The 72,089-nt window shown below is 36.1% G+C and overlaps 1 long non-coding RNA gene across 2 annotated transcripts; it reads left to right on the forward strand.

The window, feature by feature from the left end:
- Positions 1 to 17,355: 17,355 nt before the first annotated feature.
- On the forward strand, positions 17,356 to 44,634 carry LOC309863466. Of its 2 annotated transcripts, none has more exons than XR_014311059.1 (3): positions 17,356 to 17,500; positions 18,132 to 18,231; positions 44,405 to 44,634. It is a non-coding gene; the product is annotated as an uncharacterized lncRNA (long non-coding RNA). The 2 variants fall into 2 exon arrangements; XR_014311060.1 differs by having other exon boundaries at positions 17,411 to 17,500; positions 18,112 to 18,231.
- The last annotated feature ends 27,455 nt before the right edge of the window (positions 44,635 to 72,089 follow it).

Here is a 72,089-nt window from a genome sequence, read left to right on the forward strand (position 1 = left end):
ACCTCCAGAAAGGGACAAAGAATTAAAGTTAAGATTGATTGGAAATTGTTCCATGATTGAATAGTAATGTTCTTTGGCCACTTGCCATCTTCTCTCCCTAAAGTAGAGCTTCAAGTTCATAATACAATAATTTGGCACTTCTTTTAATTTGAATGTGGCTATGATCCCTGGGCATTTCACTAAGTTCAAAAATTAAGTTGTTTTTTGTTTTTTTTTTTTCTGATATGAGGGGTTGGTACATTTCAGTTGGAGAAACAGTCAATTTTGGGTGGTGATCCTGTTTTATGGGTTTTTTCTTTTTTTTTTTTTTGACAGTTTGAAAAATGTATCATTTTTGTGGAATCAAAGAAATAAGAAACATTCAGACTCTACAAAAATAGAAACGTATTCTTATGCCAATTTTTCTGCTTTTATATTACTCAAAATTTTTGAGGCATAGCTACAAAAATAGTTTTGGAAGAGAGATCAACAGTGTATGTGTGCATGTGTGTGTGTATGTATGTATGTGGTGGGTGTGTTAGATGAGTGTGGGAGATCTCTTATAAAACTACTCCAAATGCTTTTAGATAGGATTGACAATTGGTAGATTTGTTTTCATGGCAATTACAGAATTATTAGCTAGACCATTAGTTTACAAATTGCTTGATGATATACCATATTCTTAAGTGAGGAGGATTTGTTATAAAAGCAAGTTCTTAAGAGTTTTTGCTTCGGGGGATCCTGGGGTGGCTCAGTTGGTTAAGCTGCTGTTATTGAGGAACCCTTGTGAATATGTACTTCTCTCTTGCTTCTTTCAGAAATTTCTGTCTTTGATTCCTCTGTCTGATTATGATGTGCCTAATGTGGATTTGTGAGCTGAATTTCATTGACCTTTGTGGATGTGTAGGTTTTCATCAAAAGTAGAAAGTGGGGGCACTTGGGTGGCTCAGTGGGTTAAAGCCTCTGCCTTCGGCTCGGGTCATGATCCCAGGGTCCTGGGATCAAGTCCCTCATTGGGCTCCTTGTTCAGTGGGGAGCCTGCTTCTCTCTCTGCCTATGCCTGCCTCTCTGCCTGTTTGTGCTCTCTCTCTCTCTGACAAATAAATAAATAAATAAAATTTTATAAAAAGAGTTTTTGCTTCGGAAATTAATTTACAAAGTATTATGCAGTTTTCTTTTCAACTGCACTATTTACTTATCCAACTGATTTGCCAGAAATTTTGAAATAATTTACTGCAGGGAAATCCTCCTTACTAAGTTCTAAGAGAAAAATATTTTCCAAATTACGGTTTGCTATTGAGACTTTTTTTTTCCCTTTGGGGCATAAGATGGCTTCTTATAATAAAGCATGTGTGATGGCTTTAAGAATGACACTTTATTTTCTAGAGTGGAGCTCCTTCAAAAACATCTTGGGTATTAGGTTGTCTGTAGCTATAAATGTAATATTTCAAAGACTTTATCCAAGGAGTCCAAAGTTCTTATAATAAGAATAAATTGATTTACCCATACTATAGCAGGTAAGAGTGAAATAGAAAAAAGAAGATATAATCAGCTTTCATTTCTGGTTGTTGGAATTAGCCATGGGAAATCTGATATGTAAGGGGGAAAATGAACTCCCAACATTTATATGTTGGCTTCTATCCAATGACATAGAAAAAGTTGACACACTCTTCAAATCAAAGTCCATTTTCTCATTCTTATTTGGGACAACTGAGTGTGTGGTCTTGGTTATTTTAGAATTATCTACAGCCACGCTAAGAGGTATAGTAAGTGGATATGTTAAGGGAATGAAATTAGAAAGGCATTTCAGATTGGCAGAATGTAATTACTTACTTGAAATTTACCCAGGACATTTGCTGTTGACACATTCAGTTGGTGCAAAGGATCTTTAATTACCCAAAGCAACTAGTTTGTGGTTTCACATCTCAGTGGAAAGAAAGCAATTCCTGGAGCAAGACATTGTAAACACCATGCAGTTCTGAAGCATTCTTTCTGATCAAAGGAAACCAGGGTTACTTATTAGAGAGGTCCACTGCAAGCATGTTCAGTTATTTCTTGGGGCACGAATCCCCAGATATTTTGTGAAGGATGCTAATTTTCCTTTCTTGTGTATAATAGAGTAAAGACAATGGACTCTGAAACAAGACTGAGATTGTGGAAATCGTGGCTCAACCATTTACCAACTCTTTGACCTTGGCAGGTTATTTAACTTTCCTGTATCTAATGCCTCAAAAAGGAAAGGATACCTCTAGCAGAGAATAATTAGGTGGAGTTAAATAAGCTAACATTTGTAAAATCTAGCACAGTGCTTGTCACATAATCAGAACTCAACAAATGTCAGTTCCTGTCTGCAAAGCATGATGGTTTGCAGAAGTCATATTTTGAATGAGACATCTTCACATGGACCAAAGAAGAGGCATTTCTGATAATTATGCTTCTTTTCAGGTGAGATGAACAGGAAACCATGGTGATGAAGTTAGACCCCAGTATGTTGCCCCAGGCATCATGGTAGAAAGGGCAGAATAGTCCCTGTTTTGCTTCTCTTAGCTGCCTGGTTTCGGGTAAATTGCTTTAAAGGTCCAATAATTATTTGCTGCATCCAAGTAGTCAAGGCTCATATTTTTTTCTTGCTCACCTCCTAGGTGTGTGGAGCAAGCAGGTGTGTGAAAATCATTTTTGGATTAGAAAGTGCAGTCCAACAATGAAGACATTGCTTTCAGTCCCAGAAAAAAAGAGGGAATGAAGCACGTCCTTTATATAAATAAATATATATTTATTGATTGCTTACCATATGCCAGTTATTATGCTAAGAACTAGTGAAAGAAGCAGATATGATATCTTTCTGAGTATTATGGAGCTTAGAGTTAACTTTCTAGCTTTTTTTCTGACACTGGCACGTGGTAGATATTCATTATTTTTCCAAATATGACCAAACTGAAATTTATCTGATAAGGCTTTGAGCACTCTTGACTGGAATACCTGTCTCAGACATTTTCCAGAACAAAATGGTCTAAGTAAATCCCGTGACTCATCAAGCATTTCAGGAAAACTATGTATTCAAGTGTGACTATCCATTCATGTGTTTGGGATCCCAATGAAATACATTTTTATGTTTTCCATTACTACATTTACTTTAGGCATCTTTGGGTTTGCTTGTTTGTTAACAGGATTAACCCTATTTTCATTTAGTTGTGTTTGGCTCATCTTTTACTCATCTATTTATTAAAATTCTTCATGTAAACATAATATGTTCTTTTTTAGGAATAGGAATAAAACCAGAAAAGAACACCAATGCAAGAGCTGGTTTTATCCAAACCAGGATGTAAGGAATATGGGAAGCATCCATATTAGCTGGTCCTTGGACTATGTGAACTAGAGTCACTTTGACTGATCACTAGACATTTCAGTATCTCATTGGACAAGGAGAATGACAGATACATTTACGTTACAATGGAACTTTTGCTATTACTATTAGTTTACAATGCTCATTTCAAAGAGGTATTCAGCCTTTTAAGCTAGAGATGTGGCCCTGATTCTCACATTAAAGGGCTCTGGGGCAGGTGTTTTGGTAAAGTTAAAGAGTAGTGAAGAAAATATTGTCCTCTTGGCTTCCCTACTTTTTATGTTGCATTATGTGGCCAGTTGGTTGTGCAGTAACAGCAACTAATGCCAAAATTACATTGCTTCTCCCAGAGCCAAACCACTTTGATCAACAGTACAAGTGATTGGATCAAGTGCTTGGACTGACCAAGGTCAGGGAACATTTTGCATAGCAATGTTCCAGTTCTGCAGAAACTATAAAACTGCACAGAAAGCACAGTCAAAGTCCTTTGGGCAAGTGTAGAAAAGCTCTTCAGTGCATCTTGGAAGAGTCAGCCATGACTTTCTGGGTTGCACTGGGGAAGCTGGTCATCAGACTCCTGCAATGGCAATAGCAGGAATGGAATGGTGCTTGGGGAGACTGAGGGTCTATGAAGTTCACCACAGCTGGAAGTCTATTTTACCTAACATAAACATCATCATCATGTGATTACCTTTTTAGGGAAAAGTAAGAAATCACCTTTTAAGTGACAATTAGAATTATCACCATCGTTTCAGAGAAAAACCTGTAAAAAATGATACCCTCAAGAGTTTGGAGGGTGGAAGATGGGTAATACACTCAAGTCAATACCTATGCTTGTAACAACTATGCCACAGTTGAGAAACAGGGCCTATGTTGTTGCACAGAGAAACTTCCAGAGCTCATGATGTGCATAAAAATATAGTGGAACTGCCAAAATCATGTCGAGTGGTCCCCTTTATTCACTTGTTAAAAATATTATTATACACCAGGAAAAATTTAGGATCCATGGATGTGGGTTAGCTTTTGGTGTTTTCTCTATGACTTTTTAATAAAATTTAATAATTTTATTATTATTAAATAATAATAACACACCTCCAAGTGGAAAGTCCTTTTTGAACAAGGAAATCTCCACCCTGAGATGTAAATAGCACTGACTGCTATAAATTCTGACAAAATAACTGTTCTAAGCAGAAACCTATGGGGTCTTTTTTTTTTTTTCTGCTTTAAGTGATGTTTAACATTGGCAGTGAATAAAAACATTTTATATTTCCCCAAAGGATCCTGTCTGTACTTTTTCATTTCTTTAATTCAGGAATCAGATACAAATATATGTTTAATTGTAACATTCCCTTAAATCCTAGCTGTGAGAACACAGATTCTACACAGTGATGCCTATGTACTTAAACCATGATGGTGCACTGTGGTTCTAATCCTGTTGTGTTGATTGTTGGCGTCCAGAGAAAACCCACCAATGGCTTCTTTGTTTTTGTTCATTTTTTTTCTCTACTTATTTAGGTATCTACTGCTCACAAAAGAAATTGGACCTTTAAGGGCCGTTTGTTTTCTTAGAAACAATAGAATGGGTAACTTAAGAAAAAATTACAAATTGGTGATTTACTGGTGCCCACTTCAAAAAAAAAAAAAGACACCATATATATATCTGTATGATATATATATGTTAAGCTTTTATTTATTTATTTGACATAGAGAGAGAGATGACAAGTAGGCAGAGAGGCAGTCAGAGAAAGGGGGAACCAGGGTCCCTGCCGAGCAGAGAGCTGGATGCAGTGCTTGATGCCGGGCTCGATCCCAGGAACCTGAGACCACAATCTGAGCCGAAGGCAGAGGTTTAACCCACTGAGCCACCCAGGTGCCCCTACTGGTGTCCATTTTTAAAGTTAAGTTACAAGATGAGATTTTTATTTCTATTTTTCTCCACCTAATCCCTGAAGTTATTTGAGACTTGTCTTGTTTACTATAAATTCTCAAGAATATTTAAATAAAAAAAAACAAAAAAACAACAACTCCAGACAAATTTAGCGCACAGTTTTCATATGATTACTTTCCAATTAAGCAAGTGTATTTAGAAACCTTTTTTTGCTATTCAAATTTGTTTCTTAATTTGTCCATGAACACCCAAAAAATGCCAAATAAGGATAGGAAAGGATAGAGATATGCAAACTATAATAAAATGTTTTCTGTTTTTTTCTCTCCTACCCTGTAGAAACATCAATCCTTCTGCCTACCCTCCTGATTTTTCCCAACAAGTGAGTCGCTAGTGATTGTCTCCTGTTCTTCTTCAGATCAGTTGTTTTCAAATATATGATGTTAGTTGGGAGGGGATGTCTTAAAAATTCAGATTTCCAGGATCACAATGCAGTTATACCAAGTCTCTGAGAGTGTGGGCAGGAATTTCATTTTTCAAAGTCCTGGGAAATTTTTATGCAGTTCATCCCTAGCATGGCAGTTGCTCTGGCTCTGGATTTCTCACTACCCATGTTTGCCATTTCCTATGAGCATGAACTTGGATGCTAGAGGACACCTGTATTTATTCTCTCTCTCTGCCCTTCTCAGCAGTACCCCCAATGATTTATGCTCTTCCCAATGCTCAGTGTCTTCTGTGGGCCCTCTTCCTTCCATTGTCAGTTTGGTCCTCTCACAGCTGAGGCCACCATGTTCATCCCATGTCCCAGTGAATGCCAGCAGTTCCTTCAAGGACAATCCCCTTCCTATTCCTTTATGGTATTCCTGTGGGTATAGGTCTCTTGAGAAATTTTGTTGAACTATCTTCTCTCTTTATATTTTCACCATCTATTTTTTCCTCCTCTGGACATAGTCTCTGGTAGGAAAGAATAGAAGCAAAGAAGAAATGTACTAGGACACACCTGAAGTTTCCTTCCCTCTAGCACTGAGTATTCTTGAGTTCTTTTCTTTCTTCTACCACTGAGTATTCTTGTCTTTCTTCCAGAAATTTGGGGTAAATAAGTTAACACAAGGTGCTTCTTCCGTGTGTGTCCAACCAATGCCAGGATGCAATGTTTGATGATAAAATCTCAGTCTCTATCCTTCTCTATGGGCAGATGCTCTGGTGCATTGCACAACTAGCGTGACTATAGTGGAGGTTCAGACTTCCTGTTGCCCATAAAATGCTCTCCCAGAGGTTTCTCCATTCTTTGTGCAAAACTAAGTACAGATGGTGTGCTGCTTGGATCCTCTAGACCATAAGAGCATCCTCTAGACCATGATAAGAATATTAGTGACATGGCTGAGGCTGCCATTGGGTCCTCTGGTGGAAATATAAAATGTGTATGTCTAGTAATGTACTTCATGTTTTCACTATTGTACATAGAAGTTACTAAAAATATTGAAAGTGTTTGTCTTTTTTAGACATTTTTCAGTTGGCCTCCCTATTAATCTTATACAGAGATAAATGTCTGTGAAGAAGTCCTCTTTTACTTTTATTATCTTGGTTGCATTTTTTTCTTACTTATAAATATTTTACTTTGTGTAGTCTATGTTTTTCTAGTCAAGTCATTTTGGCTATATTCTTTGTTCTACTTAACACAATTTTGGTTATTTGATAGTTCTATTGACCTAAAATTCTTTATGTGTATGGACATAACTGACAACTTAATATTTTGCCATCCTTCTAAAAAATTTTAGCATAACAGTAGTGAAATACACAAATTATTAAATATTTAAAGACTTAACAGTGCAAAATGTGTGTGGGGGGTTACACAAATACACACACTTATATAATTTTGTTTTTTCTAACTATGACTGTAAGTTCTGGGCTATCCCCATTTTCCAAGTGAGGAAGATGAGTTTCAGAGAAAAAAGTTCTACCACTCAACAAAATGAAAAAAAAAAAAATGTGCCTTATGCTTCTTCTTCTTTCTTCTATATCTTTAGGACTTCTGATAAGGTGAATACTAGGTTCTCTAGTCACATTGCTAAACCAGGCAATTTTCTTGGTGGTGATTTCCAGTGGCAGTAGCTTTTGTGCATGTGTGTGAATTGCTTTAATCTCTTTATTAGATATTAATGAGAAAACAGTGCCGTCTCTACAAAATACTGTAAGGATTAAGTCTCTCTCTTGAGTCTGGTGAGGACAAGGTCTATACAAAAATATAATACAGCCACTGCCTAAACTGAACGCAGGTGTCTCAGCTCTGTCTGTGCTAAAGTTTGTGACTGTTGGTGACAACACTCTTTGGTAGAATGATGTGGCAAGGGATTTCTGTTTATGACATTCCAGAAACCTGCTTATAGTACTTGTGAGTATAAAAGCTCTGGGAAAGTTTTGGTATAATTTCCCATGTTTAAAAACAAAAGGGTGGTGAGTGAGAAAGAGAGAGAGAGAGAGGGGAAAAAAAAAGCATGCCTTTAGGCAGGCTACCCTATAATTAAAGCCGGATGAGAATTTCATTCATGCATTGAACAAATATTTATTAAAGGTCTCCTACGTGCTGGGCCCTCTGTTAGATATTGAGAAAAGAAGGCACACAAACACGGTCCCTGTTCTCACATAGCTTCCCTTCCAGAGGAAGAAAAGGGCAGGAAACTGGCACACAGACCAAGTGAGAGAGTGAGGTGGGGGTAAGGCAGGGGGCTGTGTGAATCCGACCCATGTGATAAGGTAGGGGAACTATATCCAGACAGAATGAAGCCAATGGGCCACAACCTCCAAAAGAAGAAAAAGAGTTAGTGGGCCAGAGGGACTGAAAGACGAGAGTATGGCTGAACTCTTGTGACCAACTGGCAGTGTAGCTGGGCTACTCTGTAGCCCAGCTTATTTGTAAATAAGGACCATTTTATAAATATTTCGGATTTCTCCACTATTGCTTACTCTCTTCTGAGTCTGATATGGCCCAGGGAGAAAGGAGCACTTTCTCATTTGTAAATAAGGACCATTTTATAGATATTTCCTGTAATTATCTTTCTGTTTTGGGACCTACTAAGAAGCATGATTCAAACAAGCTGCTGAAGTCTTGGTGCTTTCAGCCTTCTTTCTCTTTCTCCCTAAAACCTGCCTCCCCAGGGAGACCACTGCAGGTGAAATCCTGGTGACGAGAGTAGGTCTAGCCATTTTGGGTAACCTGATGTCGTGTGTGTTATGCATGGAACCTGAAGAACTCTTTCCACAGGTATCTGGATGGGGTTCTATCTTTCCCAGTTTCTCTGTTGATACTCTTCTTGGGCAACAAGGAATTTTTAACCCTCTGTTTCATAGGAGATGGTGTTGCTGTTGGCTTTCTGAGAGTTTCCACCCACAGCCAGGTTAAAAGATACTACCAACCAGGTAGGAGCTATTAATGGAACTCAAATAGGAGGGTAATGAAATATTTGCCAAATTTCATTTTATTCCTTATGAGTCAATCAAGGCTAGGAAAAAAACATCCAATTACTCAGCAAAAGAGCTAACTCTGTTAACACCCTTCATGTTTATCTCCAGAGTGGTTGGGTGCAGCTGGGTCCTCCCTCCCTCCCTCCCCCACTCTTCTTTTCTTTCCTTTTCCTTTTCTTCTCTTTCAGATTTCTCCACTATTGCTTAGTATAGCAACACTTTGAATAATAATAGATACTAAAGAGGAATGTTTATTCTCTGACTTAAGTTCAGTTTATAAAAATAGTCCACCTACCTCAAAACCATTTTTATTGGTAAAATAATCATTTTGCAATTCCCAGAAACTCATAGTCTTGATTTCTAAGCCTGAATTGGAAATGTAGCAGGATGCCTTTTAAAATCCCAAAGCAGAGACAGAATAGGAAAGATCTGATTACAATCTCTTTTCTCTCAAAGTGTAAAGTGATTTATTTTGAAAGAAAGCAATACTTGGTTTAATAAATATTTTTATTCATAGAGGTGTTGCCTGTGTAGTTTCAACTCAGTTTTTAGTTACGCTTTGGTGGGGGAAAAGGCTTTCAGAGTTCAATCTGTTATGGATTTAATGCAAAGAGTTTTCAGCATTTTAGCATATTTGAATTCAATCATGTCCAAATAAACACCTTTTATCTATTATCTATCATGATCTATCTATCTGTCATCTATCTATCTATCTATCTATCCATCATCTATCATCTTTTTTTTTCTTTTAGAGAGAAAGAGAAAAAGTGTATATGTGAACAAGGGGAGGGGCAAAGGAAGAGAAAAAGAGAAAATCAAGCAGACTCCTCACCTAGCACAGAGCTTGATGTGGGGCTTATCTCATGACCCTGAGATCATAACCTGAACTGAAGTCATGAGTCCATGGTGAACCATCTGAGCCACACAGGCTCTGTCTATCATCTTTTAAATATAATCTTCTCGATGTTTGTGCTGGATTCCCTGTTTGTCCTTTTAGACCCATTCTCCTGTGTACTTTGTCCTATGCCTCAGGAGGGTGACCTGTTCAGATTATAAGAAAGGAATTCCTTTCCCTCTAGCTTCCAGTCTTTACTGACCAAAGAAGGGGAGAGAGCAGATTAAGAGGGCAGGAGAGGGATATCAGTAACTGTCTTGGTTTGACTTCAATCATCTTCCTAAGGCCATAACTATTGCCTAATATGCCATAGATTCAACTTTTCATCTTCGAGACTAGGGTTGGTGATGCTCAGTGTTTTATCGTTCTTTTTTGTTTTTTCTTTACATTGCCCACAATCTGATAAATAGTGCCTCCACTCAAACTGAGTTGAAGAATGTATATACAACACCCGTCCAACTGGCATTTTTGAGTTGAATTCAGACACAAATTCTACTTTCATACTTTATCAACAGAACATTTTATTCCAAATGTCTATGATAACTAAAAAGAGAAAAATAATGATCTATAATTTTAATTTTTAAAATACTAAAAATGCCTCATTAGATTCCTCCTAACTCTCACATGTATCTCTTAGTAAATTAAGTCTGTCATCAGACTCTCCTGTTTTACCCATGTAGAAGTCTGACTTAGAACTGTTTAATGTTCTTGAGAGTAAAATGGATGAAGCACAGCCTGAGACCACTTTGGGACTCTTTGGTTTTTGGGTTTTGTGTGTATATGTTGAGAGAGGGAAGGTAAGAATGTAGGAAGATACAGAGATGAAGGAAGAAGCTTCAGACTTCACATTCATTAGATGTAAAATTGTCTAGCCCTCTAACTTGGGCATACACTCAATTGGACTATGGTGGCTTTGAAAAAAGAAACCCCAAGACAGATGAGAGAGGAGAAATCATATGGAAACCCCTGTAGTTTGGCATCATCTTGAATTATCCTCCCTGTGGTTTAAATCTTTCTGAAATTGAGCAACTTTTATGCAGGAGTTCTTGGATTTTGGGAAAACAAACATAGCTGAAATATATATTATATATGGTATGTGAAATGCATGACAGTCCAGTGGAGGTGGTTTCATATAACCACTAAATTGTATGAAAAGTTGCTCCCTCCACACTAAAGAAAACAAAGGCATCACAAATACTTTGAAACCCAAATATAAAGAAAACCAAACAACAAAAACAACTTTCATAGTAGCCAATTTAAATTTGTTCTTTGCAAATATTCCCACAGAATAAACATAACATTTTCTTAAGCCCTAGCCAGTTAAGCAAACCCAACTTTAAAGAAAAGGGGTGTTAAATGTTTCTCCTCTGACAATGTTGTCCAAAACTGTAGTGTGGGTGGAATATTTTTGGAAGGCTTTTGGGATTCTTTTTTTCCCTTTCTTCATCCCAATTTTTTCCTCCCAATTTTGTTTCCTTGGATACTTTAAAATCAAATCCGAATTGTCTTTCACATCATGAAGGATGATAGACACTTAGGTAATTCTAGGATCATACATTTGGGGCTTAAGTGCTTTAGTCAAACAATGAAGTTGGAATAAAACATTTTATTCTTTATTCTTTATCATTTCTACTGGTACAGGAGCTTAGTTCTCACAAAGACTGACATTTTCCCTGCTCTCAGAACAGATAATAAGGCAGAATTAGCACAAACTTAGCCTAAACTGCTCTGCTTTCGGCTTGGTTATAAAGAGAAAAATAATCCCTGTGATTTTTGGCCTCATAATTGCTCTAATACCACAAGGATGCTATTTTGAAAGACACTAGTCTATATAAGAAACTAGTCAGATGGCAATAGTTTCATTGCTAATAGCTATAATACAAATTCAAATGGGAGGCTGGATAGCCCATTGTATAAGTGATAAGACTTGGTATCAATTTGCTAGGGTTAAAATTCCAAATCTGACACACATTAGCTTTGTGCTTTTGGGCGAGCTATGTAACCTCACTGTGCTTAAGTTTTTTTTCACCCATAAAATGAAAACAGAGATAATATCTATCTTATCAGGATGTGGTGAATATTATGTGAGTTAATATTTCAAAAATACTTAATCCATGTATATAATGTGTCATAAAGTATTGGCTTTTAAAAAATATATATCAAAAAGACTGAGACTCTTTTTCCCATTGTAGCCTTACTCATTTCTCTTGTCCCCCATTTTTAATTTTTTAAAAATTTTTATTAACATACAATGCATTATTAGCCCCAGGGGTTACACACTTGAATCGTCAGGCTTACACACTTCAAAGCACTCACCATAGCACATACCTTCCCCAGTGTCCATAACCCAACCACCCTCTCCCTCCCCCCTCCCTCCCAGCAACCCTCAGTTTGTTTTGGGTGATTAAGAGTCTCTGATGGTTTGTCTCCCTCCTGATCCCATCTCGTTTCATTTTATCCTTCCCTAACCTCCAACACTCCCTGCCCTGCCTCTCAAATTCCTCATATCAGAGATATGATATAATAATTGTCTTTCTCTGATTGACTTATTTCACTCAGCATAATACCCTCTAGTTCCATCTACGTCATTGCAAATAACAAGATTTCATTTCATTTGATGGCTGCATAGTATTCCATTATACCACATCTTCTATATTCATTTATCTGTTGATGGGCATCTGGGTTCTTTCTATAGTTTAGCTATTGTGGACATTGCTGCTATAAATATTCGGGTGCATGTGTATCTTTAAGGTAAATACCCAGTAGTGCATTGCTGAGTCATAGGGTAGCTCTATTTTCAAATTTTTGAGGGAGCCTCCATGCTATTTTTCAGAGTGGTTGCACCAGCTTGCATTCCCACCAACAGTGTAGGAGGGTTCACTTTTTTTGCAACCTTGCCAACATCTATCGTTTCCTGACTTGTTCATTTTGGCCATTCTGACTGGTGTAAGGTGGTACCTCATTGTGGTTTTGATTTGTATTTCCTTGATGCTGAATGATGTTGAGCACTTTTTCATGTCTGCTAGCCATCTGGATGTCTTCTTTGCAGAAATGTCTGTTCATGTCCTTTACCCATTTCTTGATTGGATTATTTGTTCTTTGGGTGTTGAGTTTGATAAGTTCTTTATAGATTTTGGATACTAGTCTTTTATCTGATATGTCATTTGCAAATATCTTCTCCCATTCTGTCCGTTGTCTTTTGGTTTTGTTGGTTGTTTCCTTTGCTGTGCAAAAGCTTTTGATGTTGATGAAATCCCAATAGTTCATTTCTGCCCTTGCTTCCCTTGCTTTTGGTGATATTTCTAGGAAGAAGTTGCTGCAGCTGAGGTCGAAGAGGTTACTGCCTGTGTTCTCCTCAAGGATTTTGATGGATTCCTTTCTCACATTGAGGTCTTTCATCCATTTTGAGTCTATTTTTATGTGTGGTGTAAGGAAATGTTCCAGTTTCATTCTTCTGCATGTGGCTGTCCAATATCCCTGACACCATTTGTTGAGGAGACTGTCTTTTTTCCACTGGATATTCTTTCCTGCTTTGTCAAAGATTAGTTGACCATAGAGATGAGGGTCTATTTATGTACTCTTTATTCTGTTCCATTGATCTATGTGAGTGTTTTTGTGCTTGTAGTCTTGATGATTACAGCTTTGTAATAGAGCTTGAAGTCTGGAATTGTGATGCCACCATCTTTGGCTTTCTTTTTCAACATTCCTCTGATTATTCAGGGTCTTTTCTGGTTCCATATAAATTTTAGGATTATTTTTTCTATTTCTCTGAAAAAAAAATTAATGGTATTTTGATAGGGGTTGCACTAACTACATTATTACATTAAGTGTGTAGATAGCTTTAGCATAGACATTTTCACAATATTTGTTCTTCTAATCTATGAGCGTGGAATGTTTTTCCATTTCTTTGTGTCTTCTTCAATTTCTTTCATGAGTATTTTATAGTTTTCTGATTACAGATTCTTTGCCTCTTTGGTTAGGTTTGTTCCTAGGTATCTTATGGTTTGGGGAGCAATTGTAAATGGGGTCAACTCTTTAACATCTCTCCAGCCTTGTTGTTGGTGTATGCAACTGATTTCTGTGCATTGATTTTATATCCTGACACTTTACTGAATTCCTGTATGAGTCTCAGCAGTTTTGGTGTGGATTTTTTTGGGTTTTCCACATAAAGTGTCATATCATCTTCAAAGAGTGAGAGTTTGACATTTCTCCCATTTTGACTATGATTTCCATGAGACCAGGGGCTTTTTACAATTTTACTTCCCAAGACTCGGGCACCAGTATTAACCTCTTTACTTTGATTAGCTCATTTAATACTTACAGTGAATTTAAGAGGCAGATGGGAAATGGAAACCAGGTCTTAACCACTGCAGTTTGGTGACTTCACTAGAAGTCAACTATATTCCACATACCATCACTAAGTGTATTTTCATAAGCACTGTAGCAATCAAATAGACCGATTTAAGACTATTTGATCTTCACTAGTTAAGTAAAACACTACAGGATTTGTTATTTGTTGATAATCATCTCACCCCTTCACCTTGAAAGACCTGGCACACTTTGAGGTTTAGAGTTGGAACTGAGGGTTCTCATTAAGGGGATAGCATTTTCTACTCACTACAATAATGTTATGAATTTCTTCTTCTGCAAAATGATGTCTAGAAATTTTCCTTAAATTAAAAAAGTTGAGTTCATTCCAACTACTGCCATCAGCACATCATTTGAAATCTTATTTCTCCAGCTCTTCCTTCTGCTGGCTACAAGGTAGCCTCATTACAACTTGGAATGATATGCTGATACCTTCTGAGGATTGGAGAATGTTCTCTCTAGAAAGTTCTGGGAAGATTTTAAAAAGTGAGATCTGAGATTTTAGAAAGTGAGATCAATATCAATTAGTATTCATTGAGAGCACACAAATTGCAAGGAACTCTAGCAGGTACTCAGAGTTTAAGGATGATCATATTTGGAATTTTCAAGATTCCTTACTCTTTCCCATCACATTCACTAATTGTTGGTAATTATGATTTTTAATGATTATTTCCATTGCATTTAAAACATCCTAAAGACTCAGCAGCTCATTAAAAAAACAAGACATGAACCCTTAGATAGACCACTGACTCAAAATATCTTAATATGCACTAGTCATTTCCTTTAGTTTTCAGTTCTTCATTCCTTTTTCCAGTTTTTTTGTTTTGTTTTGTTTTGTTTTGTTTTGTTTTTAGTTTGTGCATTGATTTACTTGAAACGAAAACATCTACATTAGTATGATTCTACATTTGCACATCTGGCATATTCCAATCTGATTAAAGTAAATATGTAAATATATCATGCCTAAATGTAATGTTTTAGCATTCTTTCATAGGGAAATCTAATTCAAATATACTGGAAAAAATTCTCATTTTGATTAATTTGTGGTAATATCAACCTCCAAATAAACATCGGGTGTTCTTTTTTTAAGCTTTCAGAATTTGCTTTTATGGTACCTATTATTTCCAGATGACAGGACATGGTGCTGAAAAGTATGGGAAAATATGGTCAGGCTAATGGGTTTCCTGCCGACTAAATCATTCTGAATCATTTAATGCGGCTTCTATATTATCTCACTGTTGATTAAAGCAGAGGCAAATTACAGTACTGGAATCTCTTTAAGAGAAATTATCTGATGAACTGGTTCTCAAAGAGGTGGGGAAATGTGATATGGCTGCGTGTTTGAGGTACATCATTTTCAGGCAATGCCTTTCTGAGATACAGTCAAGAGCAGAAATTTGTACTCCCAATGGAAATGCCACTCAGTTCATGGCACATGTATGTCAAGATGCTATCTAAACTGAAAATTGTTTTTCAACTTTCTTAATTTATAAAACCTCTAAAATCCCTTCATAGGTGAAACTTAGAAACCTGAATACCTTGGCTAGTTTTCTGCCTATAGGAAATTAAAAATGTCTTCTTATAAAAGAAAGATGTCAGAGAAGAACAGGAAGAAGAGAAAGGAAATATGTCAGGGTAGATTAATTATTAGAGTTAAAAATATACCCATTATAAATGGTAGGAGCAGTGATTTAAAAATGTGTTTTAAATGACGACGGCTTTATGATTTGGATGTCATTTGCTCAACACAGAGATCCTAATGTTGATTGATGGGCTTATAGATGTCTTCCTTGGGATTTGGCAGACAAAACTGATGTCTATGCGTTAAATCAAATGCTTCCACATTTTTTAGTTCTATTATAACACTCAAAGCGTCATTCACAATGATCTGAAAGACTCGTATCCCAGGGTTGTGACAAATGAAACCCACTTATCTCATTCAGATTATATGACTATTTTCCAAATCCTTTTTTAATATCTGTCCTCTGAAGTTATGCCATGATAATTTCAGATATTCCTTTTTCTGTTTTTTTAAATGTATTAATATTTCCCTCCACATGTTTTGGCATTTAATTCATCTTCCTTAAATTGTCATCAGCTTAACATTGGCAATTTTTGTGGTACCTTGTGCATTTTGCACAATAAAGATAAAACCTACTTATGCTCCACTATATTTTGGTTGCATGGTTGATGTTAAGGAAAAATTCAGAAGAGGCCTTTGGAGAAAACCAGTTAAGCATAATGATAAGGAATAAAAATATAAGCTATAAATGATAGAATTTATATAACTCACTTCCAAAATGATGTTTGGGCCAAAGAGCCAATGTGAAGTTTCAAAGGATTATCACTGATTTTTAAAAAATAAAACAAGGAGATGACAAGAAAAAAAAAAATCCAGTAAGGGATGCTGTTTCTAGTTTTTAGCCTCATAAAATCAATTCAACCCATGCTAAATGTAGACATAATTTCATTTTGTGGTCTGAGGGGTAGATTCTTGCAGTTCTGGAATAGTAGTGCAATATAGATTGACATAGTAGGAAGTTAAATTTGAGAATTATTCCTGTAATAATCTGTTCACCACGTTGAGTAGCCTTAGTCAATGTTATTTTCACATATGTAACACTTATCATGCTTGTGTAGTTTATTTGCCTTTCAGACTTGTGTTCGTTGTAAAAGAAAGTTTATGTCATTCTTCTGTATATTTCTTAGCAAAGCACCTGGCATATAGGGATGTGTGATAAATATCTGAAAAAATTATTTAGATAGGAGCCAGATTATTATTCAGATATAATTCCTCAATATATGCCCAAAGCTTCTTTATTTGATTATTCACTCATTTGTTCATTGAATATATATTAAGTGAATATATGCTGTGACAATCTGTCTAAAGTATATTTGAGTGACTAAATATATATATATCTTAGACCAATGATACATAATGAAGCACAGTTTTTTAATGGACTATGGCAAAAGGATTTTACTATGACTTAGACTATTAGAATTCAAGGCATTTTGTTAGGGAAACACACAGATGAACACAACCTTTTCTTTAATGCTTAAATACCCTTGTGAAAATTTTCCTATAAAATGACCATGAACTAGAACAGAATTCAGCAATCCACAACTAATAATTCAATCCTTTCCTGTTGTTCATATTTGTAAATTTAGTTTTGTTGGAATACACCATGTTCATTTGTTAATTCTCAGTAACTGTTTTTATGAGACAGAGTTGCCTCCTTGAGGCAGAGCTCAGTTTACTTGTAAAGACTGAAGTATTTGGCCCTTAAAAAAAAAAAAAAAAAGTTTGCTACTTTTTTTAAATTTAAGTTTTTTTCAGTGTCTCAAGATTCATTGTTTATGCACCACACCCAGTGCTCCATGCAATATGTGCCCTCCTTAATACCCATCACCAGGCTCACCCATCCCCCACACCCCTCTCCTCCAAAACCCTCAGTTTGTTTCTCAGAGTCCACAGTCTCTCATGGTTTGTTTCATCCTCAGATTTCCCCCAACTCACTTCTACTCTCCATCTCCCAATGTCCTCCATGTTACTCCTCATGCTCCACAAGTAAGTGAAACCATATGATAATTGACTCTCTCTGCTTGACTTATTTCACTCAGCATAATCTCTGACTTTTAAACTAAAATATACTCAGTAGTAATCTTTGTAAAAGAGCCATTTAATTTTAACATAGCTACTTAGGAGCTGGAACAACTTAAAGAATTCACTTAACTTCTCTGAGCCTCTGTGCCCTCATCTGGAAAATAGGGATTGATTTGAGGACTTGCTTATTTATTTTAAGTAAACTGCTGGGGAAACTAGTTCTCTGATCTCATTCTTGATCTAACACTCTGATCTCATTTCTAATGAATTAGCTTGGATAATAGAGCCTGATAGAATTAGTGCATCTGAACAAATGGCAAGCAATATTTTAGATTAGGCAGAAACTTATCTAAAGACTTTTATAAGCTTCTTGAATTTGATCATTAATTTACAAATATTCCATGAACATGAAACACTTCAGAGAGTGGAAATGTTCTCTCTTGTCAGCATATCATTTCTAGTGGCATTTATACTAATAATCACTACCATTTGGGGTCTTAGAATATCTGGGGCATGATATTGAGTGTTTCACAAATATTATGGTATTTAATCCTCAGGATGACCCTATGAGGTAGGTATTTTTATTTGATTTCAGATAAGGACCCTGGGGCTTGGGGAAAAATGAGTGCTTTGTTCAAAATGACTCAACCAAGAAGTGGGAAAACAAGAATTTGAAACCAGATCTATCCTGAAAGGTAAGCTTTTAGCTAACACTCTATTGTGCTTCCTGATACTGTCTCTGGAGCCTAGTCTTTCTTGCCTTTCCATTATTGGTATCTTCACTGTTGCTACTTCATTTTGCCTTATAATTCTGGATAAGATCAGGGCATAGTCTAAAAAAATAGATGATCTTGTAGGTTTCGCAGGAAGGAAAAAAAGAATTTCATTTTTTTCCACAGAACTTATGCTAAACAGATTAGTCTTAAAGCATACCTTGAAAACCCTTTGTAATTAGTGGCTAATTTAGATGAAATGCAGTAAAACACTGTGATAATGCTAAAAGACATCAACGTGAGGCAGGAATCCATCAGAATCCTAGAGGAGAACGTAGGCAGTAGCCTCTTCGACATTGGCCACAGCAAATTCTTTTAAGATATGTCTCCAAAGACAAAGGAAACGAAAGTGAAAACAAACTTTTAGGACTTCATCAAGATCAAAAGCTTCTGCATAGCAAAGGAAACAGTCAACAAAACAAAGAAGCAGCCCACAGAACCGGAGAAGACATTCACAAATGATAGTACAGACAAAGGGCTGATATCCAAGGTCTATAAACAACTCCTCAAACTCAACACACACAAAACAGATAATCACATAAAAAAAAAAAATGGGCAGAAGACATGAACAGACACTTCTCCAAAGAAGACATAAAAATGGTTAACAGGCACATGAAAAAAATGTTCATCATCATTAGCCATCAGGGAGATTCAAATCAAAACCAAATTGAGATACCATCTTACACTAGCCAGAATGGCCAAAATTAACAAGACAGTAAACAACATGTATTGGAGAGGATGTGGAGAAAGGGGAACACTATTGGTGGGAATGCAAGTTGGTGCAGCCACTTTGGAATAGTGTGGTGATTCCTTTAAAAATGAAAAATAGAGCTACCTTATGACCCTACAATTACACTACTGGGTATTTACTCCAAAGATACAGATGTATTGAAAAGAAGGGCCATTTGTACCTCAATGTTCATAGCAGCAATGTCCACAATTGCCAAACTGTGGAAAGAGTGAAGATGCCCTTCAACAGATGAATGGTTAAAGAAGATATGGTCCATATATACAATGGAATATTATGCCTTCATCAGAAAGGATGAATACTCAATTTTTGAATCAGTATGTTTGTGACTGGAGGAGGGTATGCTGTGTGAAATAAGTCAAGCAGAGAGAGTCAATTATCATATGGTTTCATTTACTAGTGAAGCATAAGAAATAACTAGGAGGACTGGAGAAGGTAGATAGGAGAAGGAAAGGGAAATTTAATTGGGGGAAATTGGAGGGGGAGACAAACCATGAGAGATTGTGCATTCTGAGAAACAAACTGAGGGTTTTGGAGGGGAGGGAGGTGGGAGGTTGGGTGAACCTGGTGGTGGGTATTGTGGAGGGCATGCATTGCATGAAGCACTGGGTGTGGTACATAAACAATGAATTCTGGAACCCTGAAAAGACATTTAAAAAAAAATATATATATATATGTTTATATATATATATATATTTTTTTTTTTTTAAATGCACCCACCGAGGACTAAAATTCACATGACTGGTGGTTGACTCTTAGAACTCCCAAACTTCCAGTCAGGTAGCTGTAAAGACTCATCTAGTCATTTCATTAGCTTTGCTGTAAGAGGCCTCTGCATTTTATCGATTTGAAATTTCATCCCTATCTATATTGTCTTGGTAGAGTTTTACTATGCTGTGGAAAACAATACCTCATGCATCTGACTAATGTTTAGTATCATCAGTTCAATTGCTCAGACAAGTATGTGAGACCCAAACTGTGCTACAGTTTGACAATTTAGACTAAGGAGGCATGGATATTTTGGTGACAGACCTATATTATTGCATTCAAAGTATTATGAGTCATGGCGGGTGGAACTGTTGGAATCTCTGTGGGCTCCTTCCCAATGGGAACATAGGGAGGTAACATTTCCTCATGTGTCTCAAGTTTTCTTTTCTGTGGGAATTTCTGTCAACTGATATTAACATCTATAGGTTTAGTGCAGCTTTTTCCTAAAGGAATATGAATATAGTAGGAGGCTTTAAATATTTCTAGTTAAGTACTGAATGGTCTGAATTCTGTCCCCTTCAAATTCATATGTTGAAGGCCTAACCCCTGATGTATTCATATTTGTAGATAGGGCCAGAAAAGAGGTAATTAAGATTAGTTGAAGTCATAAAGCTGGAGCCTTAATCAGATAAGTCTAGTGTCCTTATAAGAAGAGGAAGAGAAAACAGAGCTCTCTCTTTCTGTATACCAAAGAGGAAAGTTCAAGGTGATTGTCCACAAGCCAGGAAGAGAGCTCTCACCAGAAACCAGATATGCTTGTACCTTGAACACGCAGACATGTGAGAAAATAGATTTGAGCCATCTAGATTATGGCAACCTGAGCTGAGTAACATAGCACCTGTGGTAGACAAGAAGACAAGACAATTATTTATTCCCACTACCATTTAGACAGAATTTTTTTCAATACAGAGCAATTTAATTGCTGTATAAGGGATACTGTTAAATTATTCCTTTTCATAAGATAAATATTCTGTTATAAGTTTTAAGAACTTCTCTTTGCACCACTCTTATAACTGGCGGTAAGAATGACCCTGTGGAAAGTATTTTGATATCTGATTTCTCAATATAGACATGTTTGATTACTAAAGACTTGATATTTCAAAGAGCCTAAATATCCAAATGGATACCATATGTATAACATCCCATAATTCTGCTTTAAAAAAAAAAAGATTTTATTTATTTATTTATTTGAGATAGAGGCAGGGAGAGAGAAGGAGAGAATATGCATGAGTAGAAGGAGTGGTAGAGGGGGAGAGAGAGGGAGAGAATCTCCAGCAGACTTTAAGCTGAGTGCTGAGCCTGGCAGAACCCCAAGATTGTGATCTGTGCTGAAACCAAGAGTCAGACACTTAACTGACTGAGCCACCCAGGTGTCTCTAATTCTGCTTGTTAATGAAAAGTAACATTGTTTTAGATTTGTGTTAAAATTTCCTTTTCTTCTTTTTTTGATTTTTTTTTTTTTTAGTATATATTTTCAAAGGAAAAATCTATTGCTAGGAGAAGTACTTGGAACATAATTTGAGAACCCTTTTTAAACTGGGGATTGCCATTCCAAAATCTGTTCCCATTGCTGACCAGTATTCTGGTCAAATTTTCCAGTATTCTAATAGATTTATTATACCTACTCTGGGTTTTCTTAGTGGAATGGACTATTAGTATGAAGCAGTTAAATTTGTCAGCATATTGTGATCATTACTGTTTCTTTTGAAAGATTGTAGTTAATATTTGAGGAACCAGGCAGAGTAACCTTAGCAACCAAAATAGCACTAGACTCAAAATAGCACTAGTTACTCATTGGTGAATGTGATCAGAGGACATGGAATTTGGTGACTTCAGGAGTGCAGAAATTGGAGTTGGGTTTTAGTTTCAGGTTAGTTTCCACTTTGTAAGCTCCTGGTGGAGATTTTTAGGTCCATATAACATAAAGACTTGCTTGTGCAACTCAGGGTCATTGAGTTTGGTCCTGGCAGGCTGTTCCCTTTGGACTTGAATGGAGTGAAATTGAAGTGTTGAATTCATTGTTTACATATATATTTCCTCTCAAACTTTTGTGGTCTCTATGTTTAAGGAAAATAGAGATCTCTTTGTTTAAGGAAAATAGCTTATATTTTAAATATTTTTATGTGTTGTATAAACACAGCTTATTTTTATCTTTCACATATTTGGCACTATCTCCAAGTATTGTATGTCAGCCATCATAAATGAAATGGGAAAATGTTAAGATATTTTTATGATGTATTATAAAAATCTTTAAATTTTTAAATTATCTTTAAAGATTTAAATTTAAATTAAATTAAAACTTTAAATTATCTTTAATACATCTGAAAGAATATACAGATAATTGATGTTCATGAGGAACAACAGCAGAACACTCTAAAAGCTAGATGATCAAGAAAGAGTATGTTATGCTTCAGGATCTTCACATCTTAAACTTGGTTGTCCTTTGCATTCATCATGGTCTACCTCCTTTGGATGCTCCACTCATAATCAGAAGTAAAGGCTTTCTCTCTCTGTGGGATGCAACACATTTAATGCTTCTCCAACTTCTTTATTACTATTCCCTCTGCTAGGAATACCAACCCAACTTGCTTCATCTCATCTGCCATATTTCATTTGGCCAATTCCCATTTGCCCTTTTAAACACATCCTCAGTATCAATGCAGCCTTTTCTGACCCTTTCATGCAGAATTAATTGTCTTGCCACACCACCAAATACATCTTTCATTATGAATTATTTACTTTTCCATCTCTTCCATTAGTGCAAGTATTCTTCAAAGGGAAGGACTGTGTTCTATTCACCCCGTATTTCATCCTGTATGCTTTGTGCTGAGCCTGGCATTAGTAAGCAGTGCAGACATATTTGGTCCCTAGATTTAAAGTCCTAGATTTGCTAATTCTGCATTCTAACTTTGAAAGTTTATGAAACACACACACACACACACACACACACACACACACACACACACACATTATATATATGGTGGTGTTGTTTTAGGGAGAATAATTGAATTAAAAAAACCTTAGTTCTTGACTATATTATATTATAATTTGTTAAAAACAATAAAATAAGAAGAATATTAACTTCTCCCTAATCAAATGATTCTTGTTTTGGCCAAAAAAACTTGAAGGGAAGTAACACATGTCCTTTCTTGGTGAAGACCTTTAAGAGCTGCTGCATGATTATCCATGTGCCATTTCGTCTGTAATGGAAAGTGTGATTGCCAGATAATAGAGATCAGCCTGGATCTCTTATTAAAAATTGTTAGAACAGAGCCCAAATGGACATGTAATCAGAGTGAGAAATAAACCTTTGTTGTTTTAGGCTGCTGAGATTTAGGGTTTATTACCACAGCCTAACCTAGCTTATTCTGACTGATATGATTCAATAATCACTTGTGAAAGACATTATCATAAATGAGAACTGCAAAAGCTATTATCCAAAGAAGAGACTACTGACAAGAACATTTATCAATCCAGATATTTTCCATTTTTAATCTATTGAAATATTATTTTAAAAACATGTAATATTCTGTCTGTACTATAGAGATTGTTTAGATCAATATTCCACTAAGGAGAGACTATACTTTGCCAAATCTTTGTCAGCCATAAAACCCTTACTTGAATACTTACTGTACTATAAGGAACAGTATGTGTCATAGTAGAGAACTCAGCTTTAGAAAGTCTTTCTTATTTTATGTATCCCATTAGCCTATGTACTGACTACATAGTATCACTATATAGGATACAATTTCTGTTTCTCTAGGTTTATGTTTCTACAAATGCATTTCTCTTTTTTCACTTGGAAAGTCATTTATTTTACTGTGGATTCATTTGTTAATTTATTCAATAACCATTATTTGGTGCTGGATACAAATGTTTGTGTGTGTGTTTGTACTTGTAGATGTGCACTAGTTGATAGGTACTGAGATGACATTGTCCCTACTCTGAAGGACTTTGTAGTATAGTGTAATATATAATCACAGTGGCCTTCAAACATTGAAATCAACAAAATACAGTGGTAGGGCAACATTTTTCAGTCAAATAATAGTCATTTGGACACTAACTGGTTACATCTTCAAGCCCGTATAATTCAACTGGAAAAGAACAATTCTTCAAAAAGATTGTGTTATTTTGCTCAGTAACTATAAAGGGTAGTTGTGAGGACAGGGATGGATCACAGTACTTGAGAAATCTCTTAGAATAAGGAACACAGTTTTTAGAGGAGTAAGTAATACTTAATAACCCTTAAAAAGGAGTTTTTCTAATAAGTAGCCCAGATCAAGAACTACTTCCTTTGATGAAGTCAAAAGCATCAACATGAATCACCCCTTAACCTTTCTTACAGCATTTAGCATTTGGCTTCTGCTCTCATTGATCAGCTATAACTTCTGTTTCAGGGATCTTTAAGAGACCTAAATGCAAACCATAATATTACTTTCTGTATTACAGCATTATGATTCTGTTGGCCCTGAGGTATGTCTTGAAATTCCCCTAGCTTCTCTCTTTCAATTTATTCCTCATTATATCATTCATGCAAAGTTTTCCAAAACACTATCTTTTGCTTTTTCTATTTTCCCTACTTGTTCTTTCACCTGGTAATGCATCCACTCACAGGACGTTACCTTTTACCATCACATAAATGATTCTTAAATCAATATCTATAATAATGACTTCTTCCCTAGGTTTTATTCCCATGTTTGCAATTAGCTAGTACATGTCTCCTTTTACACATTATTTATAACTTTTAAAATTAAACATTTCAAAGGTGAAATCCTTGTTGTTACATCATCTCATAAAACAACCAAGTCCTTCAGGCTACAAATGTTCAAGTAATTTCCTCATGGTTGAGACCACGATATATGTTATTAGACACACATACTTTTAAATGTCAACTTTATTCTAAAAACTAGGAGACTTTGAATAGTTTACTAATATTGATAAGCATCCATTTTCTCATTTGTAAACAGAGATAACAAAGGCAGCTACTTTACCAAGATTCTGTTCTTTTTAAGATTTTGTTTATTTATTTGAGAGAGAGAATGAGAGAGAGTGAGCATAAGAGGGGGAAGGTCAGAGGGAGAAGCAGAGCCCCCACTGAGCAGGGAGCCTGATTAGGGACTGGGTCCAGGAACTCCAGGATCATGACCCAAGCTGTAGGCAGTGGCTCAACTAACTGAGCCACCCAGGCTCCCCTTTACCAGGATTCTTGTGTAAAACAGTCTATCCATGTGGGATACATTCTGTACAGTTGGACACAGGATAATTGCTAAACAATGGTAGTTTATTTTATTAATATGTAATATTAATCTTCATGTTCAAAATAAGGAGCCAGGCCCTGTTACTTCTCCATTAACACCATTCTTACCTTATATTTTTTTACTTTTCATTCCTACTTAACCACTTTCATTTCCATTCTTATTACTCCTTTCGCTTATATATTGTTGAGGAGTGGACATTTGATTTAGGCTTTGGTACATAGGTAGAGACCAGCAGAAAAGCTGACAGAAGGACACCTTTGGTAAGAAAAAACATTGAGGCAAAAAAAAAAAAAAAAAGATTGTCTCCAATGACAAGCAAAGACTTAAGTTTCTGTGGGCATGGAGTCAATGTAGAGAAAGTGTGTGGCAGCAGAGTTTGAAATGATTTGTTGTGTGAAGAGCATCATGTGCTTTCATAGAACTACTTCAGTAAGCATGAGGGAAAGGAAAGATGTTTCAGTTAAGAAGGGAAATTATGCTGAGTGAAATAAGTCAAGCAGAGAGAGTCAATTATCCTATGGTTTTACTTTGTGGAGCATAAGGCATAACATGGAAGACATTGGGAGAGGGAGAGGAGAAGGGATTTGGGGGGAAATTGGAGGGTGAGATGAACCATGAGAGACTGTGGACTCTGAGAAACAAACTGAGGGTTTTGTACGGGAGTGGGGTGGGGAGTTGGGTGAGCCTGGTGGTGGGTATTAAGGAGGGCATGTATTGCATGGAGCACTGGGTGTGGTGCATAAACAGTGAATCTTGGAACACTGAAAAAAAAAATTAAATTAAGAAAAAAAAAGAAGGGACATTCCCAAATTTATGCTTCAGAGGTGTGAATCTGACATCATAAAATCACCATTGGAATGGACAGGCAATAGGGATAAGGGCACGAGTTAGGTGAGAAATAATATTTTGGCAGTCAAGAAGGGAAATCTCATAAAGCAATGCAGCAATTCAGAAAGAGCCTGTCTGTGCTTCAGAGGTTGGACTTTAAACCCCAAGGGAAGAAAGAAGGAAAGAAGAAAGGAAGGAAGGAAGGAGCTATTAAATTGAGAGAAGCTGGATTATAGAAAAGTTATCAAAAAATTATCAAAAGCAGAAATCCTGATATGGAAGAACAATGGCAGGAGTCCTACTATGGGAATGGAATTACCATGTGAGCAAACAGACTGAGGATAAAATAGGACCTCAAACAGAGTTATGTTCATGAAACTGCCAATATATGCAGAATTTCCTTACCCGCATATATGTATGTGACGTTTTACTCAGGACAGTGCCCATAGCATTTATCACACTCATAATACTTATATGAATCAAACTACTTATAATGACTAAGATCACGTTATTCTTTTTTTTTTTAGATTTTATTTATTTATTTGACACAGAGAAAGAGAAATAATAAGTAGGCAGAGAGACAGGCAAAGAGAGAGAGGAGGAAGCACGTTCCCCACTGAGCAGAGAGCCTGAGGCGGAACTTGATCCCAGGACCCTGAGATTATAACCTGAGCTGAAGGCAGAGGCTTAACCCACTGAGCCACCCAGGCATCCCGAGATCACTTTATTCTGACAAAGCCTTCTATCTCTGGTGCTTGGCCTATATAAGTGTTCTTTCTTTTTTTTTTTTTTTTTTTTAAAGATTTTTATTTATTTATTTGACAGAGAGAAATCACAAGTAGGTGGAGAGGCAGGCAGAGAGAGAGAGGGAAGCAGGCTCCCTGCTGAGCAGAGAGCCCAATGCGGGCTCGATCCCAGGACCCTGAGATCATGACCTGAGCCGAAGGCAGCGGCTTAACCCACTGAGCCACCCAGGCGCCCCCTATATAAGTGTTCTAATAAACATGTGTTGATTGAATGAATTGATGAATAAATAAAGCATCTCTTGATGCTTCCTTGAGGGGAGACACTGGAACAGACTGTACACTTTTGTTGTGTACAATGTTGTATATTATGAATAAGCAGTTCTGAGATGATCGCTAGGACATCTGGTGGGGAACCACTGACCCAGTGTTGTAGTGTTTCTACTTCAGAAATAAATGGACTGGCACAAGTAGCTCTACTATGTTCCATTATTGCGAGTAGCCTAGGGAAAGTATGGCCTCCTAGTGACTAAAGTAAACAAAACTATATTTCAATCCAAGGCTCTTTCCTACCCAGTTGTTCTTCCCTCCCATCTCCTTTCCTAAGGATCAAACCTGTCAGAGTCTGAAGACTCTGCCTGCTCATTCTTGCTTTCTCTCTCTTTATCATTCATAGCTATTAGCCCTAGTAAACCCAGAAGGGCCATAGCTGAAAGCTGCCATTCAACTGTTCTCCTTAAGGTAGATTCTTTGAAGGGAGCAAGGGAACATATCCACGGCTTCTGTAGTTTTGTATCTTGGAAACATCACAAATGCATTTTGAAATAAGAAATTTTCACTATGTTTCTGCTGGGTGGAAACCAGAATTTCAGTATTGCCTATGTGAATAGCAGTCACATAGTGGTTATTTGGATCAAAACTGCTTGTAGAACTGTAATATTTGTGTAAAGCAGATTGGGGAGAAAATCCAAAAGTTGTCTGTTTCTTATGGGATAGAGTTTTTTGAGGGGACAGTGAATAGGAATGTCTACCTCACAAATGTCTGAGCACATGGTTATTTGCTTTCTGCCAGATTCCAAAAAGTCTTAAGTGACACAAAAAATAATATCTCAATTTAACGAGGGCTTTAATCTTTAAAGAGGGCTAGCAAATCATTTAAGGACTGGTTGAGATTACCTAGTCTGTGATTGTGGGGACTACTCTCTGCCTCAGATCCTCTTTGGTAACATTCTGAACACAAAAATTTAAAGTGAATTTTAAACCTATTATCATGGACATTACACTATCCATTACCATAAGGGAAATATTGCAACAAGAATTCCATTAATTGTGTTTTTCTTCATGAGTCTGTAAAAGGTATGTAGTTCATGACCTGTAAGTGCATCATCTTCACAGGTTTTGTATTTCCAGGAAATATCAGTCATACTTTGGTGGCCATAGACATTATTTTCTTCTCTTACCTTTTATATAGTAGACAAACCATATTTCACCTAGAACTGAATTATTGTCTCAAATAACAAAAATAGGTACGTGAGCATATGAAACCGGTTTAGCTGATTCTGAGGAAGGTGGGGGTTATAGAGAGGTGCCATCTGCTCAGAGGGTTGTTTACATTTAAACAATTGCTTCATGAAATGGTTTTTCTTTAAACAAAGCAGACCCTGTGGGTCTGAATTGAACCTTGGATGAAATAATGCATTCAATGGAATATCAATTTCATTTGGTCATTGACACAAAAGGAGTATTGGTATAGGCTGTCTCTCAATCTTGCCCAAGAATCGAAGCGGTCACTTGAGAAAAACGGGTATTAAAATGCCAGTACTAATCACTTGGCCTTTTTCCTCCACTGAAGATGATGGGAATTTTTGTTTGTTTGTTTGTTTTTCTCCATTGAAACAGAAGACTACTCCTCTTTTAAGTAAATTCTGGTCAGGACCTGCTTACTAAGTGGAGAAACGTATGTAAGACAATCTAATCTGTCAAAACCTTAAACAGGACAATTTAACCATTTTTTTTTTCTCATTGCAGCATATAAATCCTGGTAATTTCACAACCTGTATATAGTGGATTAGGAATTCCTACATATTTATCTCAGTTTAACACACTCACTTATTTGCCTCTTATCTCTTAGCAGTTTCAAGTATCTTACTTAAGGAACACTACTGTCAACTTTTTCTTGTCCTCTATAACCACATGTTTAGATTACAATTTTTTGAAGGGATGTTAACGATAAGAGCTTTAAAGAAACCTGTTTTTTATTAAAGACAAACAGCATTTCCAGTTTTATTTTTACTGTACTTTCATGATATTAAGTTCTTTTAGTAAGAGTATGTGAAAAGTGGCTTGTTTCATTCTGTAAGAAGTCTGGAGTGTTCCAGATGTTTGTGTTATTACATAGTCAGGATTTCTGATAAATGTTGTCAATAGCTTTTTCTTATTTGTAGAGATAAAGAAGCAATATACACTATGTATTTTTTTAAATTTAACAAATATATATGTATGTATATCTATCTATCTATATATATATTTGGATAGGGATTGAAATCATTTAAAGACAGCAACATAAAAATCTTAATTGAAATAATGCCTCCTTTTCCTCCATGAATTTATTAACTTCATCATACATCATTGAGGAAAGAATATGAATAAAATTGAAAATCACAATATTTGTTATAATGACAACTGTATCTAGCGCTTATTTACCAGGCATTGTTGTAAGGATTTTGGTGTGTAAGCTCCTTTAATCTTCATGACAACCCTATGAGATAGGTTTCATCACCTTCTTGTTGTGTAATTTGGTAAGATTCCAAATTCTCTAACTCTCATTTCCCTAAATTTTCTGAGTCTTCTTTCCTTAGCCATAAATAAGAACAGTAACATAAATATCATGTGATTGTTATAAAGATTAAGTGATTAATGTAGTGTGACCTCATATTAGAGTATCTACAATGTAAATATTGAGAGTCATAATTACTTTAATTAATATTTAGAATACCAATCCAAAGCTTTTCAGTGTTCCAAAGATTCCTCATTTAATTTGACTCTTTAGGTACATTTTAATGACTTCTTACATTCTTTATTATAAAGCCATAATATTAGACCCAGTCCTGGATGGATGTTATAAAATGAGATAATGGAGTTGCAAAGGTGAGTTAATCTTGGCTAGCCCTGTGTTATGGGTTAAACTGGGTCCTCCTTAAAATTTATATGTTGAAGTCCTGATTTTATTTCAGAATTTGACATTATTTGGAAATAAGGTTGTTGTAGATACAATTAGATAAGATAAGGTCATTAAGGTAGACACTAATCTGATTGGTGTCTTTATAAAAAAGGGAAATTTGGACACAGGGAGAATCCCATGCAAAGAGACAGAGGGGGGAGATGGCCATCTCCATCTTCTGAAGAAGCCTGGAGCAGACCCTTACCTCACAGCCCTTCAAATGAACTGAAATTGTTTATACCCTGATTTTGGAGTTCTAGCTTCCAGAACCATGAGACAATAAACTTCTATTGTTTATGTCACTTGAGATTGTTATGATGGCCCTACCAATCTAATATAACTCCAGTCACAATCTACTTTTTCTTCATGTGATGAAGATACCTTCTGGGTCCTTTCCTTCAGATAAGGCTGGCTCTATCTCAGCTCTACCCATGGACATATGACTCTAGACTGGCCTATTATGGAAGCCTTAGTTATTGTCTATAATAGAGATTGACACATAACCCAAATGAGAATTAAATCTAAGATTTTTGTGGTGACACTATGAGAAAGAATTCATAATGTACTGTTATAGTTCACAGGTCAGCAAGTTTTGTTTTATTTTGTTTTGATTTTTTATTATAAAGAGTCACATAATAGATATTTAAGGGTTTTTGATTCATATGGTCTCTATTGGAACTATTCACTGTCTTTGTAGTGCAAAAGAAGCCATAGCCAATACATTAACCAATAAGTTTGGCTGTGTCCCAATAAACTTTATTTATAAAAACAAGTGTCAGATCAGATTTGGCCCATGGCTGTAGTTTTCTGACCTCTGTTACAGATAATAAAATATTAGTCTGAATCATCTTGGTGTTACTAGAATAGGATAATGTCTTAAAACAAGGTCAGAACAGGGAAAAGTAGAGCTGAGAGATAAAGATTTCTAAAGATATTATGCCAGAATGAAGCAAAAATGTGAACATGTGGTTTTAAGACCCAAATAATTTTCTCTTATATTTAAACCTTCTGAGCTAGAGTTCTAATATATTAAATAAAACTTCCCATACAGTGCAAATACAAAGGTAGAACTCAATAATAATTTCTCTTTCCTGGGGGGGCAACTGTAACTAGTAGACACTTAAGAAAGTACTCTTTTTTAAAAGTAATAGTATATTCAGGAGTAAAATATTACAGATAAGCAGAGTCAATGAAACAAAGCTGAAATGGTGATGCATCTTCATACTTCCCACTCTCTCTCTTCTCAATTGCTGAAACTGTTTTTCTAAACACCTTCCACCTTGACTATAACTGGTTTTATTTACTTCATAAAGAGGAGATATCTAAAGAAATTAATTTCCTTAATGTTGTACTCTCAACTTTTCTTTTGCTCACTGTATGGTTCAAAGAAAGAATTTATCATTGTCCTATTCTTTGTGGTTACAGTGTTCTCAAAGATGAAGCAGAATCTGCCTAAAGATTTTAACATTGATCTTTGCATAAGAGAATAAGGGAGTGGAGATCCCCAAAACATGTTTACCTTATCTGAGAAGGATCAATGTTAGGGACTAATTGGAAAATACTTTTAATACATTTTTTAAGTTTTGAAAATATTGGAGCTTTTATTTAATTCCATTTATTTCATCCTTACAGAATTTTGATTGGAATAACAAGATAGTCTTTCAGAAGAATCTTTTCAGGTTGACCTATTGACTGAACACTGTATATTAATTCATTTATGTAGTCATTCTTGTATGAATATTAAAAATTATGAAGTTTTCATTAAATGTACTGTATTTCTGAGAGATTCTGAGTTTGAATTTAGGCTCTGAGGCTATATTGTATAGTGTATACTGGTCAACCCATCAGCCTTTGCATTAGTATTTCCAGATCCTATTAAAAAAAAAAAAAGGTCTTGTAGATTTTATCATCTTTGGTATTTAATTATGTAAATAAATAAACAAACAAATAAAAGTCAAACCTTTTTTAATGTATAAGCCTAATTTTAGAGGGGAAAGGGGAGGGGAATAGAAAGAATATAGATCTTATCAATTTTACTCTGAATACAGGCCAAAAATAATTCATGGGGATATATCAGAAAACCACCAGTACTTCAAAGCCCAGAGCACAGTGTATTTGAGAAGCAAGGAAAAGGAAGATCAGATCTGTTTGCTCAATGCCACCGTTTCATATTTTCTGATTTGAGACTACATTACTATCTGAGAAGATTTTCCTACATGAGTAGTCAACTCATCCACTTCTCTTCCTCTAAAATTAGAAGGATCATTTTTTTCCTATGGGAAATCTTTTCTTTTCATAAGATTTTAAAATTGCTAACACAATGGAAATGTTCTTCAGTACATCTTTATCTTCCAAGAGTATCATATTTCATGATTTTATAACCATGATGGAAGAGAACAATATGGAGTTAGTGTTTCAATTTCTTCTGACAGTACAGCTAGCTCTAAAAGCCCAAGCTACTAAAAGGACTGGAATAGAACTTTTTTCATACTGTGAGCCTGGAATCCAAGTACTGGGTATCAACATATTTTCAATTAGGATTTATAAGGTTAAAGACACACACAAGCGAAGTTTATAGGAGTGCATGCTCCTATGTGTGATGTTGAATTTCCGGGCCCAGACACAATGTCTGCATCTCTTTCTTAATCAAAAAAAAAAAAAAAGCAGATTAAAAAACAGAAACCATAAAAATCATGAGTTAGAGAACATTTAATATATGAGTGACTTTAAACCTGTTCATTTTTATTTGTTTTTTGTTTTAAACCAACTCAAATTTTGAAATAAAAGTAAATTAACTTTAAACATTGGCACTGTCATATTAAAAAACAATTACTCAAATATTCCTTGCACAGTACTGAAATAGACTGCTGAAGAAATTTGAACTCTCTGTGATATTTGTACACAAATGATACAGCTACACAGGCAAATGTAAAGAAAATCACTAAAAATGCTAAAGCATTGTCTTAATCAATAGGGATGTATTGTCTTCCTTAATTTTGGGGGCAACTGCTAATCAATTTTTTGATTAGAGAGGGTGGCTACCAAGGAACTATGTTCATTCAAAATTTTCCTTAGAACCTTGGTATTCCTTGAAAAATCTCATGGACCTCTATGACACTACAGAATATAAACTGAAAACTCCTTGTAAAAAGAAGAGCAGGATTTCTAAATATAGGAATGCTTGTGTTGAAATCCATGCTCAACCATATTCTCATTTGTGAGAATTTACGATCTTTGATTTCTTTTTAATCTGCATAGTGAGAAGAACAATTCCACCTTGCAAGGTCAATGGAAGAATTTGAAATGATCTTTATGTGGTACAAATTCATTTTGAGATATTTATTTCTACTTTCTTCTCTGTATTAGTCCCTTCTTTTCTTTCATGCAGGCCCTTTCTTTTTAAGTCTTTGCGTCTGTAATATTTACAGGTAGAAAGCTAAAGCTGTTTGAAATCAATGGTGCTTCTTCCCTTTTGAAAAAAAAAAAAAAAATCCTAAGCGCTCTGAAGATGAAATAAGTCTTGTATCCTGGAGATAGGAAAGGTAACAGTATGTGGACCAGAGAAATGCAGAAGGAGAGATTCCCAGGGGTTGGGAAATGGAAGAGGTTAGTTGGAAATACCCCAGCAGGATATAGCAGTACCCGTACATAGTTCACCAGATCTAAAGACCTGTGCCTTTTCAAAGATTGTGATAACTGTGGTTTGCTAAACCATAAAGAATCATGAGCTATGGAACAAGGGTGTCATAACAGAAACAAAGATGGACAAAAGACCTTTTAAAAAAATATTTATTTATTTTGGGGGGAGTAATGGCAGCGGTATAGAATTTCAAGCAGACTCCCTACCAAGCATGGAGCTGATATGAGGCTTGATTTCAGTACCCATGAGATTACCTGAGCCAAAATCAAGTCAGATGTCCAATCTACTGAGCTACCCAGGTGTCTCAGGACAAAAAACCTTTAAGCAGAAAGAACTACAAGATTTTTTAGCTATGCATAAGAACCTGAAATCTTAGCCCGTCTCATGGTGAAAGGGAATTCCAGTTATAACTGTCTTGGAGATTTTAGTCAGTTACACATGCTAGACTCAGATCATTTTTAAATTGAGTTAGAGAAAAAAAAGAAATACATAATTTCTAGTTTACCTGAATTTATTTTATTTTATGTTTTAAAAATATTTTATTTATTTATTTGACAGAGAGAGATACAAGTAAGCAGAGAGGCAGGCAGAGAGAGAGGGGGAGGCAGAGGCTCCCTGCTGATCAGAGAGCTGAGATTGATGCAGGGCTCAATCCCAGGACTCTGGGATCATGACCTAAGCCAAAGGCAGAGGCTCAACCCACTGAACCACCCAGGTGCTCCTAGTTCACCTGAATTTATAAACAAAAAAATTTTTCAACTACGTACTTAAAACTCCTAGCCTCATGTCAGATTCATAGGTGGTATTAAAAAATGCTCATCAGGGGCGCCTGGGTGGCTCAGTGGGTTAAGCCTCTGCCTTGGAGTCAGGTCATGATCCCAGAGTCCTGGGATTGAGCCCCATAGTGAGCTCTCTGCTCAGCAGCGAGTCTGCTTTCCCCTCTCTCTCTCTCTGCCTGCCTCTCTGCCTACTTGTGATCTCTCTCTGTCAAATAAATAAATAAAATCTTTATAAAAAAAAAAAGCTCATCAATTTAATTCAGGTTATAAAATGCTGATACTAAGACAAAAGTAATTCAATTACAATAACTAAAACATGCCTAGAACACAACTATATTCAATAAATACAGTAAAATTAATAAAGGAGGCAATGGAAACACACTGAATTAAAGTAATCATGGCAAATATTTAAAACTACATATAAAGCCTTCTTTACTTGCATTCTTTACATCCTTATTAATTCATATAGATATAGTAGATATTAATTTATTTTTTGTTTTATTTAATAAATGTTTATTGATTATATACAATGTGCCAAGCACTGTTTGGGGCATTAATAGTCACAACATTGAAAAGAGAAATAAGATGCAGGCTTCTTGGACTCTACATTTCAAGAGAGGAAGGAATTATTGAGGAATTTGTGTTCAGTTGCTCATAGCAGAGGCTTGACTAAATCCACAAGGACTTGTTAATTAGTATAAAAACAATCATGATTTAGGTAGACCAGAGCTCTCTTACATGGTTATTTTATACCATCTGCTTCTCCATTGTAGCATAAGGCTTCCATTCTCAAAGTCACCTCATAGTCACTGAGTGCTGTTGGAGCTCCAGCTATCATGTGCCTATTTTAGGGATGGAAAAGGGGTAGAAAGACAAAAAGGGAGACCCAGTTCTCCCTTGAATAGCTTTCCTGAGAGTCCAACCCCAGATTTTTGCTTACATCTCATTAGCCAGGTCAGGGCCCTATTAGCAGCAAAATGTACTGAGAAATTGAGTCTTCTATTTAAAAGTACTGCTGTGCTGATTAATTAGATAATTGGAAGAAGAAGGAGAGAATAGCTACTGGTTGGCAACTAGCAGTTCTTGACATTATGAGAATGATATTCAACCACAAATGAATGTATAATATGTCATGTAGCCAAAAGTGATGGAAAAAAATGAAGCAATGTCAGAGGATAGAAAGTGATTGGGTTGCCTTTTCAGATGACTTATCACGGAAGACTTCTCTCAAGTTGTGGCATTTAATCAGAATCCTAAAAGAAGTATAGAGATTAACTACAAATTTATTTGCAGGAAGGGTATTCTAGTCAAGGGAATAAACAGATGCAAAATTCATGAGGCAGGAGCTTAGTAGCTAGAACAGGAAGGGGTTATATACAAGATTGTGTGTGTGTATATGTGTGTGTTGTGTTGTCTTTGATAAAGATGGAGGCAAATAGAAACAAGATGAAAAAGCATAAACATTTTACATTTTGTCTTTTCACCCTTAAAATAATAGTAAGAGTTAAAAATTATCAAGTGTTTTTCATGCATCTGGCAGTATATGCTTTTTAATGAATATTCTTACTTAATTCTCACAGTCATTTACATTGGGTATTACAGTTAACCAATATTTTACAGATGAGAAAACCAAAGCACTTAGATTAACTAACTGCCTAAGTTTACATAACCAATATATGACCTAGTAGGTATATACACCCAGGCACTCCATCTTGAAGGTCAATTTTAACCCCCATGCCATACTACCATCCTGGTATTCCATAGGACATATTTGATTTTGAGCACATCCTTGGGTGTCACCAAATACCTTGAGTAGGGCCCTTGGTCATCCTGTAATTATGTTTTTATCTATTTATCCAATTTTTAGGGTGAGTTTCATTCAAAGAACCCAGAACACTCTCTATAGACATAAACATGGAGAGAAAGCATCATATATCTGCCTTTAGTTTATTAAACATGAGAAGTATAAGGAGAGTCATTGGGGTCTGGTGATTTGGAATGAGTGAGAGCAACTGACCAAAGTATCTGTGCCAGCCCCATCCCTTCCAACTCCAATGTAGCTTGTTAATAATGATCATTAACAACCCAAATGTTAACAATTTTCAAGCATCTGCTCAGGTGAGATGAATTGAATCAGGTTGTTGGTCTAATACTTGGTAACTTCATATCCTTAGGTAAGTATTATGGATTGAATTTTTTCCCACAGAAGAGGACATCAGAATGTGAACTTTTTGGAAATAGGGTCTTTAGGTAATTGAGTTAAAATGAGGTTATTAGTGTGGATCTTAATCCAATACGACAGGCGTCTTTATAAAAAGGCGAAATTTGGACAGAGATATGCAGAGAGAGAAAATGATGTGTAGACACACAGAGAGAAGATGGACATGCTATAGTAATGATGCTTCTACAAGCCAGAGGTTGCTAAGAGTTGCTGGCAAATACTGGAAACTAGAGGAGCATAGAGCAGTTCTCTCCCGGAACTCCTGCAGATATTTCGACTTCTAACTCTAGCCATTAGAATTGTAAGACATTGTTTTACGCCACTTAGTTTGTGTTACTTTGTTCTGGCAAAGTATGAAAATAGTATATTAAGTTATTTAACTTCCACCTGTCTTTGTTTCTTTACCAGAGGACTGGAGATTATGAATTTATCTGCACTGTCCCATAAGTAGTTAACTGTTAAAAAATTATTTTGAAAGTGAAGGAAGGAAGTCATGCATACATATATTACTTCCCTCTCCTCCTGGGTGTTGACTTCTTAAAGGGTACACATAAAGAACTTTGTGTAGCAGCAAGTCTTGAAACAGGTCACTTCTCTCTAATCATCTTCTTTTCTTTCCCATAGACTTTCTTACCTTTGCCTTAAATAATGTGTTCCACTGCTGTTGGGTTGATATTCTGAAGAGCAGGAAAAATTATCCTTGATATTTCTTCTTTGCTATTTATGAAAAAAAAATAAAGGTGAATATATAATTGCTGGATTGTGAGTCTACAGACCTTGGTTCTAGTCTTGGATCTGTCCTATCAACTATGTGACCTCAGGAAAGTCCTTCCCTCCTCTAACTTCCCTCCTTGTCCATTGAGAAGCTTGTACTGTCAAATTTCTGAGATTCCCCTTCATCTTGAAAGCTCACTCTACCATTCCTAATTTTTAAGTATGTGATTCTCTGTTTTTTTAGTTAAAATTTTAATCCTTAATGTAAGGCAGACCTTCATGAATTGTAGAAAAGTTAACATTTTTTTCCAATATTTTGTGTACACACGTCCACATGACCACCTTGAGGACTCAGTCCCTGATCGGGTATCTGGCATTTATTCCTAACTCTTGAGAGCCTGCTGCTTGTGCTGTCTTTCATCTATCCACTATCAAAACATCTAGAAAAGATAAAATTGTTTTATCTTTTAGATAGAGAGGCAATAAACACCAGAACTTGAGTGGATCACTCTCTCATTTTGTAAAAGAAAAGTAGAAATCTTTAGAACTGGACCCGGAATTCTCATTTTCTGACTTCTGGTCCTGGGCTTTATTGTTCCTATGCTATTTCTTTCAGGCAGTATTCTCTAATGAGGAATTTATCTCATCCAATTAGACATTTACTACTTTCCAAGTTTTCCAAGTCAGAGCTAGATAGAGATTGAACTAAATTACTGATTACATCTGCTCTAATGTGTAGGGCTTGGAAAGGCTATTTACTCACCACAGTCCTGGTTCCCTACTATGGTAACAGTAAGCCTTTTGATGACATGTTCCAAATTTATTATGTTTCCTAGAGGAGTAAAGAGAAGGATGATAACTTAAAAGAAAATATGGAAGCACATTAGCATATATGTAATCTGTTCATAGCTCTCCTCGATTAAACTAGTCTCAATAACTGCAGCATAAAGTGGGTTTTTATTTAGCATGGCATATGTGCAATGATGGAAACCTAACTTTTCAACCTAAATTTTCTTTTATTTCTTATATGCATCCTTAATTATGGCTATACTGAACTACTTATATTTCTAGAATGTATCATTGTATTATATGCTCCTGTGTCTTAATGATATGGTTCCTTGTGCCTGGTACTTCGTTTCTTGGTTTGTCTACCTAGTAAATTTCCACTCATTCTTAAAGACCTAACCCAAGGGGTGCCTGGGTGGCTCAATGGGTTAGAGCCTATGCCTTCAGCTCAGGTCATGATCCCGGGGTCCTGGGATCAAGCCCCGTATCAGGCTCTCTGCTCAACAGGGAGCCTGCTTCCCTTCCTCTCTCTCTGCCTGCCTCTCTGCCTGATTGGGATATCTGTCAGATAAATAAATAAAATCTTAAAAAAGAAAAAGACCTAACCCAAAAACTTATTATGCCAAGCCTTTTCTGTTGGACTCAAATAGAGGTTACCTCAGTTATTTGTAGCTCCAGGGTACTCAACACTTAGCTCTATTATGATGTGTACCATAATGTATTAAAATAATTTTTATGGACATCTATGTGGCTCTATCAATTAAGTGTCTGACTCTTGATTTAGACTCAGATCATGATCTTAGGATCAGGGGTTTTGTCCAGTGCAGACACTGAGCCCCGTGTTGGACTAGATACTTAGTTTGGAGTCTATTTGGTATTCTTTCTTCTGCTGCTTTCTATTTATTCTAAAATAAATAAATCTTCAAAAAATAATTTTTTGTATCTGAGTCTATCCTTTGAAAATTGTAAATTCACTGAAGGCTAACTTTATGTCTTATTCAGCCTTGTTATTCCTTATTGCTTAGTCTAATACATAGAATAGAGTAAGTTTTCCTCAAATAGATGTTGAATGAATGATGGATGGATGAAGTACAAACAAATCCAGATATACAAAAGGAGATTGCAATTAGGAGAAAACACAATGATGTCTCTTTTCTTCAAATCCAAAGACCACTTTTTCCATCTCCCACCTCTACCAACTAGTTCTAACAATGCCTTACAGATCACAGACTGTTCATAGAACTCCTTTTGGGAGGTTTGGTTTGCATTTACTGATGGAAGCTAAGTCTGAAAAAGATTAATATATAGGTATTGGTACTACTGATTGGATATTGTACTTAGGTAGATTATGATGTTAAGGAAAAATGAATGTCTGTATTGCATGTAATGGTTTAACAATGTTACAGGTTAACTGGATAATAGTTTTTGGGTTAGATTACTCCAGTTCACTGGCAAGCTAAACTGAACCATGTTCAGAATTGAGCTGTTTTTGGAAAGTATTTGTTGCCAGAGATTCCTCTATACTCTTGTGCTTTCTGACACTTGATGATTATCGTAGTTTTTTCTACCCCCCACTCCCGCCCCAGGGTAAAATGATGAAATTAATATAAAAACATTTTTAGGGGATGCATTAGAGAGTGAGTGTAGAAGAGGGGATGATCTATGAGTTGGCTTTATTATGCACTATTTCCTATTTGGAATGTGAAAGAAGGGAAGGGAGGAAAACCATTTATAGACAGGGAGGACCGTGTAAAAATATGAGGTTATTTCCAGTAATTGTACTGTGCCCAGGCCCAAGGCAAGTTCATACAAGTCTTATTTCACCAGAAATGAATTGGGATTCATGTATTATTATGGCTCCTAAGATTTTATAACCACAAAATAAAAAATTTTAAATTACCTGAATTGATCTTGATATATGTTGGCTATGTTGAACTGAATGTATTCATTCACTCAAATGGTAAGAAGAATTTGTTGAGAATTCCACTTTTGTTTGGAATTAGAAATTCATAGATGAAGGAAGAAAGATACCCTTACATTTCTTATAGTTTAACTTGAGAAAACAGTCATATTTACAAAAGCGCAGAATAAGATGGAGCATATTATTAAGAGATAAGAGTGAAAAGCTTTTGGTCAGTAGATGGAGCGTGTGATTTTTCCTCCATGGAGGTTCTAAAGAAGGGTCAGAGGATGTGATATATGTGATGGGCTTTGAAGGATGAATAAGAAAATGCAAGAATGACATTACCAAATTGAGAAAAGTGTGTGCCTTATCATCACATCTGAATATTGTCACCATTTCTGTTCACAGTGGTTATGATTCATTGAATCAAGTTGGAAATAGTTTAAACTTCTCCTCTTGTCACCAGGGCATGCTAAACTCTAATTTCTCAGGGATGGCATAGCTCCCAGGATAAAGAACCCTAACTTTCAAAACAGAAAACAGATGCTTAGAATCCAGGTTACAGAGGCAACATCAGGGTATCATTCCTGGGATAAACTGAGAAAACAGGAAACATCATTTGTTGTTGTTGTTATTATCGCTTCTATTAAGATTTTGTTAGTTTTTATTTAAATTCAAGTTACTTAACATATAGCATAATCTTAGTTTCAGTAGCAAAATTTTGTGATTCATCACATACATACAACACCTGACACTCATCATAGGAAATGCCTTCTTAATATTCTTAGTATTCATCACCCATTTAACCCATTCCCCCACTCACCTTCCATCTAGCAACCCTTACTTTGTTCTCTGTAGTTAAGAGTCTATTTTAGGATTTGCTTGTCTCTCTCCCTTCCTTGTTCATCTGATTCATTCCTTAAATTCCAAGTATGAATGAATGTCATATGGTATTTCTCTTTCTCTGTCTTTCTCTGAAAGACTTATTCTGCTTAGCATAATACTCTCTAGCTCCATCTATGTTATTGCAAATAGGAAGATTTTATTCCTCTTTATGGCTAAGCAATATTCCATGGCATGCATATATGCCCCATCATATGTATTTGCCTATGTATGTATATACATATATGTTTATATATGCCACATCATCTTTTTTTTTTAAGATTTTATTTATTTATTTGTCATAGAGAGAGAAGCGAGAGCAAGCACAGGCAGACAGAGTGGCAGACAGAGGCAGAGGGAGAAGCAGGCTCCCCGCCAAGCAAGGAGCCCGATGTGGGACTCGATCCCAGGACACCGGGATCACAACCTGAGCCAAAGGCAGCCGCTCAACCAACTGAGCCACCCAGGCGTCCCAATGCCACATCATCTTTATCCAGTCATCAATTGATGGATATTTGGATTCTTTCCATAATTTAGCTACTATAGATAATGGTGCTATAAACATCATCAGCGTGCATGTGTCCCTTTGGGTCAATATTTTTGTATTCTTTGGATAAATACCCAGTAGTGCCATTGCTGCATCATGGAGTAGTTCTAGTTTTAACTTTCTGAGGAACTTCCGTACTGTTTTCCAGAGTGGCTTCACCAGTTTGAATTCCAACCAACAGTATAGGAGGGTGCCTCTTTCTCTACATCTTTACCAACAATTGTTGTTTCCTGTGTTGCTAATTTTAGGCATTCTGACCAGTGTGAGGTGATATCTTATTGCAATTTTGATCTGTATTTCCCTAATGATGAGTGGCATTGAGCATCTATCTGTGCATGTGTCTGTTAGTATAAGTATCACATAATCATTTCCAAAAAAGGAAAATTTTAAGAATGAAAGGCAGAGTTATTAATAAACCATGGGGGTGTAGACTGGATCAGACAACTAGGTGTTAGGTGTCTTGTCACTCTAGTATCAAAGAACCAGAATGAAGAGGCAAAAATTTGCAGACCAATGAGAGGAATCTGAACCTAATTTAAGAAGAGGATGAAGACCCTGTCAACCTAAGGATAATTCAACTACATCAGTTAAGATTTAACAGTTATTTCTCATTGTGTTTGAACTAGACACTGAAATCTATGATTGTCCTTTGAAGTTCTGTGCAAATAAACATGTAGAAAAAAAATCTCATTTTGTTTCACTTGAGTATGATTATAGTTTTACCATTTTCATAAGGTGTCAAGATAAAGGCTTCAGCAAAACATTTCAGTGTAAGTGTGTAGAAGGCTATCTTAGTGATACTCATGACTGGGATTACTGAGGGATGTAGTGTGCACTCACATTCATTTCTCTCTCCTTGACCTTTCAGGGTTGTGGACAAGTATAAGAAGCATGCATATAAGAGAAGCCAGTGAAACCTATTAACTTGTAAAACCTGTAACAAACATTTTTTTCCAGTAACAATGACTACCAAAAATGCACACGTGAGAGTAGCAATCTTAAGCTTTTCTAAACATTCCCGTTATCTGGGAACTATAGTCATCCCGGGGACTAGCAACAGAAAAGTTTCATTAGAATATGGAGCAACAGAACCTCTACCTCTTTGGTAGAATTGTTTATTTTACAACTTGTTTCTAAAGTTGTTGACATTATCTTCTAAAAACGAACATAATCTTATTTACTCCCCAGCAAAATATGTTTACATATAGGCATACATAGATTTGTATATGGATTTGAATATGGATATAGATATTACTATATAGGTAGATTCAAAGATAGATGACCAGATATATCTCTAGCAGAAATATGGGTTTACTAAAATATGAATGAAAATGTTTATGGCAGCTTTATTTGTAGTAACGTCAAAATGAAAACAACCCAAAGAAACAATTGTATACACATTAAATAAAATACTATACAGAAGGGATAATGAACAAAGTATTTTGCTACATGCAGTAGTAGGGAAGAATATCACAAGCATAATGTTGAATGAGTAAGTCAGGCACAGAGGAGTGCTTGCACACTATATTATTCCAGTTATCTTTAGTTTAAAATTAGTAAGAAAAAACTGATATGTTAAAAGTCATAGGATACCTGGGGTTTTATTTCTTGATTTATATGGTGCTTTTATGTCTACACTTCAAAAATTCATTAATCTGTATCTTTAGACAATTCTATTTATCTGCTGCATTTCGAGAAAAATTTATTAAAGTTTTTTTAAAAAATAAAAACAAATGTAAGTATATCTTCTTTTCATTTTTATAAAAAACATTTCTGGGGGCACCTGGGTGGCTCGGTGGGTTGAAGCCTCTGCCTTCGGCTCGGGTCGTGGTCCCAGGGTCCTGGGATCAAGCCCCGCATCGGGCTCTCTGCTCCGCAAGGAACCTGCTTTCTCCCCTCTCTCTGCCTGCTTCTCTGCCTACTTGTGATTTCTCTATGTCAAATAAATAAAATATATTTTTTTTAATTTCTGTATATATATCCATATGGAATGACATTCATCAAGTATTCTCTGTTGTAGATCCTAGGATTTTGAGTGGTTTTTTTTGTGTGTGTCTGTGTATGCTTTTTCTTTGCACGTTTCTGTACTGACTATTGTTTTCAAGACAAACATATCATTTTACTAAAATTTTATTTACACAAAAGATCAACAAGAATAGTGCTTTATGTATATTCCATAGATGAAAAAAGAAGTTCTAGATTGAAAAAACTGTATTACTTATTTCAAGTTGTGAACTCCATGAAGTAAGGAAACATTATTAATCTTTTTTTTTTTTAAACTCATTGCTAGAATCATAGTGTTGTCTAACAGTGTCTTCTGTACAGGAGGCATCCAAGTAATATTTATTGAAGGACAAAACAAATGTCCCATCCTACAAATTTTTTTTATAGCTTGAAAGCTCTTTTATTATTATTATTATATTCAATTAGCCAAAATATAGTACAATTTTAAAGTCATTAGCAGTGACTCCTGGTGTCACCCTTGTTTGATAACAAGAAGACAGATACATAAAAATTCCTTATTTATTCCAAAGCCCAACTTAACTATTTCAAAAGGTGATTTCCATTTTTTTTTCTTTTTACAAACCTTTATAAAAACCAAATAAATGCCGACTTCACAGAAAAAGTGGAGAACTGGAGTTCAGGAAACCATTAAGCAGCAGGCTAGCATTGCAAGTCCCTCTTGGGATCCAAATTGGATCATCTGTAGAATAGGGAATGAAAAGAGAATGCCATTTGTTGAGATAATTGCTATGTGATTTTATATCTGCATGTCATTGCTCATAAATTATTTATAGCCTACTGAAGTTTTCTTTTCAAGATTTTTATTTATTCATTTGAGAGAGAGACAGACGGACAGACAAAGTATGAACAGGAGGAGGGGCAAAGATAGAGAGATATATAGAGAGAGACAAGCAGACTCCCCACTAAGTGAGGAGCCTAGTGCAGGGCTTGATCATAGGACCCTGTGACCATAAATCAAGCTGAAGTCATATGCTTAACTGACTGAGCTACTCAGGTACCCACCACTAAAGTTTTTTGTTTTTGTTTTTTGCAGGTACACAGTGAAGGCTTTTTTGCTCCTATGTCAAAGGGAAGAAATTACCTTATGTATTAACTCTCATGTATGATGGTGGATTACTTTTGGAAACAAAAGTCCAGTTTTACCTATGAAGAATCAGACAGCTCTATGAAAAAATGGTGTTTGAGAAACATGATGTCTTTTATGAAAATGTTCATCTATATGTAAAATATATATAAAGTAAAATTACTTTGAGTTTCTCCTTAGTGAGTAATATTCCTCTCTTTAAATCCATAAACCATTTATGTTAATATAGTTCGGGAGTGTTCTAAAAGGGGTCTACCAATATATATGTTTTACTTTAAAGTAAAAAACTCTTATGATTTCAAATCTTCATGTGTACCTCAGTCCTGAGGGCTAATAAAACAATATTTCAGTTAATACAATATAAAAAGTAAATATTAGGTATAGAGCTGAAATTTTCTCATAACGAAATAGGTAAGGAATGTTGAACCATAGTAGTTGTGGGACTTGGGTTCTAATTTAGTTCAATCCCTAACCATGTGTATGATGTTCGACAAGCCATACTATAGCAGGTTCAACAGGGAATGGGACAAACTACACAAACAATTTTTCCAAGGAGTTTTTGTATCAAAGACATAATACTGATTCTAAGGCTGGGAGGTGAAAGGGATCAAGTAAGTTTATAGTTTTAAGGTAGGAAATTTTACCATACTGAAATTTTACTGTATTATAAAAAGGCCTGTAAAAGTAAGGTTGAGGGAGAGAAATGATGAAGACATAAGAAGGGTGATTGCAACAACAAAGTCCTCGGAACCCATGAGAGAAATATCTTAATAGGGCCAGATTTGAAATTATTCCTTTAATAAACACTATCTAAAGATGAAGATTTGGAATGCCCTGATAGGCAAAGAGCTCAGTGAAACTGAAGCTGAATTAAAGTGAAGAAAGCACAAAATATATAGTGAAAAAAGGAAATTATAATATCCTCCATACACTCATAAACAATTTTAGATATGTGGTCTTTAACCTTCAGTTGTATGTGTTTTAAAACCCGTTTTGCCTTATCATTTTTTTCTTCTAATTCTACTTGTGTTTTGAATAATTATCATTAAATGTAGCCAACAGTCAACAGAAGGTAGATTAAAAAGATTGGGGTTTACATAGACATCCTTTCTTCTCAGTGAGAAATGAGGTACGACCTGGGTTTTGCAAGCAATTTTAACACCTTGATATAAAAATCACCTCTGAAAATATCAAATGAACATGACGTTGGATACATTTATTTTATTTATTTATGTTTATGTTTATTTTTATTTATTTTCTTTTAGAGAGAGAAAAAGAGATAATGGGGGGTGGGGCAGAGGGTGAGAGAGAGAGAATCTTAAGAAGGCTCCGTGTTTAGCACAGAGTCCTGGAAGAGGATTGATCCCATGACCCTGAGATCATTTCTTGAGCTAAAATCAAAAGTCAGATGCTTAACTCACTGAGCCACCCAACCATTCTTGGATACATTAATTTTAAATCCCACATTTCATTCGGAAATTAGTTCTTGGTCAGAGGCAATGTTTTGTGGGAAACACTAATAGTAAACATTTAATTTCCATAAATGGAAGCACAGGTAGAGGTCTGATGGTTAAAGGGGGTATAGTAAAACCCACACTCATTGATTTATGTGTAATTAATAATAATATAATTACATAAAAACACACCTTTCATTGTATAATGTATGTATGTGTATTGCATAGTGTATATAAACTAGAATCAAAATATAATTATGTCAGTGAGAACAAAATATTATCCATTTTATATCAGAGAAGACCAGTAGTGATAGTCATTTGTGAGCCAATTAATTAGCTCAGAGGATGATGTAATATCTGAAGTTTTGATATGGTAACTGTCCTGTCAAATTGCTATGTTTATGATAGTGTGGGGGATTTTCTACCTTCAAATGTATTCTGTAAGACCACTATGATCATATGAGCACATGGAGAAGGAAAGATATTACTTTTCATAGTAAAGTGTCTTCTTGTCCCTGATTATTAGAGCCCTCATTATTAGATTGCTGGTGAGCCTTTTTTGCTTTGGGGATCAAGTTATCCTCTAGTTTTGTTCAGGCACTGATCCTAGCATGTGGACTTGCTCAGGAATTGATTTATGTCCTGAGATATAGCCAACTTTTCTTGTCAGTGTTGGCACTGAAGTGTTCTGTTCACAACTGGCACATGGAGAGAGAATTATCGTTCTTTACTATTCAAATCTTCAAGGTCTTGTTAGTATTGGCTACCTTACTCAACAGGCCACAAGAACCAATTTCCAGACATCATTGGAGGTTGAGGAACACTCTGGGTGAGAGAAGTCAAGGTAGTTTAAACACACTGGCCTTTAGACCCATGTATTCATGCATCCAAGCTCATCCTATAGCAGTCTCTATTGGCCCAACTCTGACATGCCCAACTTTGTAGAAATGGAAGTTTATAAAGATCTCTAGATATATTTATTATTTGAGATTATCCTTCAAGTAGATAAGTTATTACATTTCCTTTTTCTCCAGTTACTTCACTTAGAGTCACAGATACCTACAAAACATGATTTCTTAGAGTGTTCAAAAATGGTGCTCCCGCATAGATATAAAGACTCAAAATAGTTAGAAGACACCGGAGAAACAAACGCAAACAAGATTCTGTACCAAGGGATTTTTAGAACCTTTACATGCTGATAGACATGGTGAACCTCCTAGAGACAGACATGGCATGCTATAGTTCCCAAAATTAGATTAGGATTGGAAAATCCCACCCTTGGGAATAATGAATCAGGTCCTGTTTTCAAGTTTTAAACTTTCTATAGCAATGCTAGCTGCAGAAACTTGCTAAATGGAAGTTGTTTATGGGTTATACTGTTTTCTCTTAAAGCTTTTTCCAATGTGTGCTTACTCCATCTCTTCTTCCCCATCATCCCTGATCAAAATCTCTTTTTCCTAAAATAAAAAGTCTTCCCACTCATCAAATTATTATTTGATTGTTACTTATCTCTCATTTATCACTTACATTCAAATTCATAGTCACTTGCATTTCTTTCACCCCCTTCTAAGTTGCAAATTTATTTAATATCTATGGACCACACATCCTTTATCTTTGATCCTTAGTGTGGAGTTCACAAACTGGCAGGCTGTGGGTCAAATCCATCCCATAAACAGGTTTTGTTGAGAGTATTAAATAAATAATTTTATTTATTATAAGAATGTTAAAAAACCCTTTTGAATTAGTTGACAATATTTAAATTTTAAGAATTTTAGGCTTTGCTTGAAAAACTAGAAGACCTGTAAGTAGTAGGCTGGCATACCAGCACGGCAACAATTGACAGAAGTTAAACAGCAGATGGCCTCCTTAAATAGGACATACACTGTTTTGTACATTAGGTTTCCACCTGGGCTTCTTAAATTTGTTTCCCTTTCTCCTTCTGGATGTATTTGAGTGGATAGCCCCTGTTTTTAGGCCTCACTGAGCAAAAGAAATAGTCTCTCAATAAATAAGTGTTGATTTGTTTAAAATGGAAGTGTGTTTTAGTTCCATTCTTCCCAGAAGCAGATCCACAGACAAAGATTCAAATTCCAATAGTTTCCTTGAGATATGAAGGAAATACCTGTAAGAAGGTGATAAAGTGATTCTAAGAAAAGAAAAAATAAAGGTGTTTTTGATCAGCTACCTTGGTAGGTTACTAGCATTTGTCTTTCAGGGAACTTCCAGAAACAGTGAAAAATATATAGCTTAGAATGATCCTAACTGAGGGATGGGAGAACTAGAATATTTATATACCAACTCATGTCAGTTAGACCCCAGAGGTCATTTCTCAGTGTATTCATTCTGCAACCCACATAGGCAGAGTGCCTTTGTCAGCTTTGGGGAAAAGCCCTCAGTTTAAACATGCTGATCTGCATATTCAGAAATCAGACAAAAGAAGATGGAATGGGAAGATTCTAGAACTATCAACAGGGGGTTGATAGAGTGCCCCCACAAAATAAACTGAATTGGTCTGATCAGAAGAAGTAAGGAAGAACCACAGAGCATTTCTGTTCCCTACAGTTAGAATTGATTTAAACTCCTAAACACAGTTAGTATTTGTCCCTGATCCTCATGCTTCCCATTTCACATTCCTGACCATATAGTAGGGAGGAAAGTTTTTTTCTCCTGCTCCATTTCGAAAGTCCCTTAAGTATGGGATCTGTTCGTTTTGTGTTTTTCTTCTCCTTTCAGACTTCTGAAAGTTTACTGATATTATATGGATGACAATGCCCATAGCAGACAAGTCCATAGGGTAACAGGAACCTTGAGTAACATTTAGATATGGCCCTGTCCAGATTCTACTTGGAAATTCAAGAAAATCCTTGTCCTTATTGAAGTGAATACATTTGCAATTTCATTCAGTATTTGCAAATAAAAGTTACTTGTTATTGAAAATTGTTCGAAGTTGAAAGGAAAAGTCATTCAAGATCATCAAAGTGTATTTCACTGGTAACATAAGGACTGTGTCTCATTCTGTTGAATGAAATGTGTTGCTTTCATAAACAATAATAAAAACTTGAAAATAGATATTTCTGCTTTTAGAGAAAGAAGAGAAGTAATCCAATTGAGCTCCCCCAGAATCCAAAGTGGAAAGATTCATTTTTCTTCTCTTTCAAGTGGGAATATAGTTAACTTCTGGCAACTTTTCCTTTGTGTGCCTTTGTACATCTGTAGCTATCTGAAGTCACTCTGGGATTGTAAGCTTTCTAAGATTCTAGTAGAAGCAAGATTTGGGCTCAGTTTGTTTAAAAAAAAAAGAAAGAAAGAAAGAGTAAAAATGCCTTTTTTTTTTTCCCCCTAAGGATTATTGATTTCCCTTAGGAACTAATAGTATCTCTAGCCATGCTTAATTTGGAGTTCATGCAGTATTGAAACTCTGAGACAAACTGGACTGTTTTTTCTTGAATCATATTCTACACTTCAGTAGAATTTTTGAAACTAATTATAATTGCTAATAGAAGGCCAGGCTTGCTGTTCAAAATTTTATTTATTTATTTATTTATTTGATGAATTATCTCCTAATTTAGATAAATCAGGGTAATACAATGACATGTTTACATTTCTAGGAAGAAACTACTATTTTTTTTGAAACTACTATTTTTATTATCTTAAAATACGTATTGGTATTGTTAGATTTACAATATGCATTAGGAGTTTTTTCACATTTTAATTTTATTTCAGAATTGTAGATTTAATGGGGTGGAGTGGAATGTGTCAATAAGTGGGTAGAGATCGCCTAAACTATGTGAAGTAAAACTTGCAATAATTTTAAAGTTGAATTACCATATAAACAGAATATTAAAACTTAATGTTAACATGTAATCTGATTAGTAATCTTTATCTTTTGCTGATATAAAAATGTTTAAAATGTCAACATTGAGACAAATCAAAATAAATATAGTCATTTTGACATACATCCAATGTATATTTTCCTAAATATCTAAGCAAATATTGGTCTTGATATACATCTGCTGGGAACATTATCAGAGGACTGAGTATTTTTTTTAAGGTGTGTGGTTTGTGTATATTTTCCTACAAGATGGTCTGAAGCTCTACCAAAGCCTGGGGTTGCTTGTTAATACTTAGAATATAAGCACTTCAAATTGACTTGAAAGTGGTGAGAGAAACAGATGTTTTGCCTGAAGTTTATATTTTTCATGCATACCTGCCAGCTTCTTCTAAAAAGGCAGACCTCAGAAGTTGAAGAAGAAAAATTGTGTCCTGCACCCATATCTCCCTCTAAACCAAAGCAAACAAACCAATAAAAGCTGTTAAATATAATTTAACTTCCTTAATAAAAATGGAAATTGCTTGGATGTGTGGATTACAAGTATGATACTGAATGTGTCATTTTTTTTACAGTATGCTGAATCTCCATTTTCATTACTGTTTCATAAACTCTGAGGGCTCTGATGCAAACACAATATGTATCTGAATACCTTATTTTTCCATAATTTCGTAATCCTAGAGTGATGGTGAATATGGGAATAATATATTCTTGCGATTCTTGGTCATTTTAGGGTCATAAATCTTTGGAAATTATTGTTTAACAAAAGTCTAGGAACCCTTTTTCTAGGAAAATGCACAACAAACTCCATGCAAAATTCAGGGGGTTCATAAACATTAATATTTCCATCTCTAGACTCTAGAGGTCCATAGGCCTCATGCTAAAAACTTTGTATATAGTTCAACTTTGTATAAAAAAAATAACTATTTTTAAAAGACATCTCAGGGGGCACCTGGGTGGCTCAGTGGGTTGAGCCGCTGCCTTCGGCTCAGGTCATGATCTCAGGGTCCTGGGATCGAGTCCCACATCGGGCTCTCTGCTCAGCAGGGAGCCTGCTTCCTCCTCTCTCTCTCTCTCTGCCTGCCTCTCTGCCTACTTGTGATCTCTCTCTGTCAAATAAATAAACAAAATCTTTTAAAAAAATAAAAATAAAAGACATCTCTGTAAGTAACTTGTCAATCTTGAGATTTTCACTTGTGTTTAGATAAGTTTCATCTTCCTGATCAGACTTAATGCAGAACAAAATGTAGTGATTGTTGTGAAAGTGCTTGGCAAGTTTATAAATGTGATTCATTCATTTGCCAAATATTTATTGAGCAAAGGCTATGTGACAGGTATTGTTCAATGGGATAAGGGGGGGCAATATGGAGAAAACAGGATTAGAAGAAAGGATACATGCTCTGGGGCCAGACTTGGGTCCACATTTTGCATTTATCTTACCAGTTATTTCCTTTATTTTTAAAATATGTATATAAATACATATTTATATATGTATGTAATACGTATATAACATTTTAGTAACATTTAAGATATAAATATATTTTAATATGCAATTTATATATGTTTATCTGTAATACATTTTCAATGTTTACATATAAATGAATAAATATAATTGTATAAATTGTATATAAATGTGTATTTGTTTATGAGAAAAATTCTACAATTGTTTCACATATGTGTGAAGTACATGCATATATATATGAAATGATATATAATCCAAGACTTATAAGGATGATATACCAGGTGAAAAGATGGGAAAAAAAGCAGAGGAAGGATCTACCATGATCCTTGATGTACATCTTGTGCTTGATAAGTATTTTTTTCTTCTTTCCTCCTTTTGTACCCCTAAAGTAGTCCAATTACTAATGAGACAAAGATACTCATAAATAAAGAATTATAGTGTTGGAAGATAGGAATGAGCACAAAAAAACACAAAGAAGGGAATGCTAATTCTGCCATGGGGAATTGGTGAGTCTTTCTTCAAGGAGGAGCTATCTGAGCTAAGATAAGACTCTGAGAACAAAGATTCCTCACATTGAAGAGGTATAGAGAAACAATTGAGACATGAGAAATGACCTTGAAGTGTGTAAAATTATGGAGTTCAGTGGAAGTCAAAATGTTTGTACAGCTGGATAGGGAAGAATAGAATTTGGGTGAAGTTCATGGAGGTTGGAGAGAGAATTATAAAAACAAAGGTTGTCCAGGTATTAAGGGTCATGTTTATCATATTAGGGAGTTTAGGTTTTGTACTTTAGGGACACCAGGGTCATTATATATCTTTCAATCAGACCAATTGAGCTACATAGACTTGGAAATAGTATCTAAGACTCAGTATTTAATTTGTAAAATAGGAATAATATTAGTACACAGTATATAGACTCATTTTATGATGCTTAAATATGATGAAGCAAGTGGCCTTCTTGGTGAAATGTCTGGTATATGCCAACATACAATAGATATTAATCATTATTCTGAAAAATATATCATACAATTAAGCATTGCCTTCTTCTATTTGGCATGTTCCTCTTTTAGACTCTTGTGCTAGTCAGTTGGAGCCATCACACTGCTTCAGGAAAAATAAAAAAATTTTTATGGCCTAAATGCTTTTATTTTATCTTATTTTATTTTAAGGATTTTATTTATTTATTTGACAGACGGAGATCACAAGTAGGCAGAGAAGCAAGCAGAGAGAGGAGGAAGCAGACTCCCTGCTGAGCAGAGAGCCAGATGTGGGGCTGGATCATGACCCGAGCCAAAGGCAGAGGCTCAACCTGCTGAGCCATCCAGGCACCCAAACCTAAATGCTTTTAAAATAGGCTCTTAAAGTCTATTAATACAGTGCTTTAGGAAATATAATAATTTATTTACAAGAGCAGGATTTTGTTAGGAAAAGAAAGACTCTTGAGAATCAACAAAAGAAGCTTTTGAAGAATGCAGGATATAAAAAAATTTTTAAACAAAAGATCAAAATGATAATAAGGTAAGACATTTTACTTACATCCCAGAGGCTAGATGAACTCTATGTGGAGAATTTCATCCCATTGTGGGGAAGGTGGGGAAAAAATGGATGGACATGTGTCTTTAAGAAGTTCTACTCGGAGATGCCTGGGTGGCTAAGTCAGTTAATTGCCTGCCTTCAGCTTAGGTCATGATTCCAGTGGATCATGGATATAGTCCTACAGAGGCCTCCTTGCTCAACAGGGAGCCTGCTTCTCCCTCTGCTTACCACTCCCCTTACTTGTGCTCTCTCTGAAAAATAAATAAAATCTTAAAGGAGGAGGACGAGGAAGAAGAGGAGAGGGAGGAGAAGTTGTTCTACTAGGCCCAGGATAGGGAATTCTGTGGGTTCTGGTGAGAGTGAATTCAGTAGCAGCAGGCCTGCCCCTTATTGTCTGTTACTAGTGCCAAGAAACCTCATAAAAGGCAAGCTGATGCTTTTGGACTTCTTAACTCATGGAATGAGCACTGCATGTCCTCTGCTGAGGACTCATCCAACTGGTTTCCCCACTACTTAGGGGAAGACCTTCCACCTCTCAGTGGGGGCCTTTCATCAATAGCTGTCTGAGTTTTTGTCTGAGTATTTTCCTACACAAGGGTCTTCCAGTGCACTTGATTCCCATCAAGTATGTACTACCCTGTACACACATTTCCCTTTCTAATTGTCCAAGTACATTTTTAAACCCTAGAAACTGATAGAATTGTTGACAAGAGAGTAATTTTGATGCTGGAGAAGAAAAAGTCCTCAGCACCCAGAGTTGGCTGAAACCCATCCCCAATTTTCCATTAACATCATTTCAAGAATCACATTAGCATTAGTATTGGAAGATAGAAAAAACTTAGGAGGGTGTAGGGAAAATTCCAGGTAAGAGACTGAAATAAAGCAGATATTTTAGTGGTGGATTTCTAACACAGACTTAGTCATGGTTGTATCTTCAGTGCCAAGCAGGGTAATGATACATTGGGGGGTTATTGGAGTTTGGGATCGAATGCCTTATTTCCTGACCAGGTTTGGGAATAGACAGACCACATATTGGTAAACATCCCTAAGTCTAGGTTTTTTTAATCATAAATGGGATTAATGATACCTAATCTTCACCCCATTGTAAAGATACTGTGAGGTAATATAGGAGGTGTTTAGTTATTGTCATTATTAACATAGTCTGTCCATACAGAATCCTCTTTCTTTCTCTTTCAGATTTCATTTATTCATTTGACAGACAGAGAGAGAGCACAAGCAGGGGGAGTGGTAGAGGCAGAGAGAGAAGCAAGCTCTCCTCTGAGCAGGAAGCCTGATGTGGGGCTCCATCCCAGGATCCTGGGATCATGAACTTAGCCAAAGGCACCCACTCAACTGACAGACCCACCCATGTGCTCCCCTATTAGCACTCTTAGTTTTAAAACTTCTATTCAGCTGGCTGGTGGATAGCTTAATAGTGGAGTAAAGGGGGTGGGGAGTCATCAAAAAAAATGAAATCAGGTACCTGGTCAAAACAACCAACTTTTTGGATCAAACATAAAGTTTGATTATGAATCTTGAAAGGGAATAAAGAAGGTGGGCAGGGTAAGATGGCAAACCTCATCAAGACTTGTGTTTCTGAAGTTGTAGCAGGAACGTCTGAAATTTATAATACTCTTCTTCAGGCATGGATAGTATTTCAAAAGGTCTTGTATTTTCTGGGGGAAGCATGTACATTTAATAAGGGAAATTTTTACTTATGAATTTTCAAGTGTGGGGAAGGAGTCATTTTTTATTATTCCAGCATACTGATTTAGCACGTGTATTGATTCTGAGGATAAGGCAAAATCTGCTTTCCCTTGATATTTAGTGATGTCATCTGATGTGATTTGAAAGAGCTTTTTATAACAAGTATGGCTAAAATCACGTCCTTAATTTTATAATAGTGGAATGGATTTAATGGATGGTTATAAGGTAAATAGTTTATAACCCTCTCCCAAACAGGATCTCCACTTCCCCTCTGCATATATTTTACTGAGTTTTCAAGCAGATGAAAAACTTAAAAATTTAGATTACTGGCTTCTGGAAAGGTGCTGTGGAAAAAAAAAATCTTACTATAAAATGCAGTGTATATTTTGAAATTCCTAACTAATACTAAACATTTTATTAGAGAAGTTACTGATAATCATTTGAAATTTTGAGGAACCTATAATAGAACAATAAATATACTAATTTTTTAAAGATTTATTTATCTACTTTTGAGAGGGAGAGAGAGAGGATATGTGAATGTGAGGAAGGGCAGAGGGAGAGATTCTCCACTAATCATGGAGCCTCACTCAGCTCTCAATATCAGGACCCTGAGATCATGACCTGAACCAAAACAAAAGCAGGACACTTAACCAACTGAGCCACCCAGGTGCCTCCCCCACTTTTTAAAAGACTTATCAATTCATTTTTGAGAGAGAGAGAGAGAGACAGAGAGAGAGAATATAATCAGTGTATTCTTAAAAAATGATAGAATAATGGTAAAGATACTTGCATATTTTATTTATTCTTCATACAGATGCACTTCTAGTGAATTATTCACCATATTGTCTATATATATTTCAAAGTCTCAATGAATCACATCTTTCAGAAATCATCTCAGTGGAATTTAGTTTGAATTCTTTCCTCAAGTATTAGATTTAATATAATTAATATAATTGATAGGAATATTATGTCCTCAATAAATCAGCTGTTATAAACCAGAGGCAGAAGGAGGAGGTCTTAAGATCCTATTATTTCCTGGATTCTTGATTCCTTGTTTATCTCCTATCTTGGCTTAACTCCTTGCAAACGTTGCTAATAGTAACCAAAAAATGAGAGATTTGGAATTTCTACTTGCTTTCGTCTCTTCTATAATGAGAGCTTATCTAGAGAACTAGAATGTGAGACCCATGTTTATGTTACATTATTATCAGTAATTCTCAATGAGACCTTAATTGCTTTAATTTCTGTTATGAATCTGGAGTCTGGGATGTGTGCCAGAAGTTCTTTCTTTGAAAATAATAATAAAAATACAACCAGGTTTTGATTTTGCAAACACGTCCTTTGTTAATGGTTCACTGCATGAAATGTTAGTGAATTATATGTTTTGTTATCTTCAATTTTATTATAAGTTCTAACTGCAGGGTGTGTTGAAAAAACTGTTGAGGTGACTGGTGATAATCCAATAAGAGTTAAATGAAGCATTTAAAAAATTATTTTATCAAATTTATATTTTGCACTGTATTTTTTAAAATTCGTTGCTGCTGATAAATTATCTCATGGTAAATGACAAGTTAGACATGGGGCAGAACTTTCAGCTTATTTCTTATTTTGTTTTCCCTTGACAGACAATAAACTCTTTTGTCATTTAATATTTAGTTCTATTTTCAAGTAGAAACTTCATCATATCAATTTATTCTAAAAGCAATGAAAATGTTTAAGTTGGGAATTGTCAAATCACATAGTTGGTATATTGTACAAACTGATTTCAAAAGGGATAACTTCGCAGTTACGTATTTATTTTCAGAGCAGAAATGTTTCTGAAAACCTCTTTCTCAATTGGACTTTACAGTATTAAAAGCTATTTTTCATTGATGCTGGGCTATTCTTTTGGGAAATGTATTAAACAAAGGATAGAAGAAAAATCACTCAGAATTAGGGAAACTTTTAGAAAAGCATCTTTAATGCAGAATAAATACATTTTAACATGTAACTTCAATAAGTCACATTTTATATATCACAAAATTTACCTATTTCATGTATAGAATTCAATGATTTTTTAAAAGTAAATTTATAAGCTCTATAACCATCATAGTAAATCAGTTTTATAGCATCTGCATCACCCCAATAAATTCCCTTGTGTCCACTAAGTGTAAAACTCTTTACCCCATACCATTTACCCCTACCACCTCAGGCAACCATTAATTTATTATCTATCTCTGTAAGTTTACCTTTTATGGAAATTTCCCATAAAAACAATAATGTATTATATGTTCTTTTGTGCCTGGCTTCTTTCACTCAGCACAAGATTTTTGAGGCTTGTCCATGGTGGAGTATGTATCAGCAGCTAGTTTCTCTTTATTGCTAAATAATATTCCATTGCATGTATATATCAATTTGTCTCTCCACTCCTCATTTGAGGAATATTTAAGCCCTTATAAGTTTTGTCTGTTATTAATAAGGAGGCTAAGAATATCTGTATAGAAATCTTCATGTGGATGTATCCTTTCATTTTTCATTTATCCTTTCATTCATTAGACTGATACCTAAAAGTGGACTTCCTAGGTGATATGACAAATGAATGTTTCACTTTTTAATTTAAGTTTTTATTTAAATTCTAGTTAGTTAACAGATATTTTTATCCTAGTTTCAGGTGTGTAATATAATGATTCACCACTTCCATACATGACCCAGTGCTTATTGCAAGTGTCCTTAATCCTCACCTCCAGTTCACCCATCACCTCACTCACCTCCTCTCTGATAACTATCAGTTTATTTTCTGCAGTTGAGAGTGTTGGTTTGCCTTTCTCTCTCTCTCTTTTCTTACCTTTGCTTATTTGTTTTGTTCCTTAAATTCTACAGATAAGTGAAATCATATGATATTTGTCTTTGTCTGACTGATTTATTTTGCTTAGCATTATAACCTGGGGTTCATCCATGTCATTACAAATGGAAAGATTTCATTCTTTTTTATTGCTGAGTATGTATATACCACATCTTTATCCATTCATTAGTCACTGGGCACTTGGGCAGCTTCTGTAATTTGGCTATGGTAGATAATGTTGCGATAAACATCAGGGTGCATGTATCTCTTTGAATTAGTATTTTATATTCTTTGGGTAAGTAACTAGCAGTGTAACTATTGGATCCTTGGTAGTTCTATTTTTAACTTTTTAAGAAACTCTCAGATTCTTTTTCAGTGTTGCTATACCATTTTATATGGACACTAGAACGTGTGAGTGGGTCTCATTTCTCACATTCATTTATTATTGCATGTTTATTTTCATATAGCCATTTTAGCAAATGTGAAGTGGTACCTAATTGTGGTTTTAATGTGCATTTTTAGAAGTTATTTATTTATTTTTTAAATTTCTTTTCAGTTTTCCAGAATTCATTGCTTATGCACCACACTCAGTGCTGCAAGCAGTATGTACCCTCCATAATACCCACCACTAGGCTCACCCAATATCCCACCCCACACCCCTTCAAAAATCCTCAGATTGTTTTTCAGAGTCCACAGTCTCTCATGATTCATCTTCCCCTCGAATTTCCCCCAACTCCCTTCTCCTCTCCATCTCCCCATATCCTCCATGTTATTTCTTATGCTCCACAAATAAATGCAACCATATGATAATTGACTCTCTCTGCTTGACTTATTTCACTCAGCATAATCTCTTCCAGTTCCATCCATGTTGATATGAGAGTTGGTTATTCATCCTTTCTGATGGAAGCATAATACTCCATAGTATATATGGACCACATCTTCCTTATCCATTCATCCATTGAAGGGCATCCTGGGGTTTTCCACAGTTTGGCGACTATGGCCATTGCTGCTATGAACATTGGGGTACAGATGGCTCTTCTTTTCACTACATCTGTATCAAAGAGCTTCCAAGACTGGCAAGGTTTAAAAAAAGTATGTGACCACCAAGCCAACACTACAAGAAATATTAAGGGGGGGTTCTATAAAAGAGGGAAAAAGCCCAAGAATATAACTGAACAGAAATTTATGGAGACAATCTATAGAAACAGACTTCACAGGTAACACTATTTGAGTAAAAATGTATCTTCTTTCTTGATAATCAATCTCAATGTGAATGGCCTAAATGCACCCATAAAATGGCACAGGGTTGCAGATTGGATAAAATGACAGGACCCATCCATTTGTTGTCTACAAGAGAAACAATTTGAACCTAAGGATACATCCAGACTGAGACTGAAGGGATGGAGTGTCGCTCTCGACCCGCAAGAACGACCCGCAGACGAGGTGGGTGGCAAACTTCTTTATTGACAATCTTCAGTCCCGGGACCCCGAACACTGATTATAGCCCCAAGTTATAGGATACAGTGGATAGAAAGTAACCAATCACCATACAACACGACTAATATGACACCCAATCAGAAGGGACACAGATGACTTCAACCCAGATCATGCGGGGAGCTCGTGCCTACTGACGTGAGCCCCCGAAACTTATTGTTCACTCTGTTTTTGTGCCGTTCCCATGGTCCCTGGTTAATCTTATACTAGTCCCGATACTTCAGTACAGGTTGTGCGTCGCCTGGAGCGCTCCCACATAAACATTCACCTGCCCTTCTCCTCAAGCCTCGCCTAGTACGTGACTCCCAGCTTCTGCTGCATGGCTCTCCACAGCTCCCCCTTTTTTATTTATTACATGGCAGGGATCGTGCCTGTCTTAGGTTGCCAATCCTCAACACACATGCTTACCCGTCATCGGGTACTCCCCTTCACCGAGGAGCCCCTGTCTTAGGTTGCTAAGGTGAGGGATCAGTCTTACCCGTCTTTGGCTACCGACCCAGCATACTTAGCCATATCTGGGGGGAGGTGCTAGCCTCCAGAGCCATCATGGCCATGTCTGCCATGTTAACCAGTAGCTACAGCTTTAAGAACATTTGAGTCACACTCATTAGGCTTGTTCGTTTGTCTAGCCTGAGGAGGAGTACTATAAAGTTCTTATTACTAATACCAGGGTCAAAAGGCACATAAGAATAACGATTATTGCTAATACACCTATAATAGTTCCTATAACATACCATACATGCGTCAGGGAAGGGAAGTGAGAGAACAAGGAATTTACAAAGTTTTCAGCAAGTTGTGCCACAGTCAGTTTAGCACTTGGAGCTTCCCCTATATCCAGAATTTAAACAAGCATCAGTAACAGATATGAGTCCAGATGAGGGAGATGCACTCTACGCCGAGCTATTTGCAGGAACTCTTGGAGTGGGGCAGTCTCTTGTCGTGGCCACAGTTGAACCGGCTCCGCCTTCGTGGGAATAGGCTGCAGGACAGTCATCGTCGCTATCATCACCATCACCAGCATCCTCCACAGGCTCCGTGGCCACCAGCCTGGTGAGGCGTTCCGGCACCCAGAGTGGGGCGGGCGCATCCTGCGGGAAAACACAAAGGGAACCTCGGTGCCGCCTAAGCACCGGGTTGGACCCTTCCATAAGCCAGTAAAGACATCTTTCCATTTCACCATTAACTGCTGTGTTTTCTGTTGGCCCCAATGGCGCTCCGCGGCTGAAACGCCGTCTTTGTCAAGCGTAAGAAAATTTAAAATAAAAGTGGTCGAGTTGGTAAGGTCTGTAGGTGTATGATATTCCTCCCCTATTCCCCCTTTTTGTATTTTTTGCAAGGTAGTTTTAAAGGTCAGGTGAGTGCGCTCTGTATCTGCAGGGTGTAGTGGAATGGAAAAGAAACAGTCTTTGATGTCAATTACAATAGAGGGCCAGTTTTTTGGCAGCGCCGTCATGACTGGGAGCCCTAACTGAATGGGTCCCATGACCTGTATTTGATCATTAATCTGTCGTAGGTCATGTAGCAATCGCCAGTTGCCTGATTTCTTTCTTATTACAAATATGGGAGTATTCCACGGGGACGTGGATTTTTGAATATGTCCTGCTTTGAGTTGTTCTTGGACTAGCTCTTTTGCCGCTTGTAATTTTTCTTTTGTTAAAGGCCACTGAGGCACCCAGCGCGGCTCCGGTGTTTTCCAAGTTTTCGCACAGCCTGACTGATATGGCGGGGGCCACTCATGGGGTGGCGCCGTGGGGCTGGAATGAGGAGTCAGCGCACGGTCTATTTCTGCTTCTGGTTGTTTCACAGCTATGGGTTTTGCCTCTGTTGGTAAGCCTAAAGCCTCTGGATTTTTTTTCTCCTTACCCCCTTTTTGATTCTGAGTTAGTTCATCTGGAAGTCCCTCTGAACTCTCACTATCCGCCTCAGAGCTCTGGGAGGAGCCCTTATAGGATTCCTCCTTTAATTGTTCTAATATTTCCCCTCCTTGCTGAATCACCTGTTTTAGCCACTCCCGAGATGACTGCAAACATACTTTCACAAGGGACCACACGGCAAGAGTTCTGGCATTAACGGTGGGGTTTTGCCTTAAATCCTCTCCTAGATGTTCCCACTGAGGCACATTCAGAAGTCCCTCCTCTATAAACCAAGGGGCGATTTCTCCTACTTCCTTTAAAAAGGCACGAGCTGTTTTTGATTTTAAAGGCGTGCCATTTGCTTTGAGAATGTCCTTTAATGGACCTTCCATCCTATATCTAGCAAGCTCGTTTCCCATCCTGGAAATCTTTTGTTACTTTGGTCTCTGTGGAGCTTTAATAGTTATATCTATACTCGTCCCAGAGAACTTCCCCCTGTCCTAAGACAGAAATGGTTGCGCAAGCTTTCCCTTTCGTTGCTCTTACCCCAATCCTCGTTCTGCGCTCGGCGTCGGGTCCCGGGTTTCGGCACCAGATGTCGCTCTCGACCCGCAAGAACGACCCGCAGACGAGGTTGAGTGGCAAACTTCTTTATTGTCAATCTTGATCCGGGAACCCTGAACACCGATTGTAACCCCAAGTTATAGGAAACAGTGGATAGAAAATAACCAATCACCACATAACACAATTACTATAACATCCAATCAGAAGGGATACAGATGACTTCAACCCAGATCATGCGGGGAGCTCGTGCCTACTGACGTGAGCCCCCGAAACTTATTGTTCACTCTGTTTTTGTGCCGTTCCCATGGTCCCTGGTTAATCTTATACTAGTCCCGATACTTCAGTACAGGTTGTGCGTTGCCTGGAGCGCTCCCACATAAACATTCACCTGCCCTTCTCCTCAAGCCTCGCCTAGTATGTGACTCCCAGCTTCTGCTGCATGGCTCTCCACAATGGAGAAGCACCTTTCATGCCACTGGGCCTCAAAAGAAGGCTGGGGTAGTGATTCTCATATCAGATAAATTATATTTTAAACTAAAAACTATAGTCAGAGATACAGAAGGACACTACATCATTCTTAAAGGGTCTATCCAACAAGAAGATCTAACAAGTGTAATTATTTATGTCCCCAATATGGGAGCAGCCAATTACATGAGAAAACTACTAATCAAGATAAAGAATCATATTGATATGAATACATTAATAATGGGGGATCTTAACATGCCATTCTCAGTAATAGACAGATCATCCAAGCAGAAAATCAATAAAGAAACAAGAACATTGAATGATACAATGGACCAGGTGAACCTCATAGACATATACAGAACATCTCACCCTACAACAACAGAATACTCATTCTTCTCAAGTGCACATGGAAACTTCTCCAGAATAGACCACATACTGGGTCACAAATCAGGGCTCAACTGATACCAAAATATCAGGATTATTCCCTGCATATTCTCAGATCACAATGCTTTGAAACTGGAGCTCAACCACAAGAAAAAGTATGATAGGAATTCAAACACCTGGAAGCTAAATATCCAAGCTTAAGAATGCTTGGATCAACCAGGAAATCAAAGAAGAACTTAAACAATTCATGGAAACCCATGAGAATGAAGACATTTTGGTCTAAAACCTATGTGATACAGCAAAGGCAGTCCTAAGGGGGAAATAGATAGCCAACAAACCCTCCCTCAAAAATTTTGAAAAATCCATAATACACCAGCTGTCTCTATACCTTAAAGAACTGGAGAATCAACAACAAATTAAGCCAACTCCACACACAAGAAGGGAAATAATCAATATTAGAGCAGAAATCAATGAGACAGAAACTAGAGATACAGTAGAATGCATCAATGAAACTAGAAGCTGTTTTTTTGAAAGGATAAATAAGATTGATAAACCATTGGCCAAACTAATCCAAAAGAAAAGAGAGAAGACCCAAATTTATAAAATTATGAATGAAAAGGGAGAGATCACAACTAACACCAACGAAATAGAAAAAATCATCAGAAATTGTCATCAACAGTTATATGCCAATAATTTAATGTGCATCTTTAATGGCTAATGATGTCAGGAGTCATTATTTGTCTTTATGAGCGACTTTTTAATCTTCTTTATTCAATTGTATATTCAAATAATTTGCCTACTTTTGTTGGGTTATTTTATTATTGAGATATAAATATTCTCTCTATGTTCAAGATATGAATCTTTTATAAGATATATGTTTTATAAAACATTTTCTTCTAGTCTACTTATTTTTTAATTTCCTTAATGATTTTTTTGAAGCACAGATGTGTTGAATTTTGATAAGGCCACATTTACTGTCTTTAAAATTTTATATATTGTAGTTTTGGTATCATTTCTAAGAAATTTTTGGTTAACCCAAGTTCCTGAAGATTTTCTCCTCTATTAGATTTCTATGTCTGCTATAACAAATCATAAACTTAGTGGCTGAAAACAATATATATTTATTATATTTAAATTTTGAAGTTAATTCTGAAAAGGATCTCACAGAGCTAAAATCAAGGTGTTGGCAGAAATATATTCCTTTCTGAAAGTTGTCAAGGAAAATGTATCATCTCACCCTTACCAGCATCCAGTTGTTACTGATATCCCTTTACTTCTGGACTTCTTTCTCAATCTTCATAGCCAAAATAGTGAGTCAAGTTCTCACATTGTATCATTCTTATATGACTCTCTGACTCTTTCATCTTCCTCTCTCTTCTACTTTTAAAGACCTTTGTTACATTAGCCCTTCCTAGATAGCAGGCAATATTTCTATTTGAAGGTCAACTGATTAGCGACTTCATTCTACCTGCAAACTTAATTACCTTTTGCCATATACCTGAGCATATTTATGAGTTCTGGGGACTAGGACATGGATGGACATCCTTGAGGGGCCATTAGTCATCCTACCACATAGATTGAACTTTCTTGGTGTCATATCTAATAAATTTTTACCTAATCCAAAGTCCAGGAGATATTTTTTTATGTTATCTTCCAAAAGTTTTATTCATTTAGCTCATATTAAATATAAATTTTGTGCTATTTTTATGCATAGTATGAAATGAAAGTCTACATTAATGTTATTGTGGATGTATAATTGTCCCATCACCATCTCCTAACAAAGTTATAGTCTTCCTTAATTAATTGTCTTTCATCTTTGTCAAAAATTAACTATAAATGTAAGACTTTATTTCTAGACTCTAAATTCTGTTCCATTAATGTTTATGTTTATCCTTGTGCCAGTACTGCTCTATCTTCATAACTGTAGCTTTAGAGTAAGTCTGAAATTAGAAAACTAAAGTCTTACAGTTTTGTTCTATTTTTCTCAAAATTATTTTCGCAATTTTAGGTCTTCCCTTCTCACATCTTTAAAAATTTTATTTTATTTTTTCAGTATTCCAAGATTCATTGTTTATGCACCATACCCTGTGCTCCATGCAATATGTGCCCTCCTTAATACCCACCACCAGGCTCACTCAACCCCCCACCTTTTTCCCCTCTAAAACCCTCAGTTTGTTTCTCAGTGTCCACAGTCTCTCATGGTTCATCTCCCCCTTGGATTTCCCCCAACTCACTTCTCCTCTCCTTCTTACATTTTTATAAATGTTTTTGGAACACTTTTCAATTTATAGAAAAAATAAAAACAAAAACAAAAGCAAACAAACAAAAAAAGCCTACTAGAATTTTGGTAGGGTTTATGTTGAATCTGTAGACCAACTGAAAAGAACTTCCATCTTAACAATACTCAATCTTAGAATCTGTAAATTTGTAATACTTCTCTAATTATTTAGATCTTTAATTTCCCATAATGTTATTTTATCATTTCCACTATAAAATCCATATGTTTCTTTGGTTAAACTTTATTCTTTTTTTGCTATTATGAAAGTAATTGTAGAATAAATATGCTTTTGATAAAATATTAACACTGGAAAAATTTAAAATATGAAGTTGTATTTAACCAGATGAAGAAAGCTATACATAGGGGCACCTGGGTGGCTCAGTAGGTTAAGCCGCTGCCTCAGGTCATGATCAGGGTCCTGGGATCGAGCCCCACATTGGACTCTCTGCTCGGCAGGGACCCTGCTTCCTCCTCTCTCTGCCTGCTTCTCTGCCTGCTTGTCATCTCTCTCTGTCAAATAAATAATAAATAAAATCTTTAAAAAAAATGAAAGCTATACATAATAACCAACACTTTTCTATAAAGAAAACTTCTAAGTAGATTAAGTAGTTCATTAGTTAGCTCTATAGTATAAAAATAATTAAAACTTCTACAACCCAGCACTTAAATAATATTTTCCACAGGAAGAATTTGGTAAAACTAAAAAAAAAAAAAAAGTGTTTACATTTAAGAAAAAGTTTGGGGAGGTTAAGCATAAAACATTTCCCTCTTGGAGATTCACTATGTATATTAGCATATTTAAGCTTCAGAAACCCATTTTGGTTTATTAGCCATATTTTTGTAAAACATTTATTAATATCTCAAGGACTTCTCATGTAATCTCTAGAACATAATTCAGGAAATTCTGGGTTAGCAGTTTATTGTTTGCATAGCTTTCTCACAGGCATGATATCTCACAAATTACTTGTGAGAGTAGACATGGTTATTGTTATGACATGAAAAGCAACTAACCCAAACCAAAGATCTGGTGAGTGCTGGAGCCAGGACTTACAGCCATTTCTTCGGCTTCCAAATACTATGTGCTCTGAGAGAAGGCTGGTTCCAAGACTGAAGTATCAATCAATGAATGTGTAGAAGAAAGGAAAAACCACTAGTTGAAACAGAGGTAGCCTGTATAAGCAGAATGTTTCTGAAAATGAATCATCAGATACTTCTTGTTTATTTTCATTGAATCAGTCCTTAGATCAAGTTTACTAAAACAGAAAATGCTTACATTTGAAACTAGAAAGTTGGCAAACATTAAAATAGACATCTACAAATATTGACACAATTCCAAAAATTCAGTTAATGTATGGTGGAATCAAGCATAATCAAGGAGCAGGTGCCTGGGTGGCTTAGTTGGTTGAGTAGTGACTCTTGGTTTCAGCTCAGTTCAGGATCTCAGGGTTGTGAGATTGAGCCCTGTGGTAGCCTCTGTGCTCAGCTTGTCTGCTTGAGATTCTCTCCCTCACCCTCTGCGCCTCCCCATCACTCATGTTCTCTGTCTCTAAAATAAAATACATAAATTAAAAAAAGAAAAAGAAGAATCAAGGAGATATTTACTTTTTAAATATAGTAACTAAGCCAAATACAGAAGTCTCACCAGAAACCAACTCCAATGAGACCTTAATCATGGGCTTCTAACCCCCAGAACTGTGAGAAATTAAATGTCTGTTATGTAAGCCACCACATTTATGGCATTGTCTTACATCATGCTGAGTTAACTAATACAGTGTGCTGACTAACTATCATTATGCACTGTCATGAGTGCCGCAATAGAAGTTCATAGGGGTTCAGGAAAGGAAATGATTTATCAAATACTTCAGAGAGGAGAAGACATCTGAACTGGTGCTGGAGGGGTGGGTAGGGATTTGCTGGGCCGTGATGTAACTGCAATTGTTAAAAGTTCTTGGTATTTGCTAAAGGTTTACTTCTTGTCACAAATCTCTTCCTTCTAAGCCTCTCACTCAGCGCATCGTTATGCTCAGAGAATAATCTTAATGCCATCAACTGATTTTCTTGGATGTTGCTACTCCCCACCCTTAACATTCTAGGGCTTGTTGAACTTCTCCACTTCTCCAGCCTCATGGCATGATGCCTATGTTCCCTGTAGGGACCTTCTGGTTTCTACAGAAAAGTGTCTTAGGGACACTTAGGGAATGGTGTTTTAAGGTGCCTTCTAAAATCTCTAATTGGTGGTCAGCGTGGAAAAAACACAATGTTAGGCAGAAAATAAGGGCATTGAGGCAATTCCTGATGCCAGAGGCATCCCTGGAAACAGTAGTTCAGAAACATTCACTTTTAATCATCTCCTGTCAAGTGGGATAAATTACAGCCCATCCGTATTCCTATTTGTGTGTGTGTGTGTGTGTTTCTTTTTCTACTGCATATATTAATGTATATAATTATTCTTGTCTACCCTATCCACTGGAATATGGGTTTCATTGTGCAAATGATATTTAATTCCTTCCCTTTCTGCTACTGACTCCATTCATTCATTCATTCATTCATTCAATCTCTCATTCATTCAGCTCACATATCTATATTTAATTCCTATAATATGCCAGTCACTCTTCCAGTGAATGAGATCGGTGAGGTGCTTGTTCTCAACAAGATGGTTGTACTCTAGAAGTAAGGGGGGCAATAAACAAAGAAATGTCAAGATGGTTTCACTAGTAAGTGCCCTAAGCAGACTCTATGATCTAGAAGAAACTATGGACAGTGGTGGAGCGAGCTCAAGTGTGAAGATGAGAAGTATCAACAAGTATTGCAAAGATGAGTAAGAAACAGCAGCCAAGAAGAGGCCTCAGGTTAAGTGTACAACAGGTACAAAGGCCCTGGAGCAGTAAAGAGTTTGATTTTGTTGAAGAATAAAAGGGATATCAACAGGGCAAGTACATAATATGTGAACTGGAGAGAGAAAATAAGGTTGGAGATATATAGATATAGATATATCTATATCTATATATCTCATATTGAGAACTTTGGATTTGCTACAATGGAAAGCCATTAAAGAATTTTAATCTAAGGAGCAAATTTTGGTGTTCATGTCCAATTGCAATGTATAATTTATACTTCTAAATTTTGTTGTGAAGCCATATCTCAAGTGAGCATTTACAGAAGTAAGGAAGTCTATTAGTAAGCTGTTTCTGTAATCCAAGCAGTCCTGCAAATGAGGAGACTTGCAGATGGAAAAGAAGAGAAAACATTAAGATATGCTTTTGGAGTTAAAAAAAATAAATGATGATGTGTTTATGGATTGAATATGAGTGTTCAGGGAAAGAAAGAATTGAAGTGCGACTTTTAGGTTTCTTGTCTTTGAACAACTAGATGCATGACAGTGCCATTTAACAAGATAGGAAAGATAGAGATAGAAAACACTTTGGAAATAAAAGAGAGAAAAAAGTTTTTAAGACCATAACTACTGGATATTTTGGCAGATAAGTGAAGGACACAGTGGGATATAGGGGAATAAAGCTTGGAGGAAATTTTTTTATGTTAGTCATAGATGAGAGGTGATATTACAAGCCAGAGAATGGATTTGGTTAAATGGGGAACAGTGAAGTCGAGGAAGGAAAGGGGTCCAGGACTGCAGCGTGGTACATGCCTATCGAGCAGCACCCCTTATCCATGGTTTCATTGTCCATGATTTCAGGTACCTGTGGTCAACTGTGGTCCCGAAGCAGATGATCCTCCTTCTATTGAATCATCAAGAGGCCAATAGTAGCCCAATGCTATGCCACAATGTCTACATCACTTACCTTCATCTCTTCATGAAGGCATTTCACACCAGCACAGGAAGAAGGGTGAGTTCAGTACAGTAAGATAGTTAGATGGTGAAAGACCACATTCACATGACTTTCATTATAGTATACTGTTATAATTGTTCTCCTTTTAGTTATTGTTGTTCATCTCTTACTATGCCAAATTTATAAATCAAGCTTTATCATTAATCTGTATGTGCAGGAAAAAACAGTATATATAGGGTTCCATGCTATCTGTGGGTTCAGGCGTCCCCTGGGGATCTTGGAACACATGCTAAGAGGGGCCTACTCTCTGCAGAAGATGGAGGGATAGAAGCAGACAGGGAAGCATGGAGACAGAGAAGCAGCAGTCATAAGTGGGGGGAGGAAAGAAAGACTATGGCCATGCAGAGGAGGCAGAAGCCAGTTGTGATGGATGCTATTGAAAGGCTGTGTGAGATAAGCTGGTGAAGTGTTCATAATACTTAGAAAATAAATGTTGTTGGTGACCATCCAAGAAAGGACTTCATGGGAGTGGTGGTGACAGAAACCAGACTAGAGAGAGTTGCTGAGAAAACTCCCAGGCTCCCACTTTCTTTCTATTATTAACACGAAACCTATGCAGTATATCTAAATCTGGCCTACACCTTTCTAAATACTCTTATGCTGGGTAGTCACAAAATCTGGTCATTTAGATGGTTCTATGTCAGATTCAAAGATCTTCATAATCTGGAGTCAGCGATTTTTAGAATTTACTGAAAAAAAATTCAGGCCCGGTGGTGCTGGTCTTCAGGATATACTTTGCTTTGAATAATTTATAATACATCATCCCCCAAGTAGAAGAGTGATTGAAAGCTGGCACTCTGTGATCTCACTGCCATTCGTTAATAACAGAATGTATGTAAAGAAGATACATTTGGAAGGACAAAGGACATTTCATACCATGATACCATGATTTACTCTCTTTTTCTTCCACCCCATCTGGAAAGTACTTCCTATTGCCCGAGCTTGGTACTTTCCAGAAGTCAGAAAGAGAGAGAGAAGGTAGATTTTAAAGCTTCTCCTTGAGTAACCTATCTTCTACAGTGAGCATAATTCTCTTTGAGCATAAGGAAGAGAAAAAGAAGAGCTTTAAAATGACTAGCTCAAATAGTTTCATTTCTTCCTTTCTATACAGGTCCATGTTTTTCTTTCCTTTTATCTTCTCTTGTTTATTTTCCTTTATCCTTAGTTTATTCGAAGTCTGTACATAGTTGAGCCGAAGCTTGGTTTGTAATCTACGTGAAGATTCAATCACAGAGCATTTTTTATAGGGACTTGTGGAAAGATTTTTTTTTTTAATGTTTTCCTTTCCATCTTGGGGATGTCTAAAAATAACTTGCAGGTGGGCAACTTAATTCCCAGCCAAATTCTACCTCTGTTCTTTCTTACATTATTTGTTGCATTTTTAGAAAGTTTTACAGCTGATATTGAAGTTTTGATTTTTTTTTTCTCCTGGATCTGTAATTTTCCAGAGTTATTTTATAGGCCTATATAAAGTCCATAATCTTGTTTTTATTATAATTTAAGTTTTGGTAACTGAACAATGGAGTGGAATTTGGACATAGGGCCAAATGCGAATTTTTCCTCCCACGGTGAAATGGTCCCTAGTCGATACTTGATCCTGGCATTGAACATCAAAGGTTCAGTTCTCTTTTAGGAAATGTTGACAGCAGAAAGCTTCTCTGCTGAAAGGATGTAGGAGGCTTGGGGGCAGGGAGGTGGTCAAACCGAACACTGCAATGTTGAATTATCTGTAATTTTTTGTTTGTTTGTTTTGATTGAACCATTTGGAAACTGCCATACCCATACCTGCCTTTACAAATTCAAAATGCCTGGTACTGTCACTTTGGCTGATTTCTTATCACAGAATTCCAATTCTTGAAATGATTCCATTCTTGAGTGCTTATTGTGCCTACAGCTATAATGCCTTTTAAATTTCCATCTAAACAAATGTGTTTACTCTATTATTTTTTTTCTGACTGAATGTTGCTGGATACCTTAAAATGAGGCTTTTAATACTAAATAATTAGGACCATAAACTCTTCAATCGACTGTTATCATGCGGTGCATGTAGAAGCATTACTACCAGTGCATTATGATTAATCTGGGGAAGCAATGTGGTTATAATTAATTTCTACTCATTCTTGTTTGCTATAATGGGGGATGCACACATCTGCTTACACTTAGTGAAGACTTACTACCCTCAGGATTGTTGTCATCTAAATCACAGAAATTACTGATATTGTGCTCAAAATTAAAGAATACTTTCAGTGCACCTGAAGGACATGGAAGAACATTGAATTTGAGTCAGGAGACTTGTGCTACAGTTTAGGGTACAAGAAATTAGTTCTTTTCTTTTCTCTCTCTCTCTCTCTTTTAAAGTAATTTAAAATCTTTTGGTATTAAGTTCATCTTTAAATTTAGGCATTTGAATTAGGTGATAGCCCTCTTCCCTTCTGTACCCAAAACTTTGAGGGGAAATACAAAATTATCTCTTTTCTTTTCTTCTTCTTCTTCTTTTTTTTAATTGATTAACTTTACAAATAAGACATGGTTTCAATATCAGGTAAAATAAATCACATAATACAAATAAGAATAAGTCTGATTTGATCTAACCTTTCTATCTCCCCAATCTCACCACCTGAAGAAATCACATGTTTATTTTAATGTTCATGCTTCCAGATCTTTTACTGTGGGTTATATGTGAATGTCTATTTTCACAAATGATAAAACTATATTTTCTGATGGCTGCATAGTATTTGTCTTACAGATGTATGTAACATATTTAGCCACAATCCTATGGAAGTATATTCATATTATTTATTGTTCCAAAGAATTATGATAAAGCTCATTTTGCACACATATGCAATTTATTCTATATGGAAAAAACGAACAGGTGAAATTGTTGCATGAGAGGAAACACACATTTAAACAATTCAACAGATATTGCCAATGATGTCTCCAAAAAAAGCCACAGCATGTACTACACAATTCTTTAGATTATGTGTTTAAAATGTTGCTAATCTGAAGGCAAAGAATGTGCTGTCTCACAATTTTAGTTTGCTTTTCCATGATCGCAAGTGAAAATGAGATTGTTCCTGTCATTACTGGCTTTTTATGTTTCTGTTTCTCTTCTTTGTCCAACTTATTATTTTTATGTATTTACCTCATGTTTTAATGTATTCTAGATGCCAATCCATCCCTTTTGTATATTGGACAGTTATTTTTACAGTTTGTCACTTTCTCTCCACTTTAGTTTATAGTGATTTTTATTTTTTGTCTTTGTTTTGTCAAATGGAGTTGGTACTTTAAAATAGTTTCCAGAATTGATGTGGGCACTCTTTATATAGGCAAGGTGGCCTATTATGTAGAAATCAATAGTCAATAGATTAAAAGAAAACCTACTCTGTGCAAAGAACTGTATCAAAATAGTAAATGAAGGATAGACATTTATATGAAAAGAATAATCTCTTGGGTTTCTTAATATATCATATCTAAATACACATTCTGTCCTTACATATTCTTAAATGTTTAATAACATGGCAAAAATAAAGCTTTTGAATATTTATATAGTATTTTCTTGTTGTAAAATAAGGATTGTCATATCCATTAAGGTAGAAATTAAAGTAGAAATCACCTGTAGTCTCATCATTCAGAAATAGATACAGTTAACATCTCTGTGTGAATCTTTGTCTTTTTCCTATGCACACATGTAGAAAAACCACCTATGGCTGCATCTCAGAAATATTGTCATTTGACTCCTGAATTGTAGACTCATAGAATGCTGGGAGAACAGATAATGTTTGCCATTACATAGTCAATGCACTCATCTCCTTTGCTGAGGTACTGCGCATGATGGAGAACCTGCTTCTTTTCCAAGTATTGTTTCTCTTCCTCTCTCCTTTCCTTCTTCTCTTTTGATAGTGATCATATGAGAAGAGTCCTTTCTGTGCATCCTGCAAT

This window comes from Mustela nivalis (genome assembly GCF_964662115.1).
Source record: "Mustela nivalis genome assembly, chromosome: 4".
NCBI classification, from domain to species: domain Eukaryota; kingdom Metazoa; phylum Chordata; class Mammalia; order Carnivora; family Mustelidae; genus Mustela; species Mustela nivalis.